The sequence below is a fragment of the Equus caballus genome, chromosome 13, assembly GCF_041296265.1.
Source record: "Equus caballus isolate H_3958 breed thoroughbred chromosome 13, TB-T2T, whole genome shotgun sequence".
NCBI lineage: Eukaryota > Metazoa > Chordata > Mammalia > Perissodactyla > Equidae > Equus > Equus caballus.
Genome location: NC_091696.1, coordinates 9,554,574 through 9,607,364, shown reverse-complemented (window position 1 = coordinate 9,607,364; position 52,791 = coordinate 9,554,574). Strand labels below are relative to the sequence as shown.

Genomic DNA, 52,791 nt, shown 5'->3' with positions numbered 1-52,791 from the left:
GCGAAGAATTTCAATGGGTTTTAACTCATCTATTCAAAAGGTGGTGAAGAGAGCCAAATCAGCACCTACTTCATTTGGATTTACATGTTTTTGAGAGGTACTCTTTTCAGTTATGAAGGTCATTAAAACTAATTCTCAAAATAAGCAACTTTCAACTAGAACTTCAGAAAATGTTAAACCATGATTTAAAAATTTTTCTCACTTTGCTCTAGTTTTTTAGAGCAAAAAAGTATTTTGCACTGTTAACCAATAACATATTTAAATAATTTATTTCAACTCACCCATTACATTTTTAATGTGTATAATAAATTAAAATAGTAAATGTTTATATAATATATAAATATATTTTTTTAACTGATAACGAAGCCCAGACTTTTGGAGTCTTATGACTCTACGGTTCTGTCTCAGTTACTAGTGATACATAACAAATCACCCTAAACTTAGTGGTGCAGACGTTACCGGCACATTGGGTTCTTACTGTCCCCCAGTCTAGAAATCAAGAGCGAAAACAAATGGGAGTAGAAAGTAAAAGTTTATTAGCTTGTGCACAGGAGAGGCACAACAGAGCTGGTGTGGAAAGGAAAAGGGGAAGTGATCGGCTCGTTAGGGAGTGGGATCGAGGGGCTTTTGTTAGGCAAAGGCTGGGGAAGAGGGCCTTGTCATGGCATGTGGAGGTGGGGTTGTGCTTGCACCTGTGCTGTTGTTCAACATGCCACCTCATGCGACGCATGTATCATTAGCATGCTAGCTCTCCACTCCTGGGTGTGATTTTTACTACGCTAATGGGGCTAGAGTCAGCTTCAGTGGACTCCTGGGTGCTAGGGCGCATGCGTAAGCCCAGAGGCCACAGAATGTGCATCTCGTTGGCCTCTATCTGATTCTCCTAGCTTGCCAATTGGTTAGGCCAATCTTGTTGGGGCCAATCTTGTTAGGCCTGGGGCCTTGCAGATGGCCCTGTCTCATTAGGCTGGTTCCTGTCTCATTAATACCACCATTTTTATCATGTTCATGGATTCTGAGAGTCAGGATTTGGAAAAGGCACAGAAAACATGGCTTGTCTTTGCTCCCTGATGCCTGGGGCCTCAGCTAGAAGACTCAAAGGCTGGGTGTTGGGATCATTTGATTCATGTCTGAATCATGTCTGGTGGTTGATGCTGGACATAGGCTGGGACCTCACCTACGGCTGTTGGCTGGATGCCAACATGTGGCGTTTCCATGCGGCTGCCTGGGGCTTTCTCACAGCATGGTGATTGGGTTCCAAGAGTGAACAGCTTGTGGGGGATCAGAATTGGCCACCCCAAAATGTGTCTCTTTGCCTTGCCTTGACTATTTTTAAGAACAAAAGACTTTGAAAGCAACTTTGACCTTCCCCCTAATGGTCTAAAAGAAATTTAAAATAAAGGCCTGTCCCCAGGACAGGCCATCACCATAGATAACTCTGGGTATCTGGTGGACTGGGAGGATCCTTGCTAAACCTGCTCTCATTAGATTTGTATTTACTAGACATTTGCTTTTCCATTTCCATGTGACCTGCCTTCTCCCCTTTGAAGCCCCAAACCACCAGCCCCAACATCCTCCTTTGCCTTTAGCTGAAGATGGTATCTATGATGAGAGCCTCTGCCATTTTGGCGAGTTACCCAGGTTTCCTGAGTCTCTCTCATGTATACATGTTATAAAGCTTTGTTTGATTTTTTCCTGTTATTCTGTCTCATTTCAATTTAATTCGTAGCCCAGCCAGAAGGACCCAGTGGGTAGTGGAAATGTTCTTCCTCCCCTACAATCTTAAGAAACAGGACACGGAAGCTACCAGCTTAAGGTCTGGATTTGGAAACTGGCACAGCATCACTCCACCGTATTCTATTAATCAAGCAATTGCAGAACCCATATTCAAGGGGAGAGGACCTAGACCCAACCTTTCAATAAAGAATGTCAAAGAATTTGGGGAGCATGGTAGAAAAATTGCAGATTCCAAGGTTGGGGCTCAATCCACCAGACTAGGGTGTCTGCTGCATAAAGATCTCCACATTTACAAAGGCTCCGAGTTTCTCTTCTGATCTTGTGAAGTACCCTCAGCTTGGCTGGCATTTAAATAACTCAGCAATCTTTCTCCTCCAGGATCCTTAGTTCCCACTCTGCTCTCAGATCCCACAAAAAAAGCTCCTCTCCCTAGAGTTGTTCTACCTGAATACACGTTAAAAATCTCTGAATGGCTTAGCTGCCCGCCAGGGCACTGGTAGCCTGCCTTTCCAAAAGGAGACTCAAAAACCCAACTTCTAGCTTTTATCTGGGAGGGAGAGTATGGGAGAAGAAGGGGGAAAAGGAAGAAAGGAGTTTAGCTGAGTGACCAGATCACAGGAAGTCATGGTTCCTTCTGCACAGACCTAGATGGCTAGATGGCTATGTTCAGCCTGGGAGCCCACAGTGAGAACTCGAAATTAAAGCAAATGCCCAGGACAGGGAAGAACTGGAAATCATATCTAAAAGAAGAGGCTGAAGGGTTCCTTAAACAGTTAAAGGAGAAAGCAACAACAGTGTCTCTATATATTTGATTGCTTGTCAAAGGGAAAAGAGAACAGAGGTGCTGTGAAGCTCCAAGCAGCAGAACAAGAACAAACAAGCCGAGTTCCAAGGAGGCCGGTTTAAACAAGTCAGAGTTCCAAGGACGCCGGTTTCCGGAGGCTATTTTGTGGCAGGATAGGTGAGAGATAACGGTGGCAACGAGAGAAGAGACAGATCAGAGAGATATTTTGGAGAATGACTTGACAGAACTTGGAAGAACAGGCTGGGGAAGGCAAGAATGAGAGAGAAGGTGGTGTTAAGGACTTGGATTTGGGGGTCAGACGTTTAGAACAACTTATAACTTTCCTCCTAACTTGCAGATACTGAGATTCTATAAAATTTCAAATTGTAACAGGTGTCTTTGGGATGACTACTTAAAATTACCCCAGAAAAGAACCCTTGGGTAAAGGCTGTGAAGATATGTGGCCTGGTCTGGCCTCAGTGTAGGTGACACAGGCAGGTCCACCCTCTAGCCAATTAGATACTACCTCCCCTCTTTGGCCTAAACTGTCGCCACTATTCCAAGGCAGCCAGTCTCTCCCTAAGCCCTTGGCCCCATCCAGTCTCTCAAGTGCTAAGCCTTACATCCTTGAGAGCCAGTACACAAAGCACCTGGTGGAGGGTGTGTGCAGTGCAGGCATCTGTACACTGGACCACGGGGCTAGGCAGAGCCACTTCAGACACCAGCAAAGAACCTGATCTCCAAGAGTTTAACAATCTCAAGCCACACTTTGGGAATCGGCTGATTCAAACATGTTTATTGAGCTAATCACTAGGGCACAGAAGAGGCTGGGAAAGATGTTTCAAAAATACAGGAAAACTACTTGGCTATTTCCATTCAACACACGAGGCAGTGCCCCCCTCCAATACTGAGGAGAAGCCCTCACCCCTCCAAACCCAGCAGGAAACAGGCAGTCTGCTCAAACACAGAGGGACAGAGCCATGGTGCATTGAGAAGGCAGGGGGCCTAAGGCTTCTCCATCCCAACATCCTCAGAGAAAGGTGAGGTTAGAAAGGCAAAGCCCACCTCTCCTTCCCCTCAGAGACCAGGGGGAGGCCTGGAAGTAATGGTTCCTTTTGCTCTGTTCTCCTGTTTGCCTTTTCCAAGTGGTTATGTCACTGAGGTGGAGCGTGGAGATGAGGAGGGGCCGAGTCATGTCAGAAATCCTGCAATGAGAAAGATGGAAGGGAAAAACAATGTCGTAACTACACAGCAAAGGGCAAAGAGACGACTGCAAGGTCCTCCAGATGACCATTCTCCTCCTGCCCTCCCCTCAAAGCTACTCCTGAAGCTCTGGGGACAGCTGAGAGGGCAGGCCCTGGGCCTTCTTTCCACCTATTTGACAGGGACATGGGTTACCTACCGGCACCTCCCAAGGACACACAACTCCTCTTAACCTGCCTTCACAGTCTGGTTGGGGGATGCTCACCTCAATGTTCAGCTCTGTAGAATCTAAGAGGTCCAGCCCGTGCTCACTGGGGGAAGAGTGCTAGAGACAATGAGGTCAAAAGTCAGAAAGACCCTTCCCCACTCCCGTCACATGGCGAACAGAAACAGTGCCCTTTCCAGTCTCACAGGAACAAGTGCGAGGCTGTGGTGGGTCCCTGGAACGGTCAGGGAGGGGAGAGTCGCAAAGGCAGGGGAAGCAGCAGGCTCAGGCCTAGACTTCCTGGAGTCACCAGAAAAGGGTCTTTTCTCCTAGCCTGCCGACTGAGCCCCTTAAATTCATTCAGTTTTGGAACCAGAGAATGAGGTTTTTCCTAAGGGAACTTTAGGAAAGACTATTTTAATAGAGGTCTTGCTCTCTAGTTTCCAGTTTGAAGATGTCATTGTCTGGTTTTTCCTTCTGAGCATAACACCTCCATTCACCTGCTCTATTCCGTCCTTTCTCCCTCCTCAAAGAGCAGAGAAGGGAGCAGGAGAACAACAGCAGACACATAACCCTGTTTAGTTTATAAGGTGCCTTCACTTTGTATTTTGTGGAAAAGCTCCATTTTAAAGATGAGGAGGCTGAGAGGGGTTAAGCAGCCAAAAGTGGTGGAACTGAGGACTCAAATTCCATGCTTTTCCTACTAGACTGGCAGCATTTCCTCCTGGGGAAGCAGGCAGGGCACAAAAAGGTAGTAAGTGGAGGAGAAGGGGCTGGGGCAGGCCTCTCAGGAGACAGGAGGGAAGGCAGGAGTGTGCCTGTGTGCGCGTTCTGAAGAGACTTACTGAATGGTTGCAAGATTGGACTAGACGACCCTCCATCTCTAGCTCTAGGACTCCCTTCAATTCTTAGGAGATTCCGAGACAAAATACTTATTTGAGGATTGAGAGGGCAAGTGCTACTCCAGTCCTTTTTGCTATTTTTAATTTCTTTTCCCTATTTCTTTAACAAAAGTAAAGTCCAAGCAAAGTGCAAAGTAACTTACAAACCTCCCTCTTTCACTCTGTGATTCTTTCAAAAGTCCTAAGCCGCTTTCATATACACGGGCATCAGCAGGACTGACGGGAGAATTACTCTCGTTTCTCTTCCTCACATCTGTCTCCAGTTCTAGAGTGAGAGGGTATGCTGCAGCCGCTCACCTTGTTTGTATATTGCCATTCTTCACTTGACTCATTCTGAATTTCCAACTCTTCTTCATCCTCTTCCATAAGGCTGAGTCTGACAGCAACAGCAAAGAGCAGAGTTTTTCCAACTGCTGTTTAAGGACTCCTGAGGCACCCCAGGGGCATAGGGATGGGCAGGAAGTAGAGCAGGGCTCTAGGTTCCTACTTCTGCTTCAATCAGAGCAGCTTTACTTATATCAGTTTTACATACTAGGGTTCCAAATTATCCTGAAAGGAGGTGTTCTGTGGTTAAAACAAGTCCGAAAAGCACATAATAGAAGCACTGGATAAAGGGAGAAGCCCCTCACAGTGGGCGACAGCCCTGATGTGAAGATAGATGATGATGAGAAAAGCTCACCGGGTCAGCTGGTTGCCCAGATCAGGACCTGGAGGGTTGAGTGGAATCCGGAAATGATGTGGGCTTGAGAACTCTGACCTCTGGGTGCCTGAAAGGGGTTGGCTGTTGGGAATGAAGTAGGATCAGTGATGGGATAAACACAAAGGGTAAGAAGAGGAGATAAAGTGGCCAGCGTTAAAGGGGAGAGAAGCTCAGAGTGTAGGGAAAAAGAGAAAATTTAAAGCTAAAAAAATGGAAAAAGATTGGAGAAAAACCTAAGAATGGGGGAGTGCTGCAGGAAGGAACAGAACAGAAACAGCAAGATGGAGATGGCAAGACACCAAACTGGGAAATCAGACACTCAGATTCTCCCCTTGGACCTCACCCTTGGGTAAACTCTGATTCTGAGCCGCCTTCTTCTTCCATCTCTTCCAGCCCCCCCAGGGGCTGCCTAGTCTTCACAGCTGTGGAGGTGAGGGTGGGTGTAGGTGGCATGCTGGTCAGCTGCAGGCTTTCCTCTTGGGATGAAGAGATATCCTCTCTGTGCCTCCTGGAGGGGCCTGCAAAGAAACAGATGCACATATTAACTGTAGACCAGGTATCACCACAGATGTGTTTACTTTTTTAAGACCTGCCCAGGACTTGGTTTGGGAAAGTTAAGAAAGAAGAGACTAGAAAACCCATATGGCCTCATTATGGTATGACTAAAAAATGAGCAGAGTGCTACATACTAAATGTATACCCCCATGTACTAAAAAGTAAGGCTTATAGAATTGTATCTAGGACTTGTCCAAGAAAAACTTACTGCATAGTTTAAAAAACAAGAAGGAAAGAGAATTAAATATACATTGCACAGATAAACAGTAACACATGAAGACAAATGTGAGAGAGGGTTAGATTCCTTAAGATTGAAAGGTGTCAGCCAATCGGTGAAGACATCTGAGGTCCTAGTCATTCACGATTTTTTAAGAAAAACCTTAAAATGGCAATAGAGTTTTGGGACTTGAAGCTAGGGTGGAAACATGAGGGACAGGGAGGAAGAGAAAAAAGCCAGAAAAAAATGAGATGATTGCAATGTCAGTGCAGTCCTGATATGAAGGGTAAGTGGAGGACCTGAGGCTCAAAATGTTAAGAAACTCTCTCCTGCAGTGATCTGAGAAGGTAGAGGAGAAAGAATCCACACACGTCTCAGAAAACCCAGGTAATGCTATTTTTTTTTTTTAAAAAGAATGTTTTTTCCATTCTTTTCTTTTTTTTTTTTAAGATTTTATTTTTTCCTTTTTCTCCCCAAAGCCCCCCAGTACATAGTTCATAGTTGTATATTTCTCGTTGTGGGTTCTTCTAGTTGTGGTATGTGGGATGCTGCCTCAGCGTGGTCTGACGAGCAGTGCCATGTCCGTGCCCAGGATTCGAACCAACGAAACACTGGGCTGCCTGCAGCGGAGCGCGCGAACTTAACCACTCGGCCACGGGGCCAGCCCCCCAGGTAATGCTATTTTAAAACATAAGTCAAATTGATATCAGTGTCTGTCAACTGTAAACATTCATACCCCCAATTACTCTCTCTCCCCAAGGCCATGTTCGTATGCTGAAACCAGTAACTGGAAAGTGAGTAGCTAGTGGTTTAAGTGGAGAGCTACAGAAAACAGGGAAGAGCCACAGCAACGAGCTTATATCTGCAGGTACATCCTCCTAATCTCCCCAACCTATTAATGGTGTAATGCCCAAGGTCTCAGCCCGTAGACCTTCCAACTGCCCCATCTTCACTGGCTTCCTCAGCCATTCAGGTTGACAACGTTAAATACCAACTCCCAAATTTATCTCAAGCTTTTGCCTCTCCCCTGAACTCCAGGTTCCTATCCCCAGCTGTCTGTCTAACATCTCCAATCAACACAGCTAATACCAAAGCCCCGATCTTACAGCCTTCCCGTCTCAGTTGCTATGAACTCCATCCTTCCAATTGTTAGGCTAAAACCCTTGGAGTCAGCCTCAACTCCTCTGTCTTACATCCCACATCCAGTTTGTCAAAAAGTCCTATTAGTGGTATCTTGCAAATGCATCCAGAATCTGGCCACTTCTCACCTCTATTTTTGTTCATTGCTGTGTTCCCAGCACATGGTGCTCAATAGATATCTGTTCAATGAACAATGGAACTAATCTTTTCAGTTTTATCCTACTTTTACAAACCCTCTGATCTAAGCAAACCAATCTACACATCGATGTGCTTTGGCTAACACATAGCTTTCTATGTTCTGCCTGTGCTATTCTGCTGATCCATGATACTCACTCTTCCTCTGTTCAGCTTACATAAATCTTATTTATAAATCCATTTTTCAAGCTCCAGCTTAAATTCCAGCTTCTTGATTAAGCCTTCACAGATCAACTAAACTTAAAGTGATCCCTTCCTTCCTTGAATTCTGCAGCATTCATCTGTCAAACTCATTTACTAATGCCTGTTCATAATTCAGATTTTCTATACATGTTTTTTCTCTCTTTCCTATTAGATAGTAAGCTGCTTGAGGATCTTTCATGGCCTCCAAAACACCTAATACAGTATCTTGCAAATAGTAGGCCCTCACCAAATATTTTTTGGTTAACTGACTAAAGGTAGAGTTTCCTGGTGGTATAAGGGATAATTTTAGGTGGTATACAGAAGACATTAAAAAGAAGTTGTAACCTATCTCACACCCTCACACCATATACAAAAACTAACTCAAAATGGATCACAGACCTAAATGTAAAAGTTAAAACAAGAAAACTCTTAGAAGAAAACATGGGAGTAAATCTTTGTGACTTTGTACGAGGCAACGATTTCTTAAGATAAGACACAATAAGAACAAACAACAAAAGAAAAAACAGACATGTCGGATTTCATCAAAATTAAGAACTTTTGTGTTTCAAAGGACACCACTGAGAAAACAAAAAGACAACCCACAGAATGGGAGAAAATTTTTGTATATCAGATATCTGAAAAGGGATTTGTATCTAAATTATATAAAGAACTCTTACAACTCAAAATAAAAAGACAAAGAACTCAATTTAAAAATGAGCAAAGGATCTGAATAGACATTTCTCCAAAGATATACAATTAGCCAATGAGCATGTGAAAAAATGCTGAACATTATTATTTAGAAGGGCAAGACAAATTTAAACCACAGTGAGGGTCTGACCCCATGGTGTAGTGGTTAAGTTCCCACGCTCCGCTTCAGTGGCCTGAGGTTCATAGGTTCGGATCCTGGGCGCAGACCTAGCACTGCTCATCAAGCCACGCTGTGGTGGCATGCCACATGAAATAGAGGAAGATCGGCACAGATGTTAGTTCAGGGCCAATCTTCCTCATACACACACACACACACAAACCGACAATGAGATGCTAACTCATAGCCACAAGGAGAGGGATAAAATAAAAAAATAACAACTGTTGGCAAGAATGTGGAGAAACTGGGGGCCCCGTACACTGCTGCTGGAATGGTGAAATGATTAAGGCACTTTGGAAAACAGTTTGGTAGTTTCTCAAAAAGTTAAACATAGAGTTACCATGATCCAGTAATTTCCTTACCTCCAATCATCTATCTCCATACTTCAGACTGGCCTGTCCTTCATCCCATAAATTTTTCCCCAAGCCCTGGATCAAGGAGACAGATGTGAGAGCACATCTCTCCTGTCTCCTTGCAGATTGATCTTGCAAATAACAGAATACAAGATGTCAAGGAGGGGCACCCTAAATATACAGATTTCTTACTTCAATCTTTGGTTTTGTCATTAGTTTCTATCTGAATTTTCATAGAGTTTTCCTATTTTAGTTGGCTAGATAAACCTTGAAGAAAATGAGTACTCCTAACGATAGTAGAAGTATTTAAAAATATTTTTTACTTGACCAAAGGCAAAAGTTTGACGGAGGTAAAAGACCACATACTGCTCGTCTAGGTAGTGGCAATAAAAGCAGCAGTGCTGAGTACCTGACGTCCAAACACACAGCATAATACACAGCCTTTTACCTTCAATGCGCCTCTTCTTGGAGCGGGGGTAGCCCTGAAGGCTGGCCTCTGCTGTATTCTCCATAGGGCTGAGGGAGTGGCAGTAGGTGGTGACTGGACCCCAGGGATGGCCAGGTGCTTGGGAGACATCTTGCAGACACTTTTCCAGGTAGGACAGTCTAAGGAAGGAGTGGGATGAAGTGGTCAATGGCCCTCACCACACCCTCCTTTCCTAATTCACATCTTCATCCACCCACCTACTAACTTACAGTAGCTGCTTGTCCTGATGGAAGAGTCGGGGAGAAAACTCTGAAAGGAGCTCCAGGAATGCTAGATTTGGGGGCTGACCAGAGGAGCCAGCTGCAGGAAGCTCTGACAAGGAGAACTTGATGCCTTCCCTAGGTTGAGCAGAATTATCTCAGGAAGACAGTCCCTTCCCACTTCCCTCCCAGGACAGAGGCATCCTGTCTAAGTGCACCCTCCCCCTGCACCCAGCTTGCCTCCCAGAGCATACCTACCTGCCAACCCAACTTGTACTTCTCAACATGCTTATCCTCACTCCAAGATATCACTCCCAGCTCTCCCTGTACACAGACTCTGGCTCAGCCCTCTTAGGAAGATGCAAGTACCTTGACTTCCAACCAATACTTCCTTACTTGTGTAGCATGACCACAAGGTCACGGTTCTGTAGCTGCTGGGGTCCAAAGCTCAAGGCAAACCTCCGGGCCAGGTCCCTCATCTCGATGAAGGCTGGAAGCTCATTCAAGCCCTCGGGCCCCTGTTCCTGTAGCAGTTCTGTGTATAACTGTGTCCAGGAGACATGGTACATTTGGGAAAGAGAGGAGCAAGGCAGAAATAGAGAAGAACAGCATTCCCTTCTCTGCCCAGAAATTCTAAAAGGCTGGGGACGCCATCTGCTATTTTTACTTTATTTCCTCCCAGGACAGTGGCCCTATCCCTGACCCCCTCCAACAGAGAAAGCATTCACCCCTGCTCTTTAACAATAAATAAAAATGTCTCTGGTAACTTAACAGGCTGAGAGAGAACATCCCAGAAAAAAACCAGGAATTCCCTATCACTTTATTGTTGGTGCTCCCATGCCCTGACTGACTTAGATTTCTATGGGGTTGGAGTGGAAACTGCCCAGTCAGTTAAAAAATACTTTCTATGGGTCTGCTAGCTATGAAAGGGATTGCCATGGAAAGTAAGAGTCAAAATAAATCAGAAAGTTCCTGCTCTTAAGGATCTCACGTTCTGCACGGCTGGGGGCGGACATAGAGGTTGTGGACTACAGGCAGGGCATGTCATGGGTTTGAGGCACTGGAGGCAGAAGGGAGTACCTGCTTGAGGCTCAGCAGCAGGATGCGGGAACAATGACTTCGGTCAATCTGCCTTGCTCTAGTTAATGTTTCCTTGATAATGTCACCATAGTCATTGTAGAACTGAGGGAGAGAAAATGGAGAAGATAACGTTTGACCATAAGAAAAGACAGTTTCTGTTTTATTTCTTCCTTCACATCCCTAATCATGTCTCCTGCCGAAAGTGCCTCAGGCAGAGAAACATGAACTTAAGCATAAAATAACTCAGACTAGACCTTACCTCTAGCCAATTAGAAGCAAAGCCCCAAAGAAATCAGAGTTTAGGCAAATAAATAAGGGAAGAAACTCTGCCCTCAGCCCATTTCTTGGAGAAGGAGGATAGTAAGCTTGTCAGGGCCCACTCTCTTTCAGCACTGAAGCCTTCACTAGCTGTCTCTCCCCACTAGAAAGAAGCTCCATGAAGCAGGAACTTTTCTGTTTTGGTCACTGCTGTGTCCTTAGTGACTGGAATGGTGCTTGGACCATAGCAGGTGCTCAATAAACAGAAATCAATACAGCGGTGGGTTGAGGAAACCTTTTGTGAGGACTGATCCCTCTTCCATTTACTTTTTCCTTCTTACGTTCCCATCACATAGACCGGGTTCACAGAAAAAAAAAAAAGATTTCTGGAGGAAGAATAACATATTTCCTTTCCAATGAATTTCTTCCTCCTAACAGCTTTTTCTCCATAATTATTTACTACTAACGCTCTTTTTTTAAATTCTTCTCCCCCAAGCCCCCCAGTACACAGTTGTATATTCTAGTTGTGAACATTCTAGTTGTGAGTGCCTCTCGTTGTGCTATGTGAGATGCCGCCTCAGCATGGCCTTATGAGTGGTGCCATGTCCGTGCCCAGGATCCGAATCAGTGAAACCCTGGGCAGCTGAAGCAGAGCGTGCGAACTTAACCACTTGGTCACGGGGCTGGCCCCATAACTCTCTTTTCTTTGTCCCTTTATTCTAAACTCTGATTACTTTTTCCCACCTACTTCTCCTTTAAGCTTGATACCATCATCTCCCCCACCCTCCTTTCTGTAGTGCTATAGTCTCTGAAGTCATGGCTGTGTTCAACTTGATGCCTCACTGGACCTTGTTGTAGTGTTTGAAAACATCTGAGGCTGCGTCCAACTCCAGCACCCCATATATCAACAGCTTACAGAACCCGGCCAGAAGGCGGCGACGCTGGTGCAGCTGCTCTATCTTTAAATGATCCTCCTGGGAATGACCTGGCTCACATCAAATGCAGAAAGGAAATATCAGAATCACAGGTTTAGGCCTCCTGCCACAAATGCCTGAGGCAGGCCCAAGCCCCGAACACTTATTGAGCCCCAGGTATATACAGAGTCCCTGTACCACTGCCCAGTTCTCCAGGCTGGATGAAGACGTGGTCCATGAGGAAGCTGGCTAGCTCAGACTGGAGAGTGGCTTCAGGAAAAAAGACAAGGGGCCTAAGGAAATCACGTCCCCCTACAATCATCTGAGGGCTGAAGATGAGAAGCAGATCACTTAATAAGACAAAAGCCTGTTGGGAGAAAAAAACAATGCTTAAAAAGGACAGAGTATTGACCAAGATGGAAGTTACACAGCTAATTTCTCCTTAGAATGGGGTTCCTCAGACCATGGGGGGAGACCTGCCTCCTTAGTCCCACCTGAGTAAATGCTCACCTGCTCCTGGATCTCAGGAGCCACATCTGAGAGGCAGCTCTGGCAGAGTTCGCAGAAGGCCACCATCCTGCCCTTCAAGCTCATCAGCTGCTTCTGTGGAGACAGTGGCTTGAAGGGAAGGAATGAAGATGCAGGCTCCTCCATTCCTGTTCCCCCTACTCAAACCCATATTCACCTGGGAAGCACCTGATCCAGAAACGTGGGTTAGTGTCCAGAGAATGGAAAAATAGACAAGAGTCAAGGCTGGCAGCATCACCTGTAAGAACCAAATGTCACAAAAATGAGGGGTAGGTCAGATGAGTGAGGGGCAGATAGGGAGGGAGAGAAAGAAAAAGAGAGAGAGAGACAGACAGACACACAGTGTAGTGAAGAGAGACAAAAGCAGTGAAGAAGAGAAAAATGAGATTAGGAGAGACCCAATTCCTTTCCTGGTGGAAACGAACTGATTCCAGATCATCTTCAGAGGATTCTATCCTGCCACCTCTCCCTAATTTACCTGAAGTCTCCTAAAATCCCTCAATATTACCCTTGACTCCCAGGAAACCAGAGAAGATGGCCGTTTCAGGCGTTGGAAAGTAAACTTCACTTTCTAAGAGTGGAATGGAAGGAATGGCACACACGCAATCTTCCCCTCGCGTTTACTCCACATCCCTGGGACTGGAGCCCCCTGGGAGAGTTGGCCACCTAGGACACGGGGCCCTGAAAAACTTCTCGCCTGCCTCTACATCTCCAACTTGCCTGGTGAGGAACCTCTCCTGTGTCCACAGCCTTCCGGAGGAGTCGGTAGCATGGCTCGTAGAGCTCCCAGCGAGTTAGGTCATGAGCACTTGCGGGTGGGGAGAAGGAAACGTTACATTTGAACAGAATGGGAAGAATCAACTCCAGACACCAGTAGGAACAGGAGACGGAGCAGGAGGTGAGCTGCTGACTCACTTGTAGAAGGCAGAGAGGCGCTTCAGAGTGGCTGCCAGACTATACACCTCATCCTCATCTAGGAAGGACGACTGAGGAAGAAAGAAGGTCCATGAATGGGATTTTCCCAAGAACTCAAAGATCCAGGTTCCCTGTCTTGTATCCCTCTCCCATCTGAGTTTGGGGTGTCCCATCATTCAGCCCCAGTTTCTACCTGCAGCAGCTCTTCAAGTTCCTGTTGGAAGCGGTCGGTCAGCAGATCCACCAGTTGGCTGCGGGCAAAGTCCACCCGGCTAAAGAAGGTGAACTCAGGATTACAGAGCAGATAGAGGGCGTGAGCGCCAGCCTCAAGCACCGCTGGCTCCGCATGCTTCACCACCACCTCCTGGAGTTGCTGCAAGAACAGCTCCAGGTGCTGAGGAAAAAAGGTAGGAGAAGATAGTGTTGTGGGGGAGGTGGGGAGGACAACTCTCCTGGAGGGGAGAAATGCTGGGGGAGATAAGAAATAGGGTTCAAAGCATTAACCTTCAAGGATAAGAAGCCTAAGAAAGGGGAGGCTTACTGATTTTCTGGAACCCAGGTTCTTGAGAAGAACCAGATACTGGCAGTAGAATCTTTGGCTCTGGCAGGGAAGCAGCAAGGTATAGGAAGTACATCTTCCTTCCTCCTCACCTTCTCCAAGCGCCTGGTGCAGTAGATGTTGAGGTCAAAGTAGTTGAGAAGCTGGAGCAGGGGGGCAACCTTCTCTGCATCAGCTGAGAACTGGTGTTTGAGAGGGAGACCTACTTGTCAGCAGATACATTGCTAATTCTTACTCCCATTCCTCACCGGAGGCCATTTCCTTTCACCCACTCATTCCCCGATGCTGAACAGTGGGGCAGCTCTACCTTGGCCAGGAGCTGGGGCAGCAGGGGGATGAGGTGCTCAGTCAGCTTCACTTTGTCATTGGCTTGGATCTTACGTTCTTTAGGGGTTAAGCCCTGGAAATAGAGTCATGGAGGCGGGGGAGGGGGAAGTGTGGAGAAACACTGGGTCCAGAGGGTGTGTACATGTATCCCTTCTCCCCACGATCTTACGTACCAGGAAAGAAAAGAGAATTCAGCAGCTGCTTTCAGATTTGTTTTCCAGAAATGGAATTCTTTGAGGGGCACCCTAACCCAAGACTTGAGGATAAGGATGGACAGTATCTGCCTGCATTCAGTATTGCTAACCAACCTAACCCACTCTTCATGCCATACCTTCCTTCCAGTGACCCGCCCCACAGGTGGGTGACCCTCTGAAGCTTGCTGTACACTGGACACGAGGATTTCTATAAGTGTGCTCTCCTGCACGTCGCCCAGGTCTGGGTTGGTAGGAGGATGAAAAACAGAATCATAGATTAGCCACCCTCCATCTCCAAGTCCCTCAGGCACTCCCACTGCCCACGACACCTATGCCTTTTATAAGTCAGGAAAGAAATCTCTCCCGGTTACCTCCTAGGAGGTAAAAGTTCCCCTTCCCCAGCTACCATGTGGCACATACTCTGGTCCTTCTCCAGAAGCAAGCTTGTCAGACTCTCCCAGTTCTTCAGCTGAGACCCTGCACAGTCCCATAGGCTGTCTACCAAATAAGCTGCATGATCATGGAGCTGTGGAAGAAGGTAAACGTTAAGTTACCGAAGCCACATTAAAAAAACTCTAGGAAGTGGCTACTGATTAACAGGTCTCTCCTTCTATAGTGCCAGCTGTCATCCTTCTGTACCTGCAGGTCTTATGCACAATAGCCAAACAGCTCCTTTCCATACATCACCTCACTCTCCACAAAGAAGGACAGCAGAAGACGGAAGAAAGTCCTCTGGGAGCGGGGGCTTTGGCGTTGCTCTTTCCCATCCACTGTTCTTGTCTCACACTCAGGGTAGAACAGCCTAGTAGAAGGGACACAGGAAAGAGGCACAGCAAGGGAAGAAATAAGGGGTGGAATAATCACCATGGAGGGAAGAAACAGTGCAAGGAGGGGTATGAGGAAAGAAGAGGCGCAGAGCTAAGGAAAGCCTCAAGGAGCTAAGAGGAGAAAGGAGACACAAAAAGAGACTTTATTAGGTAGGAAGAGTCCTTAGGAAGAGCAGCAACAGATGAGGGACAGAAAACAACAGAGGATGGTGTTAAAGGAACAAAGGAAAGGAGCCTCACTCACTTCCAGTATAGAAATTCCCCTGCAGCAGAGGCCAGGGCTCGGTTAGAGGCATACACAACAGGGTAGACGCTCTCACAGTCTGCATCTGTCAGCACCCCTTCCATGTTCCTGCCAAGAGAAAAGGAGAAAGAGCAGGTGGACGTGGATGCTATCTTCTAGCACAACTAAGGCTAAACAAAAACAATGAGGCAAAAACAATGAGGATTAACTCACAAAGAACTTTTAAATGAAGAATGGAAGACGGAGGGGTATGGAGAGTTAGAGAAGATAGGAAACTGCCCCCCCCGGTGATCTTGTAACTCAGGAATGACCTGTCTTCCAGTCATTACACAAGGAAGAGTCAACCTATAACAGGTGGAGGGATTGGACTCAGAAGGAGCCTTTCCGAAATTGGAAAGATAAAAGTCTGAGATGTTTGCCTCCCCACTTTCCAGGACTCACTTAAGGATAACTGTTAGTAACTTGACGGCCTCCACTGCCACATCGTACTCTCGGTCCATGACCATGGAAACCATCCGGTCCTGTTGAAAGGAGAACATCACTCAATACCTCATTTTATCTGTCCGAAAACAACATGCTTTCTTAGAATTTAGAGATTTCTAAAGAGAGGGTATAAAAGCAGATGCTGGGATAGCTACAGACATATAAGAGCAAGAGAAGTGGAAGGATGAGGTGGGGAAACAGGAAACGCAAGAAAGAGCCAAGCACAAGGTAAAAGTGAGTCCCATCTCAATTTTACCTTGAAGCGGCTGGTAAAGAGCTCCAGGCGTGCAGTCAAGTCCTGGCTGCTGTACAGCCCTTTCAGAGCCTTCAGGCACTTCAGACGGACTTCTCGATGCTATTGAGGAGAATGGGAATATGACTGCTACTCCTCTATTTACCCCTACTGGGCCTTGATACTCCCCTCTCAGATTACTCATTCTGGGCCTCGATGTCCCCTATACCGAGGACTCTGAGACATCTCAGAGACAATGAACGGCTGTCTTCTTCTTTGAAAAACAAAAGGGTCACAGCAGAATTTAGCAATCACGATGAAAAAGATCTTTTGGCTAGCACCCTAGCACTTGTATTGCCAATCCATCAATAACTTTCTTGCTTTCTCATAGGGAAAGTCTTCCTCCCTTCTACTCTGGTTTTGAGGCATTTCATCTCCTAGATATGTCTTTCTCTCTTCAACCTTATCCTACCCTCCCCAATACTGGGGGAGTTTTGAGGTTCAGTGCCTTGAAGGGTTGATCACTGATCACTAGTCAAACACCTAAGCGGCAGGACCAGGAAAAACTGAAGCGTCCTAGGGCAAGGAAGAGGGGAAAGGAGAGACTCGACTCTCACCTTATCATGCAGGGTCCAGCCAATATATTTTAAATAGCTGTCAGTGAGGAAAGAGGTACTGTAGCTTTGCATCCAACACCCAATCTCCTCGATGCAGATAGCACGGATCTCAGGAAGGACATCCCTAGGCACAGAGAGACAAACTGACCCTTATCACCTTCTCTCCAAACTCACTTTGCATTCTACCAGACATCTCCCTGTAACAGAAGAATCTATTTTCTTGACTAAATATCATGTACCATGCCTTTCATTTCCTCCTCCTAAGGTAAACACAATACATAAAAAAGTAAACATTTTCTTTCTGTAACCAGCCAATAAAATAGTTGAACTTATCCTCCATGCCTCTTTTAAAAACTGATTTTGGAAGTTAATTTAACTGTTGGCCAAATTGAGTGTGTGTTTTATTTCATTTCACTTCAAGAAAAGATTAAATCAGCGTTAAGGGTTCTGGAAAGGCAGAGGTTGAAATCTAGGTAAGAGTGAGAAACAAATACCAACACTCTTCTTAATTCTACCAGTTCTTTGAACAGAATAAAACTCCCCTGCCTTTAGCACAGTGAAACAGCAGGCTGGGCTAGTCAAAGGCTTGCCAAGCTGCACACACTCAGAAAAGCCCTGCCTTTTGGCTCTCTGCTCTTGTCCTCCCAAGTCTCCGGCTCCAGGAAGATGGAGCAAGGGAAGCCTTGGGCAAAGCTGGAGAAGAATACTCAGTAATGCCTCATCTTCTTATTTTCTCTCCCAGAAGAGCTTACAAGATCCTTCATAGGTGGGGATAACCTAAACCTTACAAATTTGAAACACTGACTGTTAGAGTTTTTGCTCTAGCTGCATCAGTTCCGGGACTAACCAAATAACTCAGGGTTAGGAGGGAGCTGTGCTACTTCTACAGACTCCATAACTAAGGACCAGCTGCTTCAACGAGAGGAGCCCATTAACTCACCTGTACCGATGTACAAAGACACCCCTGAAGAGGGCATTCATCATCCCCTCAATCTCCTCTTGATGCTCTTGGAGCTGAAGGACAAGGAGGAACAGGTCAATCTCTCTTGTACCCCAACAGCATAAGGCCAGAAAAATATAGAAAAGCATGATTTCAACCTACTTCCTATTTATTACAAGACACAATCAGAACCCATAGTATCCTATGTGCCTTTTAAACCTTCTAATTCTGGAAGAAGGTTTATAGTCAACCAATGCCTCAGAAGTTTCTTTATGTTTGGAGAAAATAACATTCCCTCTGTGTCTGATTATTTTGCCTATCTTTGGCTATTCAGAGGCCCTAGCTGGTAGCTATATATGTTTTTGACCGACAATAATTGGGAAAGTAAATTTTTAATAGATAGTTTGTTTGACAGAAGAAGTGGAACAAATAAAAAGAGAAGGAAGAGATTAGATTAGTGGTTCTCAACTAGAAGCTCTCCAGGGGACATACAGCAATATCTGGAGACAATTTTGGTTGTCACAGTGGGGAGAGATATTACTGGCACCTAGTGGGTAGAGGCCAGAGATGCTGCTAAATATCCTGCAATGGCACCATAGCCTCCCAATGTCAATAGTGCTATTGTTGAGAAACCCTGGATTAGAAGACGACTAGGTACCAAGGAAGCAGAATTATAAGGGAACATTCTTTAAGACAACTGACCCTACCTCGGCAATAAATCAACATACTGGGGAAAAATGGGTGGAGGTAGAGGTTCTGTATAATTAAAAAAATTAAAAAAACACAACAACCAGGGGCTGGCCCCGTGGTCGAGTGGTTAGGTTCACACACTCTGCTGCAGGCGGCCCAGTCTTTCGTTGGTTCGGATCCTGGGCGCAGACGTGGCACTGCTCATCAAGCCACGCGTCCCACATGCCATGGCTAGAAGGACCCACAATGAAGAATATACAACTATGTACTGGGAGGCTTTGGGGAGAAAAAGGAAAAAAATAAAATCTTTAAAAAAAAAAAACAAACGCCCCCTTCCCCCCAAAAACCCACAACAACCAAATGCAACGCATAGTCCTTAATTAAATCCTGGTTAGAATTAACCAGATATAAAAGGTATTTTGAGGACAAACGGGGAAATTCAAACATGAATTAGGATCAGAAAATATTAGGGAATCACTGTTAATATTTTTGGATGTGAAAATATTATTGGAATTATGTAGGAACGTGTCATTTTTTAGAAGACATATTTAAGTCTTTAAGTTGAAGTACCAGTATGTCCACAATTTACTATAAAACAGCAAAAAAAAAACCCAGAGGAAACACATATGGTGAAATATTACTTGTTAAATCTAAATAATTTGTATATAGTGTTCATTCTACCAGTGTCTCTATTTTTTTGAATGTCTGAAAAATTTCATACTTAAAAGAAAAGGAAGGAAAGGCATGGAAGGAAGAAAGGTGGGTCATTAGTATCAAGTTCTACAGAAGTTTGGAAAACGGAGATTGAGAAAAAGTCACTGGCCATAGGGATTAGGAGTCACTGGTTTGGGGAGAATAATTTCAAAGAAAAATGAGGATAGAAGCCAGGTAGCAAAAAGGATTCATTTGGGTATTAAGGAAGTAAGGAAATACTAAAAGGAAGGATAGAAATGGAGTAGCTCACAGAGGAGAAGAGTGAAGGGAAGATTCATGGGCCTATATACATTTATAAGTGAGAAGAAGAAAAGAGTGGGGAGGGAGAGGTTAAAGACAAAAAGGGAAAGAAAACTGATGAAGCAAGAGGCTAGAGAAATCCGAAAAAAACATTCACATTACTGAACATAATTTAAGATCTGAGACAGACCTATGTATTTAAGGTTTAAGATCATACTGGCAGTGAAAATAGCAAAAGAGCATGAAGGAAGTGGAAAGTTCCCTTCTCTAATGATTTAGCAGAGAAGAGATCTTTTGTGAGGACTGGGAAAACAGTCAGTGAGTACAGTTAGACACGGTGAGTTCGGCCAACCTCATGGTGGAGGAGTCTCAGATATTAAGGGGGGGAATTAGTGTTAGCCTCATGACAGATATAGCTATTAAAGGTTTAGTGAGTGTGAAAGATTTTGTTGGGGCTTATGTTTTCCAGTGGTTGTCTTTTAAGTTTAAAAGGAAACAAAGCAAGTACCTATTATGCACCAAGCCAGGTAATTTACTCATCATCTCATTTAATTTTCATAAAAAGGTAGAATTATCAACATCCCCCCCTTACTTTTTGGTGAGGAAGATTCACCCTAAGCTAACATCTGTTGTCAGTCTTCCTCTTTTTATGGCTTGAAGAAGCCCTGCACTAACATCTGTGCCAATCTTCCTCTATTTTGTATGTGGGTTGCTATATCAGCATGGCTGATCAGTGGTAGGTCCATGCACAGAATCTGAACTAGTGAACCCGGGCTGCCAAAGTGGAGTGTGCCGAACTTAACCACTACACCATGGGGCTGGCCCTGAATTACCCCCTTTTTAAAGAGATGGTACTAAAGCTTAGAGGTTACATAAGGCCACGGAGCTAGTAGCTAATTGGAACAGAATTTAAATTCAAGAGTAACTGAAAGGCCTGTGCTCTTTCCATTCCTTGAAAACTCGGCCTCCTTTGTCAGTGGTTGGCTTTAGTTTCCTGAGGTGACCGGTACACTGTACATTTGACTAGAAAGTCAAAACTTAACTCTTTAGATGAGATGCAGGCACAACACTTAAACACTTCTGGTAATGAATGTAGACAATGGAAACCAAGCAACAGTGGCATTACAGAGAAATCCAAAATTTACTCTAAATTAGAAATGATTTCTTGAGCCAACATCCTAGAAACAAGATGAACATGCAACGACCTGACAGAATGGGTCTATTAAACTATTGCCAGACTCCACTATTCGTGATCTGAATGGTTGCTTGGGGGCCTGTGCCTTACTAGAGAGAAATGCCTGGGGACTGATTAAGTGGGCTGCGGCAGCAGCAGCAGCAGCAGCGGATGGAAGGAAGCTGGGAAAGAGAGGGGGAAGAAGCAGGGAGTACTTCTCACCTCTTTGCGTTTCTCCAACAGGCTCTCTAGCCGCTCAGGTGCTCTCTGTCCCGGCCCCTTGCTTCGTTCAGCCTCATACTGACGGTGATTGTAGTCTTTGTGCACACTCAGCTGGAGGGCAACTCTCACCAGGGAGGTCATTAGTGTCATAGCTTTCAGTCAGGAAAAATAAGATAAGGGAATCATTACTTGAGTCAGAGGGAGAAGGGCAGGTTCAAAAAAGATAGAAAAAAAGAGCAGCGAAAATGAAAAGCTAGAACAAAGTGACCCTAAAATCCTATGACTGACTGTTCTGGAGTGGACTTTTTTTCTCCCTAACTCTTCTGGGCTTCTTTTAATCCACAGCATATTCCCAATGGTGAGCTATGAGAAATATGTCAAGGCTGGAAATCGTCACTGTGATCCATCCGTTTTTACAACTCAACTAGTGAGAAACTGGACTGAGATTTGGGATAAAAGCAGCATGGCCTTGAAGTAAAGAGCTAAGATGTAGATTGGAAAGATGATCCAGGACTGAAGAGGGGAGGAAAGTCCTACCAATTCCCAGAACATTTACAGAGTAAAAATGAGTGCTTACCAGCCAGGGTGCTAGTGTGACGGAAGGCACGGACTTGGGAGTCTGAGAGGCCAGTGAGCAGGGAGATGAGGTTGTCCATAGGGAAGCCATCATAGAGGAGGCCGTACTGGCATCGAAAGACCAATGTCCTCACAAATTCACAGAAGCTACCCTGGAACTTCTTCCAGGATGGACCTGGAGCTGTCAGGGGATAGTCTCCTGAGTCCTACAGAAGGGTTTACGAGAAGGATGGGAAACTTATTACCAGATGTATGAAGCCATAGGGACTTTGGATGTCAAAATCCAATAGTATAATAAAAATGTATCTCTGTTATATCTCATTTCCTGCTATTCTCAACTCTAGAGGCATATTCAGGTAATATCTATGGGTCCCATTTGCCCCCAAGAGATTGAACTTCTCCTTCTAAAGTTATCCTATTTCCCAGACTCAGAAAGAAGAAGATAATGGGCCCTGTATTTTGAAATAAGAGTGGCAAGAGGATCCTGGTTGTCTTCCTCCACCTCATTGAACTGTTCTGTTAGGTGCCGGATGATCTCTGAGTTGGACATCTTCCTGAACATCTCTTGGGTCACAGTGCCTGAGGAACGGAGGAGATGAGACACTTACAAGGAAAATAACAGGACACTGTGACTATTTACACATACACGTAAAGATGAGCTAGGGAATATACTAGAAAGAGCTTAGGCGGGGAATCAGAAGACCTGCATTCTAGTCATAAATCTGCTACCATCTGACTGTGTATCTGCTCTAAGGCAACCTTTCTAGAAAACCCAAAGAAATCAATTAGTGGAAAATGACAGTTAAAAAAAAAAATCCAAACAAACTAAAACCAAAGAAAGCAATAAAACTACACTGATTCTGGATTCTTATAATACAACCTGCCTGAGACTATATGCCCCAATAAATTAGGTCATGGACTTTGGGGATCTGGGGGCCCACAGCTTCAGTAGAGAAATATGGGATAAAGTGGCTGAGAAATAAGGAGTAAGAAAATAAAAGATTATTTCACCTAGAGAAAGGAAGACTAAAAGATGTCTGATGGTCCATTTCCAAATTTGTGAATATCAATATCGTTGCATTAGTATGAACAGTTAGTTTTCCCCAAAGGGTCTTATCTACAAACCAGCATAGTTTCCTACTGGCTCACTTCCAATCAACACTGTAGTTAAATAAGTGAAACTTATCTTATGCTTTACTTTCTCCCTTTATTTAAGACATACCTAATCCTACTCATTAAATGGAGGAAAAGTTTCATGACATTGGAGCAAAAAGCTGGGAATTAGAAAGGGGTACGAATTTCCTCACCTTTACATCCACAAGATTGGATGAAAAAGTTAACGAGCTCCAGGAATCCTGCATCCTGGTCTTGCTTGTAGCTATCCAGCCACTCATCCACCAAAGACTAGGAAAACAATATGGATGATTTTTATTTCTGGAAATATGACAGACTAGAAATCCTGTATGACCTTCCCAATTGAAGTATCTAAACTTCTGATTAAAATATTAAAAACATGTTTTACAATGTATTGCTGAACTGGAATGAAAGGCAGAATTTTGTATAGGCCAAAAATGAAGTGAAGGTAGCAATACTGGGAGATGAGCAAGCTGACTTTTGCCCTGAGGGGTCTATGAAACCCTGGGAATTCTGGCTTTCTGTCCAGAGGACCACATGCAATGCAGAACATTGGAGACAGAGCCGGAGGGCTTTCCAAGAAGAGTAGTCCAAAAGGAGGCTCCTGCATAAAGCTGGGTCCTGCAAAGAGTCACATCCTCGTAAAAGCAAGAATGAGCAATAAATCTACAGGTCAGAAGGGGACAGCAAGAAAAGTAACTTGTTACGACCTTAGTGTGAGGTGGAGGGGAAAAATAGAATTCTCCCTTGAGAATTCATAACTATAAACCAGCTCTCATGTCTAGATTTTCAGTCCAGATTCACACTGCCTAACCAATCAGAATAATCTCAGAGAAGTTAATTAAAAGTGATTCTGCAGTGTCCTCAGTCAACTAACAGAAGCAAATGCAGGTTCCTCTCTTAAAAACCCACCTTCAACCCAGGCCCCAAAGAATTCCAAAATACAGAGCTCCACGGAAAATGAGCGGCTCACAGTAAAACCTAGCAAAGAAACAAGGCACTGAAAGTAAGAATTAGCAGAAAAAACAGACAGTAGAATTATACTCACAGACTTCAGACACTAGTGTTATTACAGATTATAAAGTTATTATCCTAAGTATGATTAAAGAAATAAAAGAGAATCTTGCAAGCAGAAGCAAAGAACAATCAATTTTGAAAAGGGCCAAACAAAATTTGTAGAAGTGGAAAATATAATAAATCAAGTTTAAAACTTCAATGAATGGATTAAAAGCAGATTGGACAGAGAACAGAAGATGAGTGAACTAGAAGATTAAGTCAAAGAAATTATCCACAATGCAATCCATAGAGACTAACAGAAATAATGAAAGAGCTATTAAGAGACATGGAGAATAGAGTGAGTTCTAATGATGTCTAACTGAATTCTAGAAGATAATAGAATGAGAAAGAGGCAGTATTTATAAAGAATTTTCATAGTTGTTGAAAGACACCAATCCTCAGAGCCTGGAAGCTAATGGATCTCAAGTATGACAAATAAAAAGAAAATTTACACCTACAAACATTCTATAAAACATCAGAACACAAAAGTAAAAAAAATCTTAAAAATAGTCAAAGCAAAAAGAGATCACTTACAAAGGATTTGCATTTAACACTTACAAACAAAAACATTTCCAAATTAGATCTGCACAAATATGTTAGCCCCTAGCCATATGTGGTTATTAGAATTAAATCAAATAAAAATTAAAAATTCAGTTCTTCAGTCACATCAGCCACGTTTCAAGCACTCAACAGCCACATATGGCTAATGGATACTATACTAAACATCAGTGATATAGAACGTTTCCACAGGTACAAATTGTCGTATTAGCACTAACTTAGACTGATAGCTGACTTTCAGCAGCAATAAGGGAAGTTAGAAAGCAGTGAAATCATCTTTTTAACGTGCTGAGAGAAAAAAACGTCATCTTAGAATTGTAAAACCAGCAAACAACCTTTCAAGAACAAGGGTAAAACACATTTTATACAAGCAAAAAAATGAGTTTGTTAGTAAACTCCATCTAAAGGAAATTTTAAAGAATAAACTTTGAACAACAAGAGAATGATTCTGTACGGCAGATTTGAGAAGGAATGGTAAAAAAAAATGATAAAAATGTAGGTAAGTATAAACAAACACTATAAAACAGTAATGTCTAATTTGTTGGGAGAGGGGGAATGGACAGAACGAAAACACTGTACAACAGCATATAAATTGGAAGGGGCAGTTGGAATTAAAACGTGCTTAGGTTCTTGCAGAAGACAGAAATCCAAAAGCAAGCAAGGAAAGGTGAAAAAGAAACAGAAAAAGGGAAGTTAAAGTGAAAGCACATAAAATTATAGAAATAAATTCAAATGATCAGTAGCGACAATAAATGTAAATGAACTAAACTCTCATTAAAGGAGAGATTAACAGCATGGATTAAAGAACATAATCCAGATATATGCTGTATGCAAGAGACAGACTCCAAACATACATAGAAAATTGAAAGTAAAAGGAAAGAAGACACAAGGCAAATACTAACCAAAAATAAAGCTAGTGTAGGTTTGTTAATACAAAACAATATTTTGTCTTAAAGTATAAAGATAAAAGAGTGTCAGTATATAACAAAAAAAGGTTCAATTTACTAGGAAACAAAGCCTTAAAATATTTAAGGCAAAGATGGGCATGAATACAAAAGGAGCAACTGAAAAAGTCACCTTTGTAGATTTTAACACACCTCGCACTGTAATTGATATATCAAACAACAACACCCTTCCCCCCAAAAAACTCAGTAAAAATATCAAAGCAGTTATCACATTTAACATTTTTGATCTCACCCAAGAGAACACTGCACCCAACAACTGGAGAACACATAATCTCTTCAAGCACACGTAAAATAGTTCCGGAAATGGACTAAACGCTAGGTCAGAAAGCTAGTCTCTATAAGTTTCAAGGACCACATTTTTTTTTTTACAATATAGAAACTACAATCAATAACAGAAATATAAATACAAAAACTCCATATGTGTGAAAATTTAAAACTTTTCTAAAAACTATAAAAGTCTACATTACACACCAACATGGGTGAATATCAAACAATTGAAATAGTTAAGTCAGAGAAGACTATATAAAGAATGATTCAGGGGCCAGCCCCGTGGCTGAGTGGTTAAGTTCATGCGCTCTGCTTCCGTGGCCCAGGGTTTCGCTGTTCGGACCCTGGGCGTGGACCTAATACTGCTCATCAAGCCATGCTGAGGCAGTGTCCCACATACCAGAGCCAGAAGGACCTACAACTAGAATATACAACTACGTACTGGGGGGCTTTGGGGAGAAGGAAAAAAAAGAGGAAGATTGGCAACAGATGTTAGCTCAGTGACAGTCTTCCTCAAAAAAAAAAAAAGAAGAATTCATTTATTTAATTAAGGAACACATTCATTGGTGATAAAACTATAATAAAAGACAAGGGAATGATTAACAAAATTTACTTTAGTGGCTATCTCTGGGTGGTGAGGGGACTGTGGGGGTAGGGTGGAGAGAAGATATACAAGGGCCTCTACAGTACTATTAATGTTTCATTTCTCGAGCTGGGGCTAGAGATCTGGGTGCTCATTTAAAAAATTTAAAATTACATATTAGCCTTATACGATTTTACATGACAACAGAATAACAAGAAAATTATAGAAAAAGAAATGTGGAGAGGGAAAAAAGAATTAAGTATAACTGTCAAAGTGGAGCTAAAAAATGACAAGGGTGAACAAACTGCCATGCACATCCAAGCTTTCTCTCTAGATTATCCAATACCTCTCTTGCCTCCTCTATCAATCAATAAAGGCAAAATCAATCCTGCGATACTTTTAGGAAAGGAACGTTCTCTCTTACCCAAGGTCTCCCTTATATCACTTCAAGGATTCGAACCACGGTCTTATCTGTCTTTCATGATATATAGGTTATGTTCACTAAAATGTCCACATTCAAGCAAGTTTGTAGACATTTGTCCTTATCTCTCCACTCTACAAAGGGTGAGATGGTATCAAGAAACAGAGGTGAGACACTCTGTTTTACCTGCATGTCACTTTTGGCAGCCTTCACAGCATCAAAGAGATCACTGGCTGGTGGCTCTGACTCTTTCTGGCCATGACCACGTACCATTTGGGACCCCTTCTTTGGATGTTTTGCCACCTAGTAAGTATAAAGAGATCAGGAACATTTTTAAAAAGTGAAAGTGATGTTGACAATTGGTCTCATCATCATCATGCAGGAAGGCTTAAGTTGCCAATTCCACAGCAGAGCTCGAGTTACCGACTCCGAACGAAAATACCTGATTTTTATACTGCAAACTTTATTTCTAACTTTGTCTCCTTTTAAAAGTCCTTTAGCCCCGTTCCTGTTCCTCTATATTCTAACACTGTCTAATCTTATTCTTTTCTCTCCAAAATTTGCCTTCTTCCTACTTCTGTCCCTTAACATTCCTTAGTCTTGCCCTTTCATCAAACATAGCGCCTGAGCCTCTTCTAAGCTTTTTTTTTTTTGCCACTTCCCAGACCAGGTTCAAAAAAACAAAACCGACTCACTGGGGTTGTTTTGAGTGGTCGTTTGGCCACTCTCTTCTTCACGTTGCGTCTCAAGCTGTCTTCAAAGTCACTGCCTTCATCAGCTGACACAGAATCACTCTCCCTATGAGGGAGCATGGTTCCTTAGATACGACACCTCAGCCCCTCCACATCAAAGGATAAGTGGATTACAATTTCTCTTTGCCTCTAACTGCACCCCCTCTCCACCGGAAAAACGGATTCAGATTTTAAGAAGAGATGAGCTTACCGTTGCCAGGAGGTAGGGACAAAGTCTTAAAGGAAAACTTTCACTTGAATAACACAATGGAAATGAAGAATGAGGAACTGAGGTGGGTGAAAGACAGCCCCTTCCTCATATTTTCTCTGAACAAGAAAACCAAGTGATATTCACTTAAACAGGCAGGGCGATCACTGCCGGGTCGAGAAAAATCAGCACAGGCTTCGGAAGTCAAATATTACTCGTACGTAAACAGGAGATTAACGTGTGCATGCAGGTAAACTTCACCCCTTGAAACAAATTCGCACAGTCCTATTGATTAGAGCTAAGTCCACAGCACAGATAACAATCTGGTCCCCAACAGGAGCACTGACAGAAGCAGAAATGATTCAGAGGAGGCCAATTAAAACAACCAGGGGATAAATCAGATCTTGTATGAGATAACTTTTTTCCTGGAAAGATAAAAAAGCAAGATATGCTATCATAACCTTCACAGAATAAGCTCATGAACGGTAACCGATAAGGATAGATGGACTTGTTGATAAAATCGCCAAATAAAGCGACTACAGGGCACCAACTCAAAACTACATCTTATTTCTCAGGCAACAAATACAGAACTCTTTACTCCCCCCGCCCCCCTCCCCCGGAGGGTGTACACGCGGGACGGACATACGCGCTCAGGGAAGGCTGAGAGCATAAGGCATTAAGAACACGCTGGATTTCTCTTGGTGCCAACACCACGTGGGGCGGCCAAAAAGCAGCGGGCAGCGCTGAAGGGGGTCGCTGTTCCAAACCAGGACAGCGTCTCTGAGGTCTCCATACGCTCATATGCACACAGAGGGCCAGGCGGCCGATGCCGCGGGACCCTGGGACCTTTCCTCCCCAACACCACTCACCCCTCGGAAGCCTGGTCCGAGGCCCTGTCATCACACGGCACGGTGACCGACGAACTGGACGCAGGAAAGCCCCTGTGTCCCCGGGCCACTGCTCCCTGCAGTGGGGAGGACACACGGCTCGGGGAGGAGGCGCTCTGGGGCTGGGAGGAGGAGGAGCGCAGGGTAGGCATGGTGCTCCGGCTGCGGGGAGACAGAGGAAGGGCTCCCACCGCGCCGCTTCTCCAGCCGCGCCCGCCCGGCCCCTTTCTTTCCAAGGGGCCTGCTCTGGGGAGCCCACAGAAAACAACACCAACAGTCTCTCCGGGTCTGGGGATGGGGCTCTCGGCCTCGAGGCCCGGGGTGGGGGAGTTCCTCTCTAAGGGCCGGGAGTGCGCAAGGAGGCCGTATTCTTGGGTCAAAGAGGAGCCTCACTGTCTGAACCTGGAACAGTGACTTCCGGCTGAGCAGGGTTGAGAAAAACTCACGGCCTTGGGTCCCTCAGCTTTCTGTGGTACCCCCAGCTCCGGCACAGACGCCCGCCGCTGCCCTTCTGCTGGCGGAAGAATCCAGAAAAACGCGGGAAGCCGCGAGGGGCGTTGCGCGCAAGCGCGATTCCAACGCTTGATCCCGGGGCTGCTAATTGTCGCGAGGCTTGGGCGAGAGCGCAAGCTGGTGCTCACCACGTTCCCATCACGCCGCTCTGGCAGCCTCGTGCAGCCACGAGCTCTCAGGCGTGCCGCTCAGTCACGTGGTCCCAAGCACGCCGGCCGCCCGCTTTGGCCTTGCTCCACTCCGGCCCCGCCCCCTTTGCCTCCAATTTCCCCCTCCATTGGCCGGGCTTCGCACTAGACTAGTAGTAGCCCTTTCAATCTGGCTTCTCAACTGCTATAGGCTGGGCTCCACCCAGGCCCCGCCTTTCGAGCCGGATCGCCACGCCCCCGGGAAAGGCCACGCCCCTCCCCCTGCCTCTGTAGTTTGGCAGGGTCCCGCTCCCCCGCCGAGCTTCCCCACCTCATTGGCTAAATTTCTCCCTGGGCCCCGCCCCTTAGGCCGGCTCCTTTCCGTCATTGGCGGGGCCCCTCCTCGCGCCCCGCCCCTGTCCGGCTCCCCGCTCCCATTGTTTCGGCAGATGCCGCCTGGTCCAGCTATCGTGTTCGGTGTTCAGTTTTCGGAAGTCGCGCTCTTTCTCTGGCCGGCGTGGTGGTCCCGCGGCAGAGAACCGGCTTCCCGAGTTCGGGCGGCTCTTCTTTTCTCCTTGGGACCCACTTTGCTGTCCCAGGGCGGCAGCAGCTATGTCCGCGCTGCGATCTCTTCTGCTACTGCTGCTGCCTCTGTGTCCCGGTCCTGGTGCTGGACCCGGGAGCGAGGCAAAGGTCACCCGGAGTTGCACTGAGACCCGGCAGGTGCTGGGGGCCCGGGGATATAGCTTAAGCCTACTCCCTCCCGCCCTGATCTCAGGTGAGGAGAAAGAGGAAGACTAGAGTATCGGGGGACGAGGGTGGGGGGCGGAGGCGGGTCCTCCCCATCTTACGATAACTCTCTTTCTTTCAGAGTGACCCTTATAATCATCTTTTCGTCCCGTACTAATAATGCCTCTCCTCCTCCTGAACTTCCTTGCCAGGATCACAATAACTCTCCTGTTCACAGAATAGCTCTCTTACTCCACCCCCACCCCAGGAATCCCTTTCTAGTAATTAGCATCCCCCTCTGTGTTTCTTTCTTCACAGCCCAATTTCTTCGCCTGGCTATTTCTAGGAGCTCTTTCTCTGATAATACTTTATTGCTTACCAAGTAACCCCATCCCTCCAAACCCCATTCTTCTCATAGAAGCCATCCTGTAATTCTTTAGAGGCCTGGGGTGTGCGATGTTGGGGCAGGTCACCTGAGGACCCTCTGATCAATAATTTGGTCCATCATTATTTGATCCCTTGTCTAATGGCAGTAGACTTGGGATAGGTGAGGCGACAATAAGGAGGGGGTAGGGTCAGGTGTGAATGAGGGGGGCAGACAATAGAAAAGAGACCAGACAGGTGGAAGAGAAGGGATGGCTCCCAGAGACTGGCAGGAGAAGGAAGGAATTTCAAGCATCACTTCCCACCATTCCTCTGTGTCTCCTCTGTTCAGGTGAGCACCTCCGGATCTGTCCCCAGGAGTACACCTGCTGTTCCAGTGAGATAGAGCAGAGGCTGACGTGGGAGACTGAGGCCACCTTCCGAGGCCTGGTGGAGGAGAGCGGCTCCTTCCTGGTTCACACACTGGCTGCCCGGCACAGAAAATTTGATGGTGAGGACTTGGGGTCCCGAACCTGGCCTCACACCTCCTCTTTGTGCTCATGACCCCAGCAAGCATTCTGTCATCACTCCCTACTCCATCCCTAAGGCACCCCAGTCCTGGCTTAGCCCCCTCTCCCCACCCCAGGCTCTCTCTAGCATTCTGTCCCCCCATTCCCAGTCTGCCCAGGTCTCGGAGAGTTGCTCAGTTTCTAACTCAGCTGTCTTTTCTCTTCTCTCCCCTTCCCCATCTCTTCCTGCTTCTGCCCTTTTCCATCCTTCTCTGGCCTCACCCCACCTCATACCCCTTTCTCTGCATTTGCCACAGAGGCTTTTCGGGAGATGCTCTCATCATCTGAGCACTCCCTGGCCCTGCTCTTCCACCGCTCCTACGGCCGCCTGTATTCCCAGTACAGCGCCTTATTCAGCGGCCTGTTCTCTCGGCTGCGGGATTACTATGAGAGGTCCAGTGAGGGGTTAGATGATGCCTTGGTGGATTTCTGGGCACAGCTCCTGGAGAGAATGTTTCCCCTGCTGCACCCACAGTACATCTTCTCCTCTGACTACCTGTTCTGCCTCACGCGCTTCGCCTCCTCTGCTGATGACTCTCTGAAGCCTTTCGGGGACTCACCCCGCCGCCTCCGCCTGCAGGTGAGGGGCCCCAAGGCCTGAGCTTCAGCCACCTCTGACCTAGTGATTTCTGAACTGTGCACCACTCACTTCCAACCCAATGACCCTTTTGCGCCCCAGTCACCCCTGACCTGGTGATCCCCCCATCCTGCATGGCAGCCGTCTCTGACCTAGTGCCCTTATCTTGAGCCCCTGTCACCTCTGCTTGACCCAGCGCTCCTTGGTTTCCTTTAATTGGATACCCCCCTCCCCTACTCTGTGCTCTAGTTTCACACAAATTACTGACCCACTCACCTGCTCTTGACCCCCAGCCACCTTTCTGCCAACTCCTCCCTAATCCTAATATCTTGACTTCTTCTGGTTGAACTAAATGTGAATCAGGCACTTAATATTTGAGAAGGATTTTTACTTACAGTATCTCATTTAATTGTCATCATAACTCTGCAAGGTAGCTATTAGTATCCCTATTTTACAGATGAGAAAACTGAGCCTCCCAGAGGTTGAGGTCTCACAGCCAGTAAGTGGTAGAGCTGTGTCTCACACCCAGGTATTCTGGCTTCAAGTTCAGTCTTTGTGCTGATACACAGTCCCTCTGTTTCCAAGCCCTGTAAAACACAATTCCTTCAGCTCTTCCCAAGCCCAGTTACCCTTGATCCTTCTAGACTATAATTCCCTTGAGCCTCTTGAATCTGCCTCCTCGTACCACCTGACACTCCTAACCACCCCAAGACAACTCCACAAACTTAATCCCCACTGCCCATACCCTTGGTACAGTCACCTGGCCCCAGTCTTGACTAACCCACAACAACCCTGTGTTTTTTCCCACCTTCTTTCCCCTCCCCCAGATAACCCGGGCCCTGGTGGCTGCCCGGGCCTTTATCCAGGGCCTGGAGACCGGAAGAAATGTGGTCAGCGAAGCACTTAAGGTTAGAGGGGGTCTGAGTGTGGGCAGGATCCAGGGAGGGAGAGGCAGAAGTAGGAAAGGCCCCATGAGGAAGAGACAGGCACAGCTGGCAGGAGAGGCTGGGGGCCTTCCGATATCAGCTCAAGGCCCTGGCCTCCCAGGGTAAATTAGGAAGGAGGAGGCTGGACTGAAGTCTCCCTTGTGTCTAGATCTATGACCTCCTCCCACCTCTGACCCTCTCCTGCCCTCTGATGACTCATACTCCCTGCCAGCCTCTGGGGGCCTGCTCATTTCTTTAGCAGCCCTGGATTAGAGGGCTGGCCCCGCTGGTTTCCTCCAGGACCCCTCAGTGGCTCCCCCTTCCCTGCTACTGAAGGCCACATTCCTGGCTTGGCCTTCAAGGTCCCCCTCCCACCCCCCACCCCTTTACCTCCCAGCCTCACCTCCTGCACTCTGTCTCCTCTCCCCAACAGGATGGGCTCACCCTTGTCCTTGAACCTTTTCTCAGACCTCCCACTGTCTCTCTACTTTCATCCCTCCCAAGCCAGCAGTACCTGCATCCTGGCCCCTAGGAACCTCCCTCCTCAGATCTATGGCAGTCTTGGGGTCTCACCTGCTGCCATATGGGGTCAGCAACCTTAGACGTTCGCATCCAGCTCTCCCTATAGAGCCTGGGGAAGGTGGGGTGGGATGTGCTTAGTGCCCAGCACCAAGCTTGGCTGAGGGCAGCCACGGTGTTTGTGGATGACACAGCCCTGCTCTCTGCCCCCAGGTGCCGATGTCCGACGGCTGCAAGCGGGCTGTGATGCGTCTGACAGGCTGCCCCCTTTGTCGGGGGATCCCCTCGCTGCTGCCCTGCCGTGGCTTCTGCCTCAATGTGGCCCATGGCTGTCTGACCAGCCAGGGAATGGATCCTGACTGGGGGGCCTATCTGGGTGCGGGAATTCAGGAAAGCCTGGGAGGGCTGTCTGTGTAGGGGGTGGGTGGGGGTGGACTGGGGAGGGAATTTTAAGCCATATTGAGGGGGAAGTATGAGGGGGGCTCTTCTCATGTGAGTTTACCCCATCCAGCACCTTGCTGCTTCCCTCCAAGGTCTGGGTCAGGATTTGTGGGAACATCCTGGTTCAGCAAGTGTCTCCCTGGCTGGCCCCTCATCTCACCCTTTCTCTTTCTCCCCCTCCTTCAAGATGGTCTCCTCTTCCTGGCTGAGAAGCTCCAGGGCCCCTTTTCCTTTGAGCTGGCAGCCCAGTCTATTGGGGTGAAGATCTCAGAAGGTTTGATGTATCTGCAAGAAAACAGTGTGGGGGTGTCAGCCCAGGTACATGGGCCATGAGAAGGGGGGAGCGTCCGTCAGTCTGAGGGGTGGGGGGGGATCATATTGGGGTGTCACTTCGAGTACAGGAGAGAGAAGGGTGGAGGTGAGGGCCTGGGGTGGAGGGACAGCGTGGGGGTGTCAGGGAGACACTGTAGGGTGTCTAGGGAGCTTGGAGGGTTGGAGTCGGGACACAGTGTGGGTTTCATCGTGGGGTGACTGTGGGGTCTGTTCCCTGGGCCGCAGGTGTTTCAGGAATGCGGGAGCCCACCGCCGGCGCCGGCCCGTGCCCGCCGAGCCCCAGCGCCCCGGGAAGAGGTGGGCCGGCTCTGGACGGGGGCGGCGGCGGAGGAGGAGAGGCCCACGACGGCTGCGGGCACCAGCCTGCCCCGGCTGGTGAGTGCTGGTGAATGCGGGGCGCGCGCGGGGCGGCGGCGGGGGCGCGCGCTCCAGCTCGCCCGCTCTCTCTGCTTGCGCAGGTGTGGGAGCTCCGCGAGCGGCTGGGCCGGCTGAGGGGCTTCTGGGCCGGGCTGCCCCTGACGGTGTGCGGGGACCCCCGCATGGCGGCGGACATCTCGCAGGAGGCGGCGCCCTGCTGGACCGGAGCCGGGAGGGGCCGGTGAGAGCCGGGCGCGCGGCGGGCGGACGGACGAGGCCGACTCCGGGGGCGGCCGGGCGGGGCCGGGCGGGAACCTTCGGGGCTGCTCTGCTCGCAGGTACTTGTCGCCCGTGGTCGGGGGCTCCCTGACCGAGCAGCTCGACAACCCAGAGCTGGATGTGGAATCCTCAAGCCCCGACCTCCAGACGCGGAGGCGGCGGCTGCAGCTTCGCGCGGCCACGACCAGGATGAGGGCGGCTGCCCTGGGACGCGACCTGGAACTGGAGGACTGGGGTGAGCCCCGGGGAAGCCCTGAGGGCCTGGCTCCTCCCGGCTTCCCGCGATTGGACCCGGGCCACCCTCAGGCTCCAGGCCACGCCCACTGCCTCCCGAGCCCCTCCCCTCGCATCTCTGCTCAGTTATCATTCCTTTCTTCTCTCATTCTTTTAGCGCTCACCTCAAAGGTGAGGAGTAGACAGACCAGTGAGAGGGTCTCTATCCTTGACTTCACAGTCCAGTGCGGGAGACACCAAAAACATTCTTACAGAACAGCGGGAAGCTTCTTAGAGTGGGCAAAGGTGGGGGAGGGCGGGCAACCTGGGGGAGGTGGGGAAATGGAGAAGGGTTGCCATTGGGCTCGCTCCCCAAGGGAAAGTTTGCCAGAGAAGCAAGGCATGCACATTCATTTTTTTCTCTCTCTCACTGTCTTTGTCTCTCGTCCCCCCACCCCTCTTCCCATCTGCTGGCTGCTGCTTTGAACTTCTGTTTTCCCCGTCTTTTCCTGTTTATCCTCTCTCCTCATCTGTCTGTCTCTCTCTTTTTTCTGGCTCTGTCTCACTGTCTCTTGTCCTGTCTCCCATCGCCTTCTCTCATTTCCATGGCTGTCTGATCTCTCTCCCTGCCTTCCTGTCACTCACTTTCTCCCTCCTCCCACCCTCCATCTATCTACTTGTCTCTCTCTCTTTCTCTGTCTCTATCTTGAGTTCTCTTTCTCCCTATTTGTGTCTCTCTGTCTCCCTCTGTCTGCTGCTGCCTGGCTTTTCCATCCTGTCTATCTCTGATCCTGTCCCTCCCTGTAGATGAGGACGGCAGTGGCTCTGGAGAGGGACACTATGCAGATGACTGGATGGCCGGGGCAGCAGCTGTGGCCCCCCCAGCCCGGCCTCCTCGCCCTCCTCGAAGGGACGGTGCTGGGGGCAAAGGAGGAGGTGTCATTGTCCGCCACAACCAGGGCAAGAGCAGGACTGGGGGGACGTCCATTGGTTTTCACACCCAACCCATCCTCATTCTCTTCCTCTCAGCCCTGGCCCTGCTCGGACCTCGATAACAGGGGAAGGGTGCCCTAGCATCAGAAGGGTTCATGGCCCTTCTCCTCCTCCCCCCTCAGCTGGGTCTGGGGAGGAGTCGAAGGGGACTGCAGAGAGGGTTAGGGAAGGGACTTTTTGGGCGAACGGCTGGGGCCCCAAATCCAGGAGATACCCACTGGTGGGTTGGTGGGGGTGTTCACAATATTTATTTTTTCATTTGGTATCTGGGGCTGGGGGGATGGGGGTATTTATCTAGGAAGGAGGTGTGGTCTCTCCAGCTAAGCCTCTAAGTTGGGCTGGTGGTCAGCCCTAACAAGGAGAAAGGGACGAGATTTAGAGTTGCAGTTGGGGGGTGGGGTTTGAAGGAAGTTGGAGGTGGGGAGGGGTGGGGGCACTTGGTCTCAAAAAAAGACAAAGCTGGGTGCTGACAGGGTGCAGGGCAGGGGACTGGGGTGTGTGTGAATAGGATGTCAAGATCTATGGGCCTGGGTTCTATTGAGTTTTTCCTGTATCGAATTCTTAAACTAAAATACCAAAAAAAAAAAAAAAAAAATGGGGGGGGGCTCATCTTATAACCTCTGCCATCCACATACTTCACAAGCCTCCCCATTTCACGTTTCAGTGTTTATTCTGCAAATAAATGGCTAATTTATTGGACCTCATGTGTGACTTTCTGTTCCGTCCGTATCCCTCCCTGAGCCCGGGCTCCTGGCAGAGACCCTTGAGCCTCTGTGATGGTCTCTGCCTGCTTTGTGCCTCTCTTGGAACTTGTCCCCTGGGATTGAGTTTGGGCAAGTTGTCTGCCCTCTGGGGCCGAGCACCTTCATCTGTAAAATGGGGAGATGTGTGGGGACTGAATAGGAACTGTGTGAGGAAGCACCTTGTCACTGGCAAAATTCTTTTGGAACCCAAGACATCATTAATATTACTGCTCCACTGCCCACCGCCTTCTGGTTGGGGGCCCCTGTTCTCTGTGTGTCAGCCTCTGGCTACCTTGTAATGTCCTTGACAAGGTCGGCTTTCAACTTTCTCCTTCCTTTCTTTCTCTCGCCTGAATGAGTCTTTTGTTCTGCAGAAATCAGAGAGAAGCAGGTATAATTGATTCCTAAGTGTGAAAGGAGAGTAGAAGTGGCGTCTTCCAAGGGCGGGCTGGGTGCCCTGGTGGAGAGGGAAAGATGCAGGGAGGGAGAGACCCAGAGGCGCGATCAAAGCCCGAGCAGCTGCAGGGACTGGCGGGACAAAGGGAGGGAGAGGGGAGGAGCTTGGGCGCTGAGAAAGTTTATGGGGAAAGTTGAGCAGAGTGAGGAGCTGGGCGGTGGCTGGGGCGGGCGAGAGGGCCAGACCTGATTTCCCAGCTGCTCCTCAGGTGGCCTGGTGAGTGGGCAAGTGAAGCCACGGCCGCGGCCAGTGGAGGGACTCTAGAATTTATGGGAGGAGACCTGGGGGTTTCACAGAGAGAACCCTGGAGGGGGCCAACAAAGGGCTGGTGACAGACTGAGCACTCATCAGATCTGAAGAGGACAGAGCGTTGGAATGGGGGTAATGGGAGGAGACAGAGATGGATGGAAGGAATAGAAGAAATCCGGACAGAGGAGGGAGTCCAGTGCGGGGCTGGCTCCTGAGGGCTGTATTGGGGGGAGGGAATTGGGGAAGATGCCAGAGGGGGCGGGTCTCTAGGTAGCAAGTGTGGGTTCTCTTTTGCCTGGGGTCACCCCTGGCTGATCCTAGAAGGGGCTGTCGGGGCTTGTTGGAGCAGCCGTGGCCCGAGGCCGTGGGTTGTAATCTGAAGGGGCGGGTCGGGACTCCCAGTTGATTCGGAAGCTGGGGCCTGGGAAGGAACTCCGAAGCTCAGTGTTTGCGTCTTTCTCTCCATATCTTTGTGTCACAGGGTTTGTCTCTCTCTCTCTCTCCAGCCCCACCCTCTCAATCTCCTCTGGGTGCACTGATGGGGTTGGAAAGTGGGGATGGGGCTGTGTGGGTGCGTGTCGAGGGATCTGGGTTTCCTAAGCAACCCACCTCTCCCTCAGCCCCTCACACCCTGGTTCTGCCCTGTGCTGAGAGGGGAAAAGGAGAGTGCCTGAGTTTACAACGAAGGGATAGCTTACTCTTGCTCATTATAAAGTCACCCCTGTAGTCTAACCTCCCTGGGTTTATCAGCTGGTGCCCTGTCTGACCCTCATTCCCTCCTTATGGCTGCCCCTCTCAGCCTCCGGATGGGGCTCTTCATCCCCATCTGTCACAGACAGAGGAGCTCAGGAGGAAGCCAGGGGCCTGGCGATGGCCACCTCACTGTCGTATGAGTAGATCAATCAGATCTTTCTTACAGGGTCTTCAGTGTTTCTCCCCTTCCCTTCGAAAGCTCTGAGGCTCAGGGAGAAACTGTAGATGGGGGCTGGGGGAACTGGAGGCTGACAGCAGAGTAGTTGTGGGACCACCCGGAAGATCTGCGTGGAGAGATCTCCCACCGCCCACCCCGTCCCCCCCCCAACCCCGTCCCCCCCCCCACCCCGTTTTCCTCCCTGAATTAGGTCTCAGCTACAGCCGCAGGAGAGAAGGCTCTACCCTCTCCTTAGATCCCCCCTCCTTCCCCTCATTTCCCTTCTAGACGCTGACAGAGGCAAAAATCTGCTAACTCAGGGGGCAGACTCAACCAGGGCTGCGAGCAGGCCTGGGGAATGACCCCCCGATCTCGAACCGGCGCCTTCCGCGGCTGCACGGCAGTCTCAAGCTGTCTCCGCCTCTGTGCCTGGCCTTTGCCCTGTCCCTCTGTAGAGTCACCCTTCCCTGTGCCACATGGGCCCTCTGTCTTCTACCAGGACCATGCGCCGCTGGGGGCCTCGGAGCCTGGGGGTGGCTCTGGGAGTCCTCATGACCATCGGATTTGCCCTCCAACTCTGGGGGGGTCCCTTCCAGAGGAGGTGAGTTCCCATCTTGTCCCAACATCCCCTAGATGCTCCCCATTTGCTCCTCCCCATCCCACCTGGGGCTGTGACTCTTGGGGACTCAGAAGAGGCTCCTTGTCCTCTGTCCTTGCTCCACAAGACACCCCATCCACCTGCTGGTAAGGAACAGGACACTTCCCCTGCTGTCTCTCCCCAGGCTACCTGGGCTGCAGCTCCGACAGCCCTGGGCCCCATCCCCGGGACCAGCTGTTCCATCCTGCCCACCTCGGCAGCGACTTGTGTTCCTGAAGACGCATAAATCCGGGAGCAGCTCTGTGCTGAGCCTGCTTCATCGCTACGGGGACCGACACGGGCTGCGCTTCGCCCTCCCCGCCCGCTACCAGTTCGGCTACCCAAGGCTTTTCCAGGCCTCTCGAGTCAAAGGCTACCGCCCTCAGGGTGGAGGCACCCAGCCCCCCTTCCACATCCTCTGTCATCACATGAGGTTCAACCTGAAAGAGGTGAGGGGTGTAGAGGGGGTGGGTGGGACTGGAGAGAGATGGGCTCCGTCCTGCGGCCAAGACCACCAGTGGAGGAGGCCCCAGGCCTGGGGGCCCCCCAGGCATCATCTCACCTAAAAGCTGGGCATGGGGGCCACAAAGGTGAGATTCCTGTGCACCTCTCCTCAGCTGTCCCTTCCCCAGTAGTTTCTGGGAGATGAAGTCCTGCCTCCTCCCATCTGGAGCTTACAGTAGTCTCTCTCCTTGACCAATTTATCCCATGAGTGTCAGTGTCCTGCCAACTCTGACCCCCCCAACTCTTCCTCCAGGTGCCCCTTGCCCTTCTTTGCCCCTTCCACTGACACTACCAGCGGCCCGGCTCAGCCACTGCCTTCTGACCTCTCTTCCTCTCACTGCCCTCACCATGTCTGCTAGATTTTGAGGATCAGCTATATGCCAAGCCCTAGCCAAGTCCTGACCACACCCCCAGCCTCAGTTCTAAAGGGGGAGACGAGAGCACACACTCGCGTCATCTGTAACACACACAGGAACCTGAGAGCTCTTGGAAGAAGAAAATCAATGTGCCAATGAAAACATACAGGGAAGGAACTAACTTTTAGCAAATACTTCTTGAGTGCTGGGTGCTAATCTTACCATCACCTTGCCAGGAAGATATTGTAAGTGTCTCCATTATATAGGGAGGAGATTGGGTCTTGGACAGGCTAAGTGACTGGCCTCTGTTAACAGAAAGTGGCTGAGCTAGGATTTGAACCCAGGCTCATCTGCTCCAAATTTGAAGCACTTTCTGTGGCATGTGTGCCTGTGTACATTTATATTTGGAACTGCAGGGAGAATATTCATCAAAAGAGGTGGGCTTTCTGGGGAGAGGTGGGTTGTAAAGGAAAGGGCGGATATAACTTTGTAGTAAGGAGAATATTAGAACTTCTAGAAGGAGCAACACATCAAGAAAGACATGGTGGGGGTGTGTGTGTCTGTGTCTAAGAGGGAGTAAGTGTGTGTAGGCTGGATGTGATCTAATGGACAGGGAGGGGCCATGTTGGGAGTGAGGCAATGACAATGAGCTTTGAGGCAGTTTTCTCCAGAGGTTAGGATGATTAGCTTCATCGTCACCACCATTCATTGAATACCTACCATATTCCATGCACTTCCACGTTCAAGGTAAGTGTTAACCCAGAATTAGAGATGGAGGAATGAAGGCTCTGAGAAGTTCAATAACCTGCCCAAAGTCACACAACTGGTAAATGGCTGAACTGGGATTTTATTCTGGGTCCACGTGATGCCACAGACTGTGCTCTGCACTGTTCTCCCATGCCTTCAAAGAGCCACGCACTTCACAAGCTCTGCCCTGCAGGCATGCCCATATTAGCACAGCGGGCTGGAGGACATCACGTCAGAGAGTCAGGTTCAAGGAAGAAAGCCGCGTTCAGAGGCAGAAACTTCAGGGACCCCGGGAGCTGGGTTCTGATGTGGCTCTGCCTGCAGGCCCACGTTAGGGTGTGGCTCAGCTCAATTCTTCCTTGCTGAGAAGTGGGATCACATGTCGCAGGCCTCAGGGCAGCACCCTACTGCGTGGCCATGGCTCCCAGTGCCCACTGCAGGGGTGTCTTTTGCTCTCCAAGATGCCCAGGAGCCCTAGAAGTGTCCTTCGGCCATCCTGAGCTTGGCCTGCCCATCTGATGCCTAGACCTGAGACAGCTGTATTGTTGCCTCTTCTCCTCCCCCTTTGCTGCCAGTGACCCCCTGAGGAGGCCTGAGGCCAGTTCCTTTCTTGGAGCTGTGACCAAGAGTCCCAGGGTAGGCACTTCAGAGATTTTTGTTGGAGAAGTGAATACAAAGTTTAGTTTCTAGAGGTTCTACTGACCACGGCAGCCAGAAAGGCCCAAGGAAACTAATGTTGTCTAGGAGCTTCCCACGGTCCAGGTTCCCTCATAGCCTTCATCTCATGTAACCTCCATAATCACCTGGGAAGGAAGATAGGATGATCCCCATTTTGCAGATGAGCAGACTGGGTCTCAGAGATGTTAAGCACCTTGCCCAAGAGCTGTGCAGCTAGTGAAGAAAGCCGGGGGTTGCCAGCAGAGCTGTCAGAAGGAGGTTTGAGAGGGCTGGGGGATCAGTGGGCACTGGGCTTGCTCTTCTGGCCCAGTTCTTCTCCCTACGCCTGTTTTCTCTCCTCTGCAGGTACTTCAGGTCATGCCTTCCGACAGCTTCTTCTTTTCCATTGTCCGAGACCCAGCGGCTCTGGCCCGTTCTGCCTTTTCCTACTATAAATCCACCTCATCAGCCTTCCGCAAAGCGCCATCCCTGGCTGCCTTCCTGGCCAATCCTCGAGCCTTCTACCGGCCTGGGGCCCGCGGGGACCACTATGCGCGCAACTTGCTATGGTTTGACTTTGGCCTCCCCTTTCCCCCAGAGATGAGGACCAAGAGAGGGAATCCTCAACCCCTCAAGGACCCCAACCCCCCACAGCTGCGTGTCCTGCCTTCGGGCACTGACCTTCGAGCCCACACCCAGGATCCCAATGCTCTTTTCCGTCCTGCTCCCACTGTTGCTGATGGTCACAGCCAGATGTCCAGCCCCGCCTCTTTAGATTTGGGGTCCTCATCCTTCATCCAGTGGAATCTGGCCTGGCTGGACTCTGTCTTTGACTTGGTCTTGGTGGCTGAGTACTTTGATGAGTCATTGGTTCTGCTGGCAGACGCCCTGTGCTGGGGTCTGGATGACGTGGTGGGCTTCATGCACAATGCCCAGGCTGGAGGTGAGCAGGGCGGAAACGCTGTCAGCAGTGGTGGACTGACTGCCGAGGACAGGCAGCTGACGGCTCGGGCCCGAGCCTGGAACAACCTGGACTGGGCTCTCTATGTTCACTTCAACCACAGTCTCTGGGCACGGATAAAACAATACGGCCAGAGCCGGCTGGAGAATGCTGTGGCGGAGCTCCGGGCTCACCGAGAGGCCCTGGCTAAACATTGTCTGGTCGGGGGTGAGGCTTTGGATCCCAAATACATCACTGACCGTCGGTTCCGCCCTTTCCAGTTTGGGTCAGGGAAGGTTTTGGGCTATGTACTTCGGAGTGGACTGAGCCTCCAAGACCAGGAGGAGTGTGAGCGCCTGGCTACCCCTGAGCTACAGTACAAGGACAAGCTAGATGCTAAGCAGTTCCCCCCAACAGTCTCTCTGCCCCTCAAAACTCCAAGGCCACTCTCCCCATAGGCATCAGGGTACTAAGTCCTAGGCTGAAGAGCAGCTAAGCTAGAAGGGCACACGTGAGGAGTGTGAGACAGCCACATGCGTTTCTGCTGCCCTCAGAAAGCGTGTCTGCTCCCTAGACAACGAATGGAGCTTTTACACGGATGTGGTCCACAAGTCCTCCAGCCCGTGCCAAGGAATCCCAGTCTTTTCCTCTCCTAGCAGTGTCCCCTCCTCCCCTCCCATTTTGCCCCTTCCCCTGTCCAGCCCCACAGCAGGTCCCTGTAGCACTCTCAAAAGCCCCCTGGAGGAGCAAACCACGGAGTAAACCAGAGAAAGTCTGGGACATGGTGGATTGGCATAACGCGTCCATTTCTCTATGAAATATTTGTTACTGGACTATGCTCATCTCACTGAGAAATGTTTGTTGAATGAATAAATAATTTTAAACTTCGACTAGTTTTATATCAGGCGGAATGGGGAGGGGGTGGAGTATCTTCCTGGGAGAAGCGGGGTTGGATTTTTTTTAACATTTCTTTTCATATCTCTTCCCTGTAGTCACTCTTAAGCCCTCCTCGCCGCAGCCTAACTCCAGCCGGACCCCGCCCCTCTCCTTCACGGTCCGGTCACCCACAAATTCCGGGGCCTCGGAGGCCACGCCCCTTCCCTTCCGCTTCCGGTCTCTAGCCAGACTTTGGGCCCCGCACCCCGGTTCCGGCCCCGCGGGGTCTCGGTTCCGGGTTCGTTGCCCCGGTTCCCGGCCCCGGCCGGTCTGTCGGGCCGGCCGGCCGCGCGCAGCCCCCGCCGGGGACGCGGACCCCCGGCCGCAGCCCAGCGGCCCCCGCGTCCCCGCCGCCCCATGGAGTCCCAGTGCGACTACTCGATGTACTTCCCGGCCGTGCCGCTGCCGCCGCGCGCCGAGCTGGCGGGGGACCCTGGCCGGTACCGGGCGCTGCCGCGGCGCAACCATCTCTACCTGGGGGAGACCGTCCGCTTCCTGCTGGTGCTGCGCTGCCGCGGCGGCGCGGGCTCCGGCGCCGGGGGCGGCCCGGGCTCGGGCGCCCGGGGGTCCTGGGCGGAACTGGCGACCGCCCTGGCCGCCCTGGCCTCGGTCAGCGCTGGAGGCGGGGCGCCCGGGGGCGGGGGCTCCGGAGACCAGGATTCCGAACCCCCAGGGGGCGGGGATCCTGGCGGTGGGGGGTTGTTTCGAGGCTGCAGCCCCCTCCTCACCCACGGCCCGGGCCCTGCTACCTCAGCGGGAGCGACCACGGTGAGGAGCTCGGGGTGACAGGGCACGGGGCGGTGGGGCGGTGTGCTGGGCTCCGAGGACGGGAGGGGAAGGGGACGGATGCTGGGGGCCTGAAGCTGGAGGCAGATGACGGATGCGGAGAGGGGAGGGCAAGCACCACGCACCGCGGATCTTAAAGGGGACGCTGCAGGCTGCCTCTGACTCTCCTGACCTCTTCACCCCTTTCGTCACCCCAGCTGCCTGTGGAGGAACCCATTGTGTCCACAGATGAGGTCATCTTCCCACTCACCGTTTCACTGGATAGACTGCCTCCAGGGACACCTAAGGCCAAGGTAAGATTGGCAAGGGGTGGAGCTGCTGTCCTCATTCAGACTCCCTTTCTAAGGCTCGGCTGTCTGTCTCTCCTCTTGATTGTGGTCCTACGTCCCCTGTGTTCAGATTGTAGTGACCGTGTGGAAGCGGGAGGTTGAGGCACCAGAGGTCAGAGATCAAGGCTACCTGCGCTTGCTGCAGACCCGATCTCCTGGGGAGACCTTCCGGGGAGAGCAGAGCGCTTTCAAGGCCCAAGGTGGGGAGGAGTAGGCAGAGGGGAAGCGCTGGAGTTTGGAATTTGGGGGACAGAGTGGAGAGGTGATCCTGGCCAGTGCTGGATCTGGGGGAGCAAAGAAAGGTTATGACTGTGGGTGGAGGTGAGGTCTGCGCCCAGCCCATCATTCCTTGCCTCTGCCCTCTCCCGCAGTGAGCACCCTGCTGACTCTGCTGCCCCCTCCGGTTCTGAAATGCCGCCAGTTCACTGTGGCTGGAAAACACTTGACTGTGCTCAAGGGTGAGCAGATGGGCGGCTCGGGTCTTGGGTAGCAGCAAGGGCATTGACCGGGTGGCAGCTACTCTGGGCAGGCTGGTGGGGATAGGTCCGTTTCGGGGGTAAAGTTGGGGTCCGAGGGGTCCAGATACTCTGAGCTGAGCTGGTTACCTCCGACAGTGCTGAACAGCTCTTCCCAGGAGGAAATTTCCATCTGGGATATCCGCATTCTCCCAAACTTCAATGCCAGTTATCTACCTGTCATGCCTGATGGCTCTGTGCTGCTGGTGGACAATGTCTGGTGAGGTCCTGGGATGAGGCCGGGCTGTGAAGTGGTGGGTATGAGGGCAAGGCCAAGAGCTCTGGCTTGGAAAGACCCAGCTCTGTCCCTCTTGCTTCTAAACTAGTCACCAATCTGGGGAAGTCTCCATGGGCTCCTTCTGCCGGCTCCCTGGTACCTCTGGCTGCTTCCCCTGCCCACTTAGTGCCCTGGAGGAACACAACTTCCTGTTTCAGCTGAGAGGGGGTGAACAGCCCCCTCCAGGAGCCAAGGAGGTGAGTAGAAGGGGTTGGCATGTTCAAGGAAAAAGGTTAAGAAAAAGCAGTGGGAGGGAAAGGCCGGGGGGTTGACTAAGGTGAGAGGGAACATCTGATACCTGTGATGTTTCCCTTTGTCCCTCCCGCAGGGCCTAGAAGTTCCCCTGATTGCTGTGGTTCAGTGGTCCACCCCGAAGCTGCCCTTCACCCAAAGCATCTACACCCACTACCGGTGAGTCTGTGGGACGCTCTTCGCCGCCACTGGGCACCATCCTGTTCACCTTTGTTTTGCAACACGTGCATCCCGCTTCCTTCTCTCTCAATGCTTCTAGCCTGCCCAGCATCCGCCTGGACCGCCCGTGCTTTGTGATGACTGCTTCTTGTGAATCCCCCGTTCGGACCTATGAGCGATTCACTGTCACCTACACACTGCTCAACAATCTCCAAGACTTCCTTGCTGTGAGGCTTGTGTGGACCCCAGAGCACGCACAGGCTGGTGGGTGCGCTGCCAGGCTGGGATCTTGTCTGAAGGAGGGGAGGGGAAAGGAGGAAATGGATGTGGGTGACCTGGGGTGGGCTGCTTTGGCTTTGTACTTAGGTGGTCTCCATAGTGTCATAGATGGAGAGTTTAAAGAGGCAGCGGGGCAGAGTGATTTTAAGGGCATTCACACGGGAGCTGGGCTCCCTGGTATGTTTGATTTCTCCCTCTCCCATTTACCAGCTGTGTGACCTTGGTTAGGTTCCTTAACCCCTCTGAGCCTCAGATTCCTCATCTCTAACATGGAGAAAATACTTCATGGGGTTGTTAATGGCGATTTATTGAGTTAATGTATGTGAATTGATTAGAATAGACCTCAGCACACAGTAAATATCAGCTATTGTTATTTATAAAATTTGGCAAAAGATAACATATACTCAGTTTATTCCAGAGTGGCTTTGAGGATCAAACAACTGCTTGTGAAAGCCCTTTGTGAACTGAGAACACTGTACAGGTGGGTTTACTGGTTGCTGTTTCTGTCCCCCAGGAAAGCAGCTGTGTGAGGAGGAGCGCAGGGCCATGCAGGCAGCCCTGGACTCGGTTGTCTGCCACACACCCCTCAACAACCTCGGCTTTTCCCGGAAGGGCAGCGCGCTCACCTTCAGTGTGGCCTTCCAGGCTCTAAGGACTGGGCTCTTCGAGGTGGGCTAGGTGGGGAGCTGGGCTGGGCTGTGTGGTGAGTGATAAAGAATGTTGGGTTGGGAGGAGTTGGGACCACTAGCTTCTGTGAAATACAATGGGTGGCACTAAAAAGCTGGGCAGAGGAGGGTGGGATTTAGATCCAACATGCGCCTGTCAAGTGGGAAGATGATGTGAAAGGAGGTCTGGGGCCTGGAAGCGAACGGGAATGCTGATCTGTGTCTCCCCACCCCAGCTGAGCCAGCACATGAAACTGAAGCTGCAGTTCACTGCCAGCGTGTCCCACCCTCCACCCGAGGCCCGGCCCCTCTCTCGCAAGAGCAGCCCCAGCAGTCCTGCCGTCCGGGACTTGGTGGACAGGCACCAGGCTAGCCTGGGCCGCTCTCAGTCCTTCTCCCACCAACAGCCCTCCCGTAGCCACCTCATGAGGTATGGAACCGCGGGAGGGGTTGCCGGTGGACTTGGTAGAGGCCGGAACTGGAGAGGGAGCAGTAAGGGGTGTGGGGTCTGACCAGCGCCCACAGCCGCTGCCTTCCCCTAGGTCAGGCAGTGTGATGGAGCGCAGGGCCATCACGCCCCCTGTGGCCTCACCTGTCGGCCGCCCCCTCTACCTGCCCCCGGACAAGGCTGTGCTCTCTCTGGACAAGATTGCCAAGCGTGAGTGCAAGGTCCTGGTGGTGGAGCCTGTCAAGTAGCACCGTGCTGCTCTCCTCCCTCTGACACTCCCACAAATCAAAAGCCCCCACAGGGGGTGCTCGCTCCGGGCTGTGCCTCCCCTGGGATGCCTCCCACCGTGGGTGAGGAGGCCCAGCAGGGCTGCCTGTCTGTGTCTGCCGATGAGGGACGAGGGAAGAAGCTGTGAAATGGGCGGGTATGGCTGCAGCACTAAGCCAACAGTATTTCCCCCGACCTCCTGGGGGGGGGCTGGCCCCACCCCTCAGCCAAGGCAAGGGCTCCAAGAGCTCCCTGGCCCCCGCCCTCGTACCCTGTTCTAAGTTTACAAAGTGTTTTCCTCAGTCCTATTAAGTTGTCCTTCCGGCCTCTCACATTCCCTCCCGCCCACCCACCCGCAGGGCTGATTAGAGGGTGGTGATGGTAAAGGGAACCTGACAATGACAATGACCCTCCTGTTCAGGGGTCAGGGGAGATAGCTAGGTGGCCTCCTCCTGCCCCTCACGTTTACGTTTGCAGCCTGAAGCACTTTAAGTTGTGTGGGGTTTTTGTTTTCTTTTTTGTCTGTCTGTTCCTGTAACTTATTCTTCAATGACTGCTTCCAACTGAAATCAGACTATTAAACACCTGTTCAGGAGGGAGGACTGTTCTGTGTGTGTTGGTGGCAGCAGAGACCCAGGGGCTCAGAACTATCCCTTTGGCGTGCACAACACATAGCTCCCCTCAGCTCCCTTCCCACCGTTTTTTTTTTTTTCCTGATTCCCAGTTTTATATGCCAAGAGGTGGCCTGGCTTGAGTCCTCTGGGCTGAGGTACACAACTCTCTCTCTAGAAGGTGGCAGACACCCCCCTGGCCCCCTCGCCCCCATACACACATCCCTGGGCCCAGGAACATCAGACTCACATTTATTAGGAGGGAGGGAGGGAAGAGGAAGTTCCCCTTGCCCTCATTTTCCTTAACATAGTGCAAAGTTCCCAAGCCTCTGCTCTTCCAGGTGGGGTGAGGAAGTGAGTGAGAGAAGCCTTAGCTCTAGCAGCCAGCCAAGAAAGAGGTGGAGGAGGTCAGCGTCTTCCTCATCACAGAGGCTCAGGGACCCAGTCCACCTCTGGCCCTCGCCCTCTGGCAGCTCAGACGTCAATGGGCTCCCGGCCTCGGTTCTGCCTCTTCACCACAAACACCCTCTGTCCTGACACGGTCACCAGCAGCGTGTGTTCTCCAAAGACCACTGGAGGGGAGACACACCTTCCCCCGCCCCGGGAGAGGGAAGGGAGCACAGAGTTAGTGGGGTGTGGTGTTCTCCATGGGGTCACACACAAACTGGCTGGGATCAAAAGCCAAAAAAATTTGATAGTGGAAGGCTGACAGATTTGAAGATGGGCGGTCTCCCTTAAATCCCCTTCCTTCTCTTGGTTTCTCCTAATTCTGATAGAGGAGTGAATCCCAAGGGGAAGAAAGTGGCCAGAACCAGCGGCCCCAGGGGGAGACGGGGGGAGGTTGGTAGCAGACAGGTGTTCTTCCCTGAGAAGGCCCTCGGAGCACCCAACTCCCCCACCCCCCCATCACCACCAGGGGCAGGGGCTGGGGCTCACCAGACAGGCGCTTGAAGGGTACGTTCATGCCATGGTGCAGCCGGAAACCGCAGGCCGTGGTGACCAGCTCAGAGATGGCACTGGCTGCCTGCTCGTCGTTCTCTAGATCCCCAGATGACTGCATGCGGACGGAGGAGGGAGGGCGGCAGAAATTAGGGAACAGAATTGGGAAAAGACTCCAGGAACAGTCCCTTTGACTATAGCATCTGTAATCTCTCCCTCTGCACTTTCCGATACCTGCAAGGTGACCCCTAGTTTTGGAAAAACAAACCTAAAACTTTCCTCTGATGTTGTTGCTCCCCTTAATGCCATCCTGTTTCTCATCCTTATAAAACTGGGCTGTCCCCAAGGGGCAGAGACTCTTCAACCATTTCTTTACTGATGATTCTTTGCGAATCCCTTGAAACTTGATTTCTCTCCCTGTCCCCACTTAGTTGATAAAACTGCATTCTCAGATATCAGTGCCTACCCACCACTGACTTGTTCAAAGCCCTGGCTTTTCCTCAGTCTTCCTACTTGTTGCCCTGTCTGCAGAATCTGAAACATAAACAGCCCTTTGTCCTTGAACTCTGCCTACAACCTAGCCCTTGGGTAGTGATGGGACAGTGGCCTGAGCTTCCTCTTTTCTGGTGACTGTCTCAACTTCCACTTCCTACCTCCTTGAGATGGGCCTCCCACTGCTCACTAGGTTAAATTCAGTGCTCTTTGCTCTCTTGGACATTCTGTACCTCAGTTTCTTCATTTGTAAATTAGGGACAACAGTACCTATCTTACGGGCTCGTTGTGAGGGTTATGTAAGATAACATTGGTAAGATGCTTAGAATAGCTCCTAGTAATATATCTTAACTGTTATGCTGTATCAAACTCAGTGTCTAAAGTTGAGCCATCAAAATTCCCCTTACCTCTCCCCTTCTGCAATCAACTTCCTTTCTTCATTTTCCATTTGTTAAGGCACCATCATTCTAGGCTTGAGTTCCAAGTCTTACTGGATGGAGGAGTGTCTCCTCTGCTCCCTATCTTTAGTCATTACTAAGATATGCTGATTCCTTTAAAATCTCCCCTCTTCCTTCTCACTGCCGCCGGCTCAACTTCATCCCTCAATTTCAGCAGCAGCATCCCTGCTTCTGAATCCTGCCCCTTCCGGCCCATCTTCACACCTAGCAGAATAATCTCAACTATTTTATCAGCTCATGTTTCTGTTCAAAAACCCTTCAAAGCGCCTATTACCCTCAAGATTAATCCAAACGTGTTAACCCTGCCTTGAAAGTCCTCCACAATCAGATCCTTCCTTACCACAGCCTCTTCTTCCCCCAAATCTTTTCAACATACACCCACCCCTAATTCAGACAGGCCTGTGCCACACTCCCGCAAATATGTCCATCTCCCAGCCCCGGATATTCTCCTCCTTTTCTGCCTGTGCACAACCAACCATCCTTTAAGCCCAGCTGAATTCTTACCCCTTCAAAGGGAGTTTCCTTGCCAAAACACATTATAAAATGAGGGGTTGAATCTTTCATTTTCTAGACTCCTTCAGTAATCTTTACCACTCACATTCCTTTCAACTATTTTTTTCTTTTTTTTTTTTTTTTGGTGAGGAAGATTCGCCCTGAGCTAACATCCATTGCAAATCCTCCTCGTTTTTTGCACGAGGAAGATTAGCCCTGAGCTAACATCTGTGCTGATCTTCCTCTACTTTGTATGTGGGATGCCTCCACAGCATGGCCGAGTGGAGTAGGTCTGCACCAGGGATGGGAACCTGCAAACCCTGGGCCGTCGAAGCAGAGCGCACGGACTTTACCCACTTGGCCATGGGGCAGCCCCATTGCTTTCAACTTTTAAGCTTAAGCCTTGTCTCTCTAGCTAGATTGAAAACTTCTAGAGCGCTAACACTATATTGTACTATGAAACAAAATACAAAGCCTCAACAGATACCAAATGAAGACACACTCAAGAATAACTCGGGTAATATCAGTTGTCAACACACCCATAACTGGTTGTCTGACTTTGGTAGGTTAGTAAACTTCTTTTACCTCAGAACAGTTATGAGACTAAGATCCCACAGACTGATTTAATTAATTCCTGAAAGCTTACTATATGGCAAGATATGATGCCAGGAAAAGACTGAGAGCAGAGGCAAATTAGGTCTAAAATTGGGCAATGTTAGAAGGGATCACCAGGCCATGTGCACCTGGGGGACCCCCCTTTCCCAGAACGCACCGCCAGCACTGCGCCTTCACTCAGCACCAGGTAGCCGACCTGGTCTGGGATTCGCTCCAGCCCCTGGGTCAGTGCAGAAGTCTAGTGGGTAAAGATGCAATCAGTGAGAAGCATGGTAGGAGGATGGTGCTTAGCAAGCTCAAGTCTCTCTTGAGAATGGCCCCCCAGGCCTCTTTCCCCAGCCAAGGCCCTTCCAGACCCTCTTCCCTCTACATGGCCTTCAACACTGATCTTCCTGAGTCTCCATCTCTCTTCCCCTGGGCTCCCCACGGCCTTCGGCATCCCACCTTTAATACCCCGCTGGTCCCTCCCCACAGCCCACTCTCCAATTCCCATTGTGGCCCACCCCTCCCCCGGGGACTACTCCCCACTCCCCCGTACACCCTCCCACAAATCTCCCTCGTCAGCCCTCCGCGTCGCCACCCCTCCCATCTTTATTTCCTCTCTGTCCCGGGGCGCACAGGAGGTGAGGGAGGAGTGCAGGCCAAGGAGGGGGCAACCGAAGAGATTGGGGAACAGGGATGCAGCACCCTCAGCGCCTACTGCCGCGCATGCGTCCTCACTCACCATCGCAGCCCCAGGTACCCGGGACGCTGCCCACCAGATCGGTAACTTCCGGCTCCAGACCAAAGTCACGTGCTTCCACCGGGCGGTCTCCTCGTACGGCCTTGCGCCGCCCGATTTTATCCCCGCCCCTAGAATGCGGATTGGATTGTGGCTACGTCATCGGACTTGGTCTGCCAGTGCAGAGCGCCATTTCCCGGAGATGCGCGCGGATTGGTCGCAGGCCCTCTTTAACACTCATCTCCCCGCCCAGAGCGCGAGGGAGGGGGGCGTGTCGGCGGGGGGCCTGGAGGGGCGGGGCCGGAGGGAGGAGGGTGGACCGAGCCTGTGCGCCTGCGCGCGCAAGTGGGCCTGCGTTCGCCTCGGGCTAGGCTGCTGGAAAGCGGCGCCACAGGAATGGGGAGAAAGGAAGTGAAATGCATGTGAAAAGCTATTCAAATACTGCTCTTATGCTTACTCCAGGCAGCGAAGACGGGGGTTTGTTCCAAAGTCGTTTTTCGTCCAGGGATTCTGTGAGGAACGGTGTGATGGTGAATTGAGTCTCCCGCTAGCCAAAGCCGCTGCAGTGCTGAAATTCTCTGCCAGGAAAAATTACAAAGTTATCTGGAGTCATCTTTTTAATATATGAATGTAACATAGAAATCTTTTGTTTTAATTTAAGTAGTTTCTAGACCTGCTACAATACTAATGTGACTGAGGCAGGGTTGGTGAGGTAAAAAGGATGATTCTAAGAAGTAAAACAATTAGTACTTGTTGGCAAGGACATGGAGAAATTGGAGCCCTGATACATGGTTGGTGGGAATGTAAAATGGTGTAGCTGCTGTGGAAAACAGATCAGCGTTTCCTTGAAAAGTTAAATAGAGGGTTGCTCTATGACTTACCAATGCCGTCCCAAAATATATACCTAAGAGAATTAAAAACATATGTTCACGGAAAAACTTGTACGCAAATGTTTATAGCAGCATTATTCATAATAGCCCCCAAGTGGAAACACTCCAAATATCCATAAACTGAAGAATAGATAAGTAAAATGGGGCATGTGCATATAATAGAATATTATCCAGCCATAAAAGGAAATGAAATACTGATACATGCTACAACGTGGTATTGAAAATCTTGAAAAAATCAGACACGCAAGGCTACATGTTATATGATTCTGTTTATGTGAAATGCTAGACTAGGCAAATCAGTAGAGACTAAAAGCAGATTAGTGGTTGCTGGGGGTGGGGGGCGGGAGAAACGGGGAGTGACTGCTAATGGGTATGGGATTTCTTTTTGGGTAATGAAAATGTTCTGGAATTATATAGTGATGATGCTTGCACAATCCTGTGAATGTAATAAAAACCACTGAATTGTACGCTTTAAAATGTTGAGTTTTACAGTATGTGTATTATATCGCAATAAAATAAAACTAAGTACTGTTCCTTGAGGAGAAAGCTAGTTGGAGAAGATGGGTGCCTTTTTAAAAGTGGGGTCTGTTTATAATATGAACTTTAAATTGCAGGAGGATGTATAGAAAGTTCTGTGGACATCTTGATTAGCAATCCTTTCCTGGCCTTGGATATTGTCGATACTTTGTAGTATCATTTTCTTTGCACTTGCTCGTCAAGGCATTTTCATTGATACACTCCCCTAACCCTCTCATTAACGTCCCTATAATAGCATCCCCATTTTGCAGACGGGGAAGTGGCAACAAGAGAGTTTGAGCCTTGCTCACAGGCACACGCTGGCAAGTGGCAGAGCCAAATTCCAGTCTAAGTTTGCTGACGCTGAGGCTGATGCTTTTTCCATTGCTCCATCAGCCAACTATGTTTCTTATTTTTTTTAAGCTACAGTTAATTTTACCTCAGAAATTCCCTGTTCTCATCTGTCTTGACACAGGGGAACCCTTAGCAGGACAATGCTCGTCAGCCATCGTTAGAACTTGCTTCATTTTCACAAACAGCTTGAATCACACTACTGCTGTAGAGAGCAAAGCCGCTCATTCTTTCATTCAATCACTGTTTATCGAGCACCTTCTATGTATCAGACACTCTTCTTGGAATTGGAGGTATGGCAGTGAATAAAAAGAAGACGTATTTTAAAATTGTTTTCAAGGAGCTGTGAGGGAGAGGGTGAGCCAGATAATCAATAAATGAGA

General features: G+C 49.4%; 5 protein-coding genes across 23 annotated transcripts; 3 read left to right on the top strand and 2 right to left on the bottom strand.

Moving 5' to 3' along the window:
* Positions 1-513: 513 nt before the first annotated feature.
* Positions 514-29,386, bottom strand: STAG3 (STAG3 cohesin complex component). Of its 15 annotated transcripts, XR_011424269.1 has the most exons (36): positions 28,717-29,335; positions 28,253-28,432; positions 27,140-27,242; positions 26,631-26,747; positions 22,768-22,864; positions 21,963-22,039; positions 21,462-21,666; positions 20,885-21,036; positions 17,845-17,918; positions 16,905-17,028; positions 16,312-16,410; positions 16,014-16,093; positions 15,786-15,917; positions 15,573-15,680; positions 15,189-15,303; positions 14,922-15,027; positions 14,639-14,742; positions 14,288-14,380; positions 14,073-14,162; positions 13,615-13,815; positions 13,422-13,492; positions 13,227-13,314; positions 12,664-12,744; positions 12,489-12,596; positions 12,177-12,345; positions 11,913-12,049; positions 10,807-10,908; positions 10,123-10,271; positions 9,736-9,864; positions 9,488-9,645; positions 5,875-6,049; positions 5,511-5,612; positions 5,129-5,207; positions 3,990-4,049; positions 3,587-3,726; positions 2,511-2,782 (listed from the first exon to the last, which is right to left on the bottom strand). XR_011424269.1 is itself a non-coding variant. In XM_070230751.1 (35 exons), the coding sequence occupies exons 5-35, from the start codon at positions 26,715-26,717 to the stop codon at positions 3,718-3,720; spliced, it is 3,414 nt and encodes a 1,137-aa protein (XP_070086852.1). In that variant the 5' UTR covers positions 26,718-26,747; positions 27,140-27,242; positions 27,387-27,808; positions 28,253-28,432; positions 28,717-29,386; the 3' UTR covers positions 3,298-3,717. The 15 variants fall into 15 exon arrangements, 13 of the variants coding, with proteins under 13 accessions (XP_070086852.1, XP_070086844.1, XP_070086845.1 ...); XR_011424270.1 differs by lacking the exon at positions 15,786-15,917 and having other exon boundaries at positions 514-2,782; positions 12,489-12,581; positions 28,717-29,386; XM_070230751.1 differs by lacking the exons at positions 2,511-2,782; positions 15,786-15,917 and adding an exon at positions 27,387-27,808 and having other exon boundaries at positions 3,298-3,726; positions 12,489-12,581; positions 28,717-29,386.
* Positions 29,387-29,523: 137 nt separating this feature from the next.
* Positions 29,524-35,909, top strand: GPC2 (glypican 2). Its single transcript, XM_023655332.2, has 10 exons — positions 29,524-29,689; positions 30,356-30,514; positions 30,830-31,152; positions 31,977-32,057; positions 32,808-32,970; positions 33,223-33,353; positions 33,594-33,743; positions 33,827-33,966; positions 34,064-34,239; positions 35,025-35,909. Exons 1-10 carry the CDS (start codon positions 29,524-29,526, stop codon positions 35,270-35,272), a joined length of 1,737 nt encoding a protein of 578 aa, XP_023511100.1. The 3' UTR covers positions 35,273-35,909.
* A 593-nt stretch (positions 35,910-36,502) lies between these two features.
* On the top strand, positions 36,503-42,298 carry GAL3ST4 (galactose-3-O-sulfotransferase 4). Of its 2 annotated transcripts, none has more exons than XM_001505054.4 (4): positions 36,503-36,626; positions 37,858-38,170; positions 38,352-38,655; positions 40,837-42,298. In XM_001505054.4, the coding sequence occupies exons 2-4, from the start codon at positions 38,046-38,048 to the stop codon at positions 41,866-41,868; spliced, it is 1,461 nt and encodes a 486-aa protein (XP_001505104.2). In that variant the 5' UTR covers positions 36,503-36,626; positions 37,858-38,045; the 3' UTR covers positions 41,869-42,298. The 2 variants fall into 2 exon arrangements, with proteins under 2 accessions (XP_001505104.2, XP_070086854.1); XM_070230753.1 differs by having other exon boundaries at positions 36,617-36,791.
* Positions 42,299-42,539: 241 nt separating this feature from the next.
* TRAPPC14 (trafficking protein particle complex subunit 14) lies at positions 42,540-46,918 on the top strand. 2 transcript variants are annotated; one of them, XM_023655327.2, is made up of 11 exons: positions 42,540-43,114; positions 43,330-43,425; positions 43,532-43,661; positions 43,833-43,919; positions 44,076-44,196; positions 44,303-44,450; positions 44,582-44,664; positions 44,765-44,928; positions 45,458-45,612; positions 45,845-46,038; positions 46,151-46,918. In XM_023655327.2, exons 1-11 carry the CDS (start codon positions 42,704-42,706, stop codon positions 46,302-46,304), a joined length of 1,743 nt encoding a protein of 580 aa, XP_023511095.1. In that variant the 5' UTR covers positions 42,540-42,703; the 3' UTR covers positions 46,305-46,918. The 2 variants fall into 2 exon arrangements, with proteins under 2 accessions (XP_023511095.1, XP_070086853.1); XM_070230752.1 differs by lacking the exon at positions 43,532-43,661 and having other exon boundaries at positions 42,901-43,114.
* A 247-nt stretch (positions 46,919-47,165) lies between these two features.
* On the bottom strand, positions 47,166-50,859 carry LAMTOR4 (late endosomal/lysosomal adaptor, MAPK and MTOR activator 4). Of its 3 annotated transcripts, none has more exons than XM_023655329.2 (4): positions 50,655-50,859; positions 50,088-50,168; positions 47,871-47,988; positions 47,166-47,506 (listed from the first exon to the last, which is right to left on the bottom strand). In XM_023655329.2, exons 1-4 carry the CDS (start codon positions 50,655-50,657, stop codon positions 47,409-47,411), a joined length of 300 nt encoding a protein of 99 aa, XP_023511097.1. In that variant the 5' UTR covers positions 50,658-50,859; the 3' UTR covers positions 47,166-47,408. The 3 variants fall into 3 exon arrangements, with proteins under 3 accessions (XP_023511097.1, XP_023511098.1, XP_023511099.1); XM_023655330.2 differs by having other exon boundaries at positions 47,166-47,523; positions 50,655-50,773; XM_023655331.2 differs by lacking the exon at positions 50,088-50,168 and having other exon boundaries at positions 50,655-50,767.
* Positions 50,860-52,791: the final 1,932 nt, after the last annotated feature.

What these genes read in the sequence shown, in the direction of transcription:
- GAL3ST4 (XM_001505054.4), top strand. Translation starts at nt 38,046, where the DNA reads ATGGGCCCTCTGTCTTCTACCAGGACCATGCGCCGCTGGGGGCCTCGG. An exon ending in GGGGGTCCCTTCCAGAGGAG is followed by an intron (nt 38,171 to 38,351) that starts GTGAGTTCCCAT and finishes GTCTCTCCCCAG; the next exon opens with GCTACCTGGGCTGCAGCTCC. An exon ending in TGAGGTTCAACCTGAAAGAG is followed by an intron (nt 38,656 to 40,836) that starts GTGAGGGGTGTA and finishes TCTCCTCTGCAG; the next exon opens with GTACTTCAGGTCATGCCTTC.
- LAMTOR4 (XM_023655329.2), bottom strand. An exon ending in GTGAAGGCGCAGTGCTGGCG is followed by an intron (nt 47,989 to 50,087) that starts GTGCGTTCTGGG and finishes GTCCGCATGCAG; the next exon opens with TCATCTGGGGATCTAGAGAA. An exon ending in ACCCTTCAAGCGCCTGTCTG is followed by an intron (nt 47,507 to 47,870) that starts GTGAGCCCCAGC and finishes TCTCCCCTCCAG; the next exon opens with TGGTCTTTGGAGAACACACG.
- GPC2 (XM_023655332.2), top strand. Translation starts at nt 29,524, where the DNA reads ATGTCCGCGCTGCGATCTCTTCTGCTACTGCTGCTGCCTCTGTGTCCC. An exon ending in TGGTCAGCGAAGCACTTAAG is followed by an intron (nt 32,058 to 32,807) that starts GTTAGAGGGGGT and finishes CTCTGCCCCCAG; the next exon opens with GTGCCGATGTCCGACGGCTG. An exon ending in CCTGGAACTGGAGGACTGGG is followed by an intron (nt 34,240 to 35,024) that starts GTGAGCCCCGGG and finishes CCCTCCCTGTAG; the next exon opens with ATGAGGACGGCAGTGGCTCT.
- STAG3 (XM_070230743.1), bottom strand. Translation starts at nt 28,422, where the DNA reads ATGCCTACCCTGCGCTCCTCCTCCTCCCAGCCCCAGAGCGCCTCCTCC. An exon ending in TTTTCAAACACTACAACAAG is followed by an intron (nt 10,909 to 11,912) that starts GTCCAGTGAGGC and finishes TCTCTCCCTCAG; the next exon opens with TTCTACAATGACTATGGTGA. An exon ending in GAATCAGAGTTTACCCAAGG is followed by an intron (nt 5,613 to 5,874) that starts GTGAGGTCCAAG and finishes CATTCCCAACAG; the next exon opens with CCAACCCCTTTCAGGCACCC.
- TRAPPC14 (XM_023655327.2), top strand. Translation starts at nt 42,704, where the DNA reads ATGGAGTCCCAGTGCGACTACTCGATGTACTTCCCGGCCGTGCCGCTG. An exon ending in CCCCTCCAGGAGCCAAGGAG is followed by an intron (nt 44,451 to 44,581) that starts GTGAGTAGAAGG and finishes TCCCTCCCGCAG; the next exon opens with GGCCTAGAAGTTCCCCTGAT. An exon ending in TAAGGACTGGGCTCTTCGAG is followed by an intron (nt 45,613 to 45,844) that starts GTGGGCTAGGTG and finishes TCCCCACCCCAG; the next exon opens with CTGAGCCAGCACATGAAACT.